The sequence below is a fragment of the Salvelinus namaycush genome, chromosome 5 (assembly GCF_016432855.1).
Source record: "Salvelinus namaycush isolate Seneca chromosome 5, SaNama_1.0, whole genome shotgun sequence".
NCBI classification, from domain to species: domain Eukaryota; kingdom Metazoa; phylum Chordata; class Actinopteri; order Salmoniformes; family Salmonidae; genus Salvelinus; species Salvelinus namaycush.
In genome coordinates this window covers 19843043-19915131 of record NC_052311.1, presented here as the reverse complement: position 1 = coordinate 19915131, position 72089 = coordinate 19843043, and the positions used below count along the sequence as shown (strand labels likewise).

Here is a 72089-nt window from a genome sequence, read left to right as displayed (position 1 = left end):
AGCAGTTGCCATACCAGGCGGTGATGCATCCGGTCATGATGCTCTCGATGGTGCATCTGTAGAACTTTTTGAGGATCTGGGGACCCATGCCAAATCTTTCCAGTCTCCTGAGGGGGAAAAGGTGTTGTCATGCCCTCTTCATGACTGTCTTGGTGAGTTTGGACCATGATAGTTCTTTAGTGATGTGGACACCAAGGAATTTGAAACTCTCAACCCGCTCCACTATAGCCCCATTGATGTTAATATGGCTGCATCCCGCTACCGGGATTGATATGACAACAGCCAGTAAAAGTGCAGGGCGCCAAATTCAAACAACAGAAATCTCATAATTAAAATTCCTCAAACAGACATTTGTCTTACAGTGGGGCAAAAAAGTATTTAGTCAGCCACCAATTGTGCAAGTTCTCCCACTTAAAAAGATGAGAGAGGCCTGTAATTTTCATCATAGGTACACTTCAACTATGACAGACAAAATGAGAAAAACAAATCCAGAAAATCACATTGTAGGATTTTTAATGAATTTATTTGCAAATTATGGTGGAAAATAAGTATTTGGTCACCTACAAACAAGCAAGATTTCTGACTCTCACACACCTGTAACTTCTTCTTTAAGAGGCTCCTCTGTCCTCCACTCGTTACCTGTATTGATGGCACCTGTTTGAACTTGTTATCAGTATAAAAGACACTGTCCACAACCTCAAACAGTCACACTCCAAACTCCACTATGGCCAAGACCAAAGAGCTGTCAAAGGACACCAGAAACAAAATTGTAGACCTGCACCAGGCTGGGAAGACTGAATCTGCAATAGGTAAGCAGCTTGGTTTGAAGAAATCAACTGTGGGAGCAATTATTAGGAAATGGAAGACATACAAGACCACTGATAATCTCCCTCGATCTGGGGCTCCACGCAAGATCTCACCCCGTGGGGTCAAAATGATCACAAGAACGGTGAGCAAAAATCCCAGAACCACACGGGGGGACCTAGTGAATGACCTGCAGAGAGCTGGGACCAAAGTAACAAAGCCTACCATCAGCAAGGGCATTGAAGATGAAACGTGGCTGGGTCTTTCAGCATGACAATGATCCCAAACACACCGCCCGGGCAACGAAGGAGTGGCTTCGTAAGAAGCATTTCAAGGTCCTGGAGTGGCCTAGCCAGTCTCCAGATCTCAACCCCATAGAAAATCTTTGGAGGGAGTTGAAAGTCCGTGTTGCCCAGCAACAGCCCCAAAACATCACTGCTCTAGAGGAGATCTGCATGGAGGAATGGGCCAAAATACCAGCAACAGTGTGTGAAAACCTTGTGAAGACTTACAGAAAACGTTTGACCTCTGTCATTGCCAACAAAGGGTATATAACAAAGTATTGAGATAAACTTTTGTTATTGACCAAATACTTATTTTCCACCATAATTTGCAAATAAATTCATAAAAAATCCTACAATGTGAATTTCTGGATTTTTTTTTCTCATTTTGTCTGTCATAGTTGAAGTGTACCTATGATGAAAATTACAGGCCTCTCTCATCTTTTTAAGTGGGAGAACTTGCACAATTGGTGGCTGACTAAATACTTTTTTGCCCCACTGTACAAATTCCATTCAAATTAAGCTTCTTGGGGAATTTAGTCCACCGCCACCTTGTCAATTGATAATGGAGCTGTGAGGACTAATGGCAGACGCTGATGCCTCAGTGACTGAAAGTTTCCTTGAGCAATATACTGAATACCGCGGATGTTACTTGTAATCCATGGCTTCTGGTTGGGATATGTACGTATGGTAACTGTGGGGACAACGTCTTCGATGCACTTATTGATGTAACCGATGACTGAGGTGGTATTCTCCTCAATGCCATTGAATGAGTCCCGGAACATATTCCAATCTGTGCTAACAAAACAGTCCTGTAGCGCCATCTGACCACTTCCGTATTGAGCGAGTCACTGGTACTTCCTGCTTTAGTTTTTCCTTGTAAGCAGAAATCAGGAGGATATAATTATGGTCAGATTTGCAATATGGAGGGCGAGGGAGAGCTTTCTATTTATCTCTGTGTGTGGAGAAAAGATTGTATAGAGTTTTTTTCCTCTGGTTGCATGTGACATGCTGGTAGAAATGAGGTGGAACGGATTTAAGTTTGCCTGCATTAAAGTCCCCGGCCACTAGCAGCACCGCTTCTGGATGAGCATTTTCTTGTTTGCTTATTGTTTGCTTACTCTGCTACTTTGTGTAGAGTACGGGCTGAGTAGTGCGTATCAATGCAATAGAATCCTACTCTGATGCATTCTGCCTACAACAACATCTGTTGCATAGTTTGTTTTGTTTCGGTATTTTGCATTGAAAGTGGCTAATATTGTGTGTCACAATTGCCACAGTAATGGGAAACATTGATAGTGTTAACAGCGAAAACTCTAGCACAGTGGTCACCAACCTTTTCTGAGTCAAGATCATTTTGAGTCAAAATGCAAGATCTACCGCTCATGACTTAAAAAAAAAACGTAAGCCTTTGCAATTAAAAACAGTACTGTAGCAATGAGGTTTGCGCAGTAAGCTATATGCCCAATACATTACCACCGCATATTGGCTTTGCTTGAATTGCCTTACCAATGCATTGTTGTTCGGGCCATTTTTTAAAATTATATTCCAAAATTTGAGGTCGGCTATATGATCACACCGGTAAAATATCTATTATCTACTTGTGAAGCACAGCTGAGTGAGCATACATTTAAATAATTAGCTTTTTATTTTTATTTTACTGGGCTGATTGTGTCTACATCTAATGATCAGTTTTAGTTAAATAAAGGTTAAATATTTATTTTTTTGTCTCAGCGGAGGGAGAGAGCAGCAGACTGAGAGTCCGTCGTTCAACATCCCTCTGCTCTCCCTTTCCTCCACTGTCACTGACTAAAAAGGGACAGCGTCTTCCAGCTGATAGCGAAACTCAAGTCGCACCACATTATTTCTGCCTCATGCTCAAGTTCATGTTGTTACTCCTAGGAACAGAGAAAGTGAAATATTCCTCGATATTAAAAAACGCAAGCCTATAGATACACTTTCTAACTCATTCATTACTGTTGCAGTGCTTGTTGTAGCGCTGAGTGGAAATAGGAAGAACACACATTTTATGGCTTATAAAAGTGTTGACAGTGCTGAATAACTTAAACATGAATTCATTCATAAAAACAGCATTTCTTTGCTGTATTATTTGACCGTCTCTCTCTAGTCATGGTTTTAAACGTTTTGAAATCTCACAGTATCAGCTTTGCTGTAGCTTTCTTTTATGCCTGCTACCTAACTGCAGACACGGTTATCTGAGCCATCCGATTGGCCAGCGGTAGACCTACAGTGCACTATATTTGCTCTCTGGGCCCCCCGGGAAGGCAGAGTTTGTGCCTTCAGACACATGCAATGGTTCAAAATGGCAGCAGTTTGCCTACCCGGTGTGCTGGGCAGCTGAATCAGGTGCACCTGCACTAGAGAAATAAAAAAAAATAGGAACACAAGGCTTCGACCAGTCGATCGCGACCTACCGGTTGGTGACCACTGCTCTAGGAAGTTGAGGGAAGTTCAATCGTGCTTCTCTCTGTCGACTGATATTTCTGTGCTGCAGTCCCAGGCGGAGCTGTGCCCAGTTCATAGGGAGCATTGCCAAGTACCGGCTGTAAAAATTGCAAAAAGGGCATTGGGTTAAAATGTGCCATGAATAACGTGACCAAACATGGGTCTAAAATATGTCTTCTTTTTTTCCTGAGTTTTCTTATATCTCTTAGATATAGGACAGACACTTTAAAACCTTTTTTTGACTGTCTGTTTTGCCATTTATGTTTCTAAGTTTCTATGGGCTATAGCAGTAAAGGCAAAATTCAATGTTATATAAAATATTTATTTTATACCTACAGGGGTCCTAAAATAAAAAAACAAATGGCTAAATTATAAATTTTATGAACATATTAAAACAATTCTATATGTTAACTTAGTACATGTTGCAATCTAAGGGCTTATAAACTGATTTTGCAAACATGCAAACATATTCCCTGATAAAGTAGCCTACAGTAACAAACCATGTGTGTCCATGATGCATAATGCATTGTGCCTGTATTGAACTACAGTATCTACTGTAAATTGGATAATTAATCTTCAATATAATCACATCATAAATTAAATCAGCTAGATTTTGCATCAATAGAGCAATAATGCATGGCACATTTGAGTCAAGCAATGTTAATGCAATAGGCCACAATGTAATGTATAAAATATAATTTCGATCAGCTAGTCCTCTTTTTCTCTCTTTGTTTTTTCCTACCCATTGCTGTTAAACGTATCCCTTGTGATATCATGCCATTAAGGGTTAATATAATTTTGATATTGGCACTGAAGGCTACACATAACTTTCCCATTTCAACAATGTGAATACTGTACCATAAACACTCCCCCTGGACTCATTCCTTAATCTCACCATCATTGCCCAGAACTTTTCATCATGGGGAAGTTAGAACAATGCCTAATGCCTGTTTGGGGAAATGTTTAAGAACTCAAAATATGTCATTTCAAAGCTGTAGACACCACTGTTACCATTTCCCCCTTCTGTTCCCAATTTCCACTCTCCAGCACAATGCTGTACCTCATCATATGCGTTTCATGTGGTTACTCTCATCTCATTGTCAGTGGAATCCTCATATGTGTGTCCCTGTGTAAGTATACCAGCAGACAAAGCAATCAAAGGGAGTTGCAGACACATTGAACCTATTCACCATGACACATGATGCAATGGCAGAGCAACTTAGCCCTGTCTCACATTGGTGAGACATTGCAGCCTCAGAGGGAGGGAAAGCCTAAAGATATCGCCACCTGAAAAGTATGAGAGGTTTTAATGTTTTTAATCAAAGTTAACGGCAGATAAGAGATTGCATGGCTGTGATACACGGGTTGGTGTGTTGCCTCCATGTAGTGTGGCATATAGAGGTCCTCTTGTGCCTTCTGTAAGGGCCAAGTCCCTTTGTGTAAAGGAGAGTATCACATTCCACCCCTGCAAAAGCCTGCAGCAGATGTCAGCACTTCACATTGTGGAATCTCTCTCTCTCTTTCTCTCTATCTCCCTCTCTCTTGTGCACACACACACACACACACACACACACACACACACACACACACACACACACACACACACACACACACACACACACACACACACACACACACACACACACACACACACACACACACACACACACACACACACACACACACACACACACACACAGTCTCTGCCCCTGAGCAAGGCAGTTAACCCACTGTTCTCCGGGCGCCGAAGACGTGGATGTCGATTAAGGCAACCCCCCGCACCTCTCTGATTCAGAGGGGTTGGGTTAAATGCGGAAGATACATTTCAGTTGAATACATTCTGTTGGACAACTGACTAGGTATCCCCCTTTCCCTTTGTAAAGCTAACCTTGTGGGGACACACAATTCAGTGCCATTCTAAATCCTATTTTCTCTAACCCCTAATCGTACTCCTACCCTAACCCTAACCCTAACCTTAACCAAGAAACCATACCTTAACCCTAAACCTAACCCTAGCTCCTAACCCTAAACATAATTCAAACCCTAACACTAATTCTAACCTTAACCCTTAACCCTCTATAAATACCATTTGACCTTGTGGGGAGCAACAAAATGTTCCCGGTTGGTCAAATTTGTGTTTGTTTACTATTCTTTTGGGGACTTCTGATCTCCACAAGAATAGTTGAACACATCACACACACATACACTTAAGCATGCACACACATACACCCTCTCTCTCTCCCTCTCTCTCACACACAGGCACATACTCTTTCACCCCTGGAGGTTTTGTCTGTGAAAGCTTGGTATTTTGTCTCCCTGTCCACATGTGATTGCTGCTTCCATGGTGGTCTCCTGAAACACAGAGACTGATACGAAACATGCAATAAACAGAGGAAATTAGAAACAAGACGGACCTTTGGGTCACTGCAAGCATACAAAGACATGCAAGCCAGAAGGCTCTGCAGTAGGCTGGATGTAAATGTATACAAGAGAAAATTCACAGCCTCTAGCAGAGCTAAATCCCATTACGGTCCAGTTGCCTTTTTGGGACACACTGTCAAATAAATGCCCCATACGTTATGTATTCGTCACGGTGAATGTGAGATATTATTTTGTTAGAGGTGAATTACAGTGAAAACCGTATGAATGGACATTGCTATAGAGTATTCAAATCATAGTACATCATTATCGTACCTTGAGGAGAGGTTTAGGGTGTTTTGCTGACTTCATTTGTACGTTACTTATTTTTTTTACCAGCCTTGGCTATTGAGTGCTCCGCTGAGCTGTTACCATTTGAAGCTACAAAGAAATAATCGAGCACCTTTAAAGTCAGATGTTGATCTCCACAGAAAACCAAAACTGTGACTCTCCTTGAATCTTACAGTATGTCACAGTCACAAATGTCCTTCAGCAGTATTATTTTGTTACAGTGGAGTTTTGCTTTGAGGCTAGAGCCCCCTGGTGGTAGCCCCTGAAGCTGCAGGTCAAATCTTGACTAATGGCTGACAATGTGTCTGGTGTTGGAGACCATTACTCATGGGCAATCTCCAATCGCACAGAAGAGTTTTGTATGTCATATAGTTACAGTGTCTAGTCAAATATATGGAAAGTGGTATTCAATTTCATAACTGTTAGTAATGTGTTATCCCTGTATTCTGATCCAACAGGTAAACACTGCCAATACGCTGGGCAGGTACGGCACGGTAAACTCTACGTATGTCGACTCAATAGGAAATTGCATTTAAAAAACGAAATGCCTATAACCCTCGAACGGATTGAATCCCAGCCTGTGTGTGATGGAGAGAGGGAGTGTGAGACCTTGTGTGAGACAAGGAAGAGATAACGAGAGAAAAAAGCATGTGATCAATATGGAAAGGGAGAACTCAGCAACGAAGAAAACACCAATTCCGTGCATGTCTGTGTTCTTAGAAAAACCTGATTACCAATGGCCTTGACTGATACGTCTAGCTAGCAGGCCTCTCCCTTAGCCATCAACAATCAGCTTTTGATTACCATATACCTCTTTCTCTAAATAAGACCCATTTGTCAATGAGAAGACTACCAAAAATATTTGATCGGTTGAGATCTAGATAGTGTCTGGTAGGCCATCACCACTAATCCATTTCCCTCTAAACGTCTTCAATCTTTGCATCTTCAACATATACTGTAGGAATATGAATCCCTTCTCCTGGTGCTTCTGCCACCTCAATCACCAATCAACTGTTCATCCACTTCATCAGCACTATTTGCCACATGGTTAGTGCTTGTCCCTGTCAATGCTCATATTTCTCACCATTATTACTCCCAATAACTAGACAGGTACACACACGTTTCACGCACATGCATGTGCACACACACACACACACACACACACACACACACACATGTTGAATGGCGCCAGAGGAGGTGGCTGCTGTTTTACCGGCTCCTAACCAATTGTGCTATTATGTGTTTTTTCATGTTATTTGTAACTTATTTTGTACATAATGTTTCTGCCACTGTCTCTTATGACCGAAAAGAGCTTCTAGATATCAGGACAGCGATTACTCACCTCGTACTGGACGAATACTTTTTTTTTAACGAGTCAGATACAAAGGATTTACTTCAGACACCGGACAAGGCTAAATCCCTGTCATTCACATGAAGAAGAAACTGAGACATCGGGGACGTAGGTCGGGGTGCCTTGTAAGGATCCGATGGCGAGTGGGTAATCCGCCTCTACCATCAGTCTTATTAGGCAACGTGAAATCATTTGATAATATACTGGATAGGCTCCAATCAAGACTATCCTACCAACGGGACATTAAAAACTCTAATATCTTATGTTTCACTGAGTCGTGGTTGAATGACGATATGGATAACATACAGCTGGCTGGGTTTTCCATGCATCGGCAAAATAGAATAGCTGCCTCTGGTAAGACAAGGGATGGCAGTCTGTGTCTATTTGTAAATAACAGCTGGTGCACAAAATCTAATATTAAGGAAGTCTCAAAGTTTTGCTCGCCTGTGGTAGAGTATCTCATGGTAAGCTGTAGGCCACACCATTTACCATCTATATTTTTCGTAGCTGTCTATCTACCACCAGAAACCGATGCTGGCACTTAGACCACACTCAACGAGCTGTATAAGACCATAGGCAAACAAGGAAATACTCATCCAAAGGCGGCGCTCCTAGTGGCCGGGGACTTTAATGCAGGGAAACTTACATCTGCTTACCTAATTTCTACCAGAATGTTACATGTGCAACCAGAGACAAAAAACCTCTAGACCACCTTTATTCCACACACAGAGACATGTACAAAGCTCTCCCTCGCCCTCCATTTGGCAAATCTGATCATAACTCTATCCTCCTGATTCCTGCTTACAAGCAAAACAAAAACTAAAGCAGGAAGTACCAGTAACTCGCTCAATAAGGAAGTGGTCAGATGACGCAGATGCTAAACTACAAGACTGTTTTGCTAGCACACAGACTGGAATATGTTCCGGGATTCTTCCGATGGCATTGAGGAGTACACCACATCAGTCACTGGCTTCATCAATAAGTGCATCGATGACGTCGTCCCCACATTGACCGTACGTACATACCCCAACCAGAAGCCATGGATTACAGGCAACATCCACACTGAGTTAAAGGGTAGAGCTGCCGCTTTCAAGGAGCGGGACTCTAACCAGGACACTTATAAGAAATCCCGCTATGCCCTCCGATGAACCATCAAACAGGCAAAGCTTCAAAACAGGACTAAGATTGAATCTTATTACACCGGCTCCAACGCTCGTCGGATGTGGCAGGGCTTGCAAACTATTACAGACTACAAATGGAAGCACAGCTGCGAGCTCCAATCGACACAAGGCTAGACGGTGAGCTAAATGACTTCTACGCTCGCTTCGAGGTAAGCAACACTGAAATATGCATAAGAGCACCAGCTGTTCCAGATGACTGTGTTATCACGCTCTCCGTAGCCAATGTAAGTAAGACCTTTAAACAGGTCAACATTCACAAGACCGCAGGGCCAGACGAATTACCGGGACGTATACTCCGAGCATGCTCTGAGCAACTGGCAACCTGGCAACTGACATTTTCAACCTTTCCCTCACGGAGTCTGTAATACCAACATGTTTCAAGCAGACCACCATAGTCCCTGTGCCCAAGAACACCAAGATAACCTGCCTAAATGACTACCACCCCGCAGCACTCACGTCTGTAACCATCAAGTGCTTTGAAAGGCTGATCATGGCTCACATCAACACCATTATCTCAGAAACCCTAGACCCACCCAATTTGCATACCGCCCCAACAGATCTACAGATGACGCAATCTCTATTGCACTCCACACTTCCCTTTCCCACCTGGACAAAAGGAACACCTACGTGAGAATGCTATGCATTGACTACAGCTCAGTGTTCAACACCATAGTGCCCACAAAGTTCATCACTAAGCTAAGGACCCTGGGACTAAACACCTACTTCTGCAACTGGATCCTGGACTTCCTGATGGGCCGCCACCAGGTGGTAAGGGTAGGTAACAACACGTCTGCCACACTGATCCTCAACACGGAAGCCCCTCCGGGGTGCGTGTTCAGTCCCCTCCTTTACTCCTTGTTAACACATGATTGAATGGCCAAGCACGACTCCAACACCATCATTAAGTTTACCGACAACACAACAGTGCTAGGCCTGATCACTGACAACGATGAGACAGCCTATAGGGAGGTTGTCAGGGACCTGGCCATGTTGTGCCAAGATAACAACCTCTCTTTCAATGTTATCAAGACAAAGGAGATGATCGTGGACTACAGGAAAAGGAGGACTGAGCACGCCCCTATTCTCATTGACGGGGCTGTAGTGGAGCAGGTAGACAGCTTCAAGTTCCTTGGTGTCCACATCACCAACGAACTATCATGGTCCATTCACACCAAGACAGTTGTGAAGGGGGCACTACAACGCCTATTCCCCCTCAAAAGACTGAAAAGATTTGGCATGGGTCCTCAGATCCTCAAAAAGTTCTACAGCTGCACCATCGAGAGCATCCTGACTGGTTGCATCACCGCCTGGTATGGCAATTGCTCAGCCTCAGACCGCAAGGCACTACAGTGGGTAGTGCGTGCTGCCCAGTACATCACTGGGGCCAAGGTTCTGCCATCCAGGACCTCTATACCATGTGGTGTCAGAGGAAGGCCCTAAAACTTGCCAAAGACTTCAGCCACCCTAGTCATAGACTGTTCTCTCTGCTACCGCACGGCAAGCGGTACCGGATCGCCAAGTCTAGTTCCAAAAGGCTTCTTAACAGTTTCTACCTCTAAGACATAAGACTCCTGACCCACCCCCCCAACACCCTGCCCAGGGACTGCGTTTGAAAATAGCCGGCTGGCTAAAACTGGCACTTTTACTGAAACGTTGATTAATGTGCACTGTCCCTGTAAAAATAAAATGAACTCAATAAACTCAAACCCCTGCTACTCTCTGTTTATTATCTATGCATAGTCACTTTACCGCTACCTACATGTACATATTATCCTCAATTACCTCGACTAACCGGTGCCTCGCACATTGACTCTGCACTGGTACTCCCTGTATAAAGCCTCGCTACTGTTATTTTATTGTTGCTCTTTAATTATTTGTTATTTTTCTATTTCGTATATTTATTTTTTACTTCAGTTTATTTTAGTAAATACTTTCTTAACACCTATTTTTCTTAAATCTGCATTGGTAGTTAAGGGCTTGTAGGTACGCATTTCACTGTAAGGTCTACACCTGTTGTATTCAGCGCATGTGACAAATCAAATTTTATTTTATTTGATACACTCACACACCACATTTCTAATTGAATCACTAATTGAAGACTGAATCCTTAGGGCTAAACAAAGGCCTCCCAAATAATCAAAGTGATATACCACTACCTCTACCACTACCTCTACCACTATCTCAGTTGTTTTTTTAAACCTATTTTTCACCCCAATTTTGTGGTATCCAATTGTAGTTACAGATTGTCTCATCGCTGCAACTCCCGTACCGACTCGGGAGAGGCGAAGGTTGAGAGCCGTGCGTCCTCCAAAACACAACCCAACCAAGCCGCACTGCTTCTTGTCACAATGCCCACTTAACCCGGAAGCCAGCCACACCAATGTGTCGGAGGAAACAGCATACACCTGGCGACCATGTCAGCGTGCACTGCGCCTGGCCCGCCACAGAAGTCGCTAGTGCGCGATGGGACAAGGATATCCCTGCCGGCCAAACCCTCCCCTAACCCAGACGACGCTGGGCCAATTGTGTGGGTCTCCCGGTCGTGGCCGGCTGCGACAGAGCCTGGACTCTAGCCCAGAATCTCTAGTGGCACAGCTAGCACTACGTTGCAGTGCCATAGACCACTGCACCACTCTGGAGGCCCTACTACCACTATCTCTACCACTACCTCTACCACTACCACTACCACTATCTCTACCACTACCTCTACATCTAGCACTACCTCTACCACTACCTCTACCACTACCTCTACCTCTATCTCTACCTCTACCTCTGCCGCTAACTCTACCTCTACCTCTACCTCTGCTGCTACCTCTATCTCTATCTCTACCACTGCCACTACCTGTGCCACTACCACTATCTCTACCTCTACCACTACCACTATCTCTATCTCTACCTCGGCCGCTACCTCTGCCACTACCACTACCTCTATATCTACCACTACCTCTACCTCTGCCACTACCTCTATCTCTACCACTGCCTCTACTGCTACCACTACCTCTACCGCTACCACTACATCTGCCACTACCACTCTACTAGGGATGCACCGATATGACATTTTTGGCCGATACTGATATCCGCTATTTTCCTTGTGACAAAAAACTATACAGATAACCGATATACATTTTTTTTGCTGCCTTTTAAGCATTCTAGTACAGTTAAATAGTTAACACACACACACACACACACACACTGACCAAAAAGTTATTTTGTTGGCATTTACGTATGTCCTCATTACCCGTAAAACATTATCAAAACCTATTTCTTTCACTTACTTGCTGTGCTGTTTCGTTGTTCATTTGTTCAGTCCCAACCAGGATTTCATCATACATGTCAAGCAGTGAAGTTTCAGCTCTGTCTGTCCGTGGCCTCTCTTCCTCGGTGTACACTGTCACTGTGTCCGTTTCCATCTTGTCCAGCTGTGTCTGTAACATTTAATGTAAACCCTTTTTATTTTGTCTGCATCGAAGTAGCAGTCCTTGCACCTAGCATCGAGCATGGTGGCGACACAATAAAGCGGCCCAGAGAGAATGCCACCGAAACACTTGTTCACAGATTCTTGAAGAGTACTTTTGCAAGTTTTAACCCCACGGTATGTGTTGGAAGTTTTGTTGAGCAGGCGTTTCAATGCCATGACAGAGGGTATCATGTCTGCGTCAGACGCAGTTGAGCTTATTTCTCAAGTCAGTTGTTCGAATGGAGCTAGGAGTGTTTATGTTTCCAAGTTTCAAACAGGTTCTCAAATGCCATTGAAATGGCAGCAGCGGTGTGAGAACCAGCACATTCTGGAGCATGCAATACGGCTTTCCTCAGTACGAAATCCTTGTCGACCCACTGTGCTGTCAGACTCAGCATGCTCATGGGGCTGACATCGATGGTCCAAATGTCAGTCGTGAAACTAATAGCAGTGACGTCCATAGCAAGTAGCTCATAGATGTGCGTTTCAACAATACTGTGTAACTCCGGTAGGGCAACATCTGAAAAATAGCGCCTACTTGGTAGTGTGTACCGGTGCAAGACCAGTCGGCGAAAGCCAACATCATCCACGACAGAGAACGGTTGATTGTCAAGGGCAATGAATTTCATTATCTTGGCGTTAATGGATTTCGCCTTTGAGTTGTCTCACTGAAATTTTGTTACTCATTTCAAATGACTGCTCGACTTGAACTTGTTAAGTTGTTGGAAGTGCGCGCTTAGTATATTTATGCTTTTGTTCTGTGTAGCGCTGTATTTTTTGTGGCGTCATTATGTCATCTACCTACGTTATATAGGTATGCAGGTCAGCTTTGACATCGGTTTTGCAACATTGGCATTTTTTGCTAATATCGTCCAATTCCGATATGCTTACCGATATACAGTATCATGCATCCCTAACCTCTACCACTACCTCTACCAGTACCTCTACCACTACCTCTACCAGTACCTCTACCACTACCACTATCTCTACCACTACCTCCACCACTACCTCTACTTCTACCTCTACCACTACTTATACCTCTAGCACTACCTCTACCACTACCACTAACTCTACCAGTACCTCTACCTCTACCAACACCTCTACCACTACCTCTACCACTACTTCTACCCCTACCTCTACCCCTACCACTACCTCTGCCACTACCTCTACCACTACCTCTACCACTACCACTACCTCGACCACTAACACTACCTCCATCTCTACCTTTACACCTACCACTACCTCTACCTCTACCTCTACCTCTACCTCTACCTCTACCACTACCTCTACCACTACCTCTACCACTACCTCTTCCCCACATTGGTCCCCATAGTGTCGGTCCGAGGCAGATTGGACCAGTTCCCCACATTGGTCCCTATAGTGTCGGTCGGATTGACAGGCCATGACAAAAATATGTCAATATGGGATTAGCAAATATAATGTGGTATTATATCTGGCATGCAGGCCACATTTTGTTATCAGTAAGGACTTTGTGTTGACACGTTCTTTGTTTTAATGAAAATAAAGCCCTTGACAGAGGTAGAGGTACTGGTCCAATCTGCCTCAGACCGATAATATAGGGACAAATGTGTGGAACTTGTCCAATCTGCCCTAGACCAATACTATTCAAATCAAATTGTATTTTTCAAATGCGCCGAATACAATAGGTGTAGACCTTACCATGAAATGCTTACTTACAAGCCCTTAACCATCAATGCAGTTTTTTAAAGTAATAAAATATTTGCTAAAATAATGAAATACAAATTAAATAAACTAAAGTTTAAAAAAGTAACACAATAAAATAACAATAATGAGGCTATATACATGGGATACCGGTACCGAGTCCATGTGCGGGGGTACAGGTTAGTCGAGGTAATTGAGGTAATATGTACTGTCCATGTAGGTAGGGATATAGTGACTATGCATAGATAATTAACAGAGAGTAGCAGCAGTGTAAAAAAGAGGGTCAATGCAAATAGTCCGGGTAGCCATTGGATTAATTGTTTAGCAGTTTTATGGCTTGGGGTTAGAAGCTATTAAGGAGCATTTTGGACCTAGACATGGCGCTCCGGTACCGCTTGGCATGTGGTATCAGGTAGAACAGTCTATGACTAGGGTGGCTGGAGTCTTTGACAATTTTTATGGCCTTCCTCTGACATCGCCTGGTATAGAGATCCTGGATGGCAGGAAGCTCGGCCCCAGTGATATACTGGGCCGTACGCACTACCCTCTGTAGCACCTTGCGGTCAGTTGTCGAGCAGTTGCCATACCAAGCGGTGATGCAACCAGTCAGGATGCTCTCGATGGTGCAGCTGTAAAACTTTTTGAGGATATGAGGACCCATGCCAAATCTTTTCAGTCTTTTGAGGGGGAATAGGCGTTGTAGTGCCCCCTTCACAACTGTCTTGGTGTGAATGGACCATGATAGTTTTGAAGCTCTTGACCCGCTCCACTATTAGGGACCAACGTGGGGAACCTGCCCAATCTGGGAACCTGCCCAATCTTCCCCAGACTGATACGAAAGGTACCAATGTGGGGAACCTGTCTAATCTGCCCCAGACTCATTGAATAATAGAAAAGGAACTGAAGCTCTGGGTTATATGTGAAATGGGATTTGGAATAGATTACATAAGGCCCATTTAAAAAGGTGATGCTAACTGTTCCTCAGTAATACCTCTTGGCTAGACGTACAAAGTTGAGGGTCATAAACCACATAGTTTGATTCTCTTTGATATCAGACTGTGTGAGAGAGAAAGGATTGTCTCCACCTCAGAGATCAGCTTTGATTCACTGTTGGCCTGGCTACAATGTGGAGGTACACTGCACACCATATATGGTAGAGAACCTCAACTCCCAATGTCCTGATGCATGCATTCCTGCACACACACGCACGCACGCACGCACGCACGCACGCACACACACACACACACACACACGCACGCACACACACAGCGAAACACACACACACTCACATACACACTGACACTGTGTTTGTTGGCAAACAAGCATGTATTCGCTCATCCAAACTCCCTCTCCCTCACAGACTCAACATGTAAAGTGTGGTCCGATGTTTCATGAGCTGAAATAAAAGATCACAGAAATGTTCCACATGCACAAATTTGTTTACATCACTGTTAGTGAGCATTTCTCATTTGCCAAGATAATCCATCCACCTGACTGGTATGGCATATCAAGAAGATGATTAAACAGCATGAGTCAGCATGACAAGTGCACCTTGTCCTGGGGACAATAAAAGGCCACACGAAAATGTGCAGTTTCGTCACACAACACAATGCCACAGCTGTCTCAAGTTTTGAGGGAGCGTGCAATTCGCATGCTGACTACAGGAATGTCCACCAGAGCTGTTTGCAGATAATTTTATGTTAATGTATCTACCATAACGTTGCTTTAGAGAATTTGGCAGTACGTCCAACCGGCCTCAGAACCGCAGACCACCTGTAACCATGCCAGACCAAGACCTCCACATCTGGCTTCTTCACCTGAGGGATCGTCTGAGACCAGTTACCCGGACAGTTTAAACTGTGGGTTTGCTCGACCGAAGAATTTATGCACAAACTGTCAGAAACCATCTCAGGGAAGCTCCTCTACATGCTCGTCGTCCTCACCAGGGTCTTGACCTGACTGCAGTTTGGCGTCGTAACCGATTTCAGTGGGCAACTGCTCACCTTCGATGGCCGTTGGCACGCTGGAGAAGTGTGATCTTCACAGATTAATTCCGGAATCAACTGTACCGGGCAGTATTGCATTGTGTGGGCGAGCGGTTTGCTGATGTCAACATTGTGAGCAGAGTGTCACATGGTGGCGGTGGGGTTATGGTATGGGCAGATATAAGCTACGAACAACGAGCAGAATTGAATTTTATCGATAGCAATTTGAATGCACAGAGATACTGTGACGAGATCCTGAGGCCCATTGTCGTGCCATTCATCTGCCGCCATCACCTCATGTTTCAGCATGTAATAAACGGCCCCATGTCACATGTACACAATTCCTGGAAGATGAAAATGTTCCCTTTCTTCCATGGCCTGCAGACTCCTCAGACATGTCACCCATTGAGCAGGTTTGGGATGCTCTGGATTGATAGGAACAACAGCATGTTCCAGTTCCAGCCAATATCCAACAACTTCACACTGCCATTGAAGAGGAGTGGGACAACATTCCACAGGCCACAATCAACAGCCTGATCAACTATATGTGAAGGAGATGTGTTGTGCTGCATGAGGCAAAAGGGGGGTCACACCAGATACTGACTGGTTTTATGATCCATGCCCCTACCTTTTTTAAGGTATCTAACCAAAAGATGCATATCTGTATTCCCAGTCATGTGAAATCCATAGATTAGGGAATTTATTTCAATTGACTGATTTCCTTATACAACCTGTAACTCAGTAAAATCTTTGAAATTGATGCATGCTGGGTTTATATTTTTGTTCAGTGGATCCTTATTTAGTGTAGAGACATGGATATAGAAATGACAGAGATTAAGAGAGATTAAATAGATAATACTTGCCAGGTATGTTGAGCTATAGATGTGATGTTGTGTTATAGATGTTATGTTGTGTTATAGATGTTGTGTTGTGTTCTAGATGTTATGTTGTGTTATAGATGTGATGTTGTGTTATAGATGTTGTGTTGTGATCTAGATGTTATGTTGTGTTCTAGATGTGATGTTGTGTTATAGATGTTATGTTGTGTTATAGATGGTGTGTTGTGTTATAGATGTTATGTTGTGTTATAGATGTGATGTTGTGTTATAGATGTGATGTTGTGTTATAGATGCTGTGTTGTGTTCTATATGTTATGTTGTGTTATAGATGCTGCGTTGTGTTCTAGATGTTATGTTGTGTTATAGATGGTGTGTTGTGTTATAGATGTTATGTTGTGTTATAGATGCTGCGTTGTGTTCTAGATGTTATGTTGTGTTATAGATGGTGTGTTGTGTTATAGATGTTATGTTGTGTTATAGATGTGATGTTGTGTTATAGATGCTGTGTTGTGTTCTAGATGTTATGTTGTGTTATAGATGTTGTGTGGTGTTATAGATGTTGTGTTGTAGATGTTGTGTTTGAGATGTTATGTTGTGTTATAGATGCTGTGTTGTGTTCTAGATGTTATGTTGTGTTATAGATGCTGTGTTGTGTTCTAGATGTTATATTGAGTTATGAATGTAGTTGTTATGTCATGGATGTTATGTTGTGTTAAGGATGTTATGTTGTGTTATAGATGTTACGTTGTGTTATAGATGTTATGTATGTTATGTTGAATTATAGATGTCATGTTGTGTTATAGATGTTATGTTGTGTTATGGATGTTACGTTGTGTTATAGCTGTTATGTTGTGTTATAGATGTTGTGTGGTGTTATAGATGTTATGTTGTGTTATAGATGTTGTGTTGTAGATGTTGTGTTTGAGATGTTATGTTGTGTTCTAGATGCTGTGTTGTGTTCTAGATGTTATGTTGTGTTATAGATGTTGTGTGGTGTTATAGATGTTGTGTTGTAGATGTTGTGTTTGAGATGTTATGTTGTGTTATAGATGCTGTGTTGTGTTCTAGATGTTATGTTGTGTTATAGATGCTGTGTTGTGTTCTAGATGTTATATTGAGTTATGAATGTAGTTGTTATGTCATGGATGTTATGTTGTGTTAAGGATGTTATGTTGTGTTATAGATGTTACGTTGTGTTATAGATGTTATGTATGTTATGTTGAATTATAGATGTCATGTTGTGTTATAGATGTTATGTTGTGTTATGGATGTTACGTTGTGTTATAGCTGTTATGTTGTGTTATGTATGTTATGTTGAATTATAGATGTCATGTTGTGGTATAGATGTTATGTTGTGTTATGGATGTTACGTTGTGTTATAGCTGTTATGTTGTGTTATGTATGTTATGTTGAATTATAGATGTCATGTTGTGTTATAGATGTCATGTTGTGTTATAGCTGTTATGTTGTGTTATAGATGTTACGTTGTGTTATAGATGTTATGTTCTGTTATAGATGTTATGTTGTGTTATGGATGTTACGTTGTGTTATAGATGTTACGTTGTGTTATAGATGTTATGTTGTGTTATGTATGTTATGTTGAATTATAGATGTCATGTTGTGTTATAGATGTTATGTTGTGTTATGGATGTTACGTTGTGTTATGGATGTTATAGTGCAATTAAAGCACTAATGGAGAAGATTGTGTTTGGTGAACATAATTCCTATTGACCTGATGATACCAATAGTCATTCCATTTGGCTTCTCGTTGACAGAAAATGACACAATAAATGTTACAGACTAACCTACTTTATTCAGTCATTGTTGGATTTTGTTGATCACCCCAACAAGAGCATAGCCTTTCTGACCTTGATAGGCATTCAGTCATCAATCAATCAACGTTTTAACACCTCAACACAATATTAAAATATATAATTGACCTACATTCACTAACATGTATGTATCTACAATCCAACAAAACATAATTAATTAGATGCTGTCATTTGTTTTGCTAAATAGCCTATGGCGTCATGTGCAATCTTCACAAGCGCTCGACCGACTCTTCAGTTGGCGCTAAACGTTGCTCATGAATATGACATAATAAATAATAGGAAGTTTGTACGCTTCACATGAATATATATTATTGCCCAAACGTAATGGGCTTCCATGTATCGTTGGGGGCAGAAAGCGGCTGCCCGTGGTGCTGAGGCAATGCTGTATTAATGTGTGCATCCCGCTTCTGCGCATGTTGCATGACAGGTGCACACGCAATCCTCCATCTTGGGCATCCCGAACTGAGGCAAAAGGGCATCAACCATATACATTCAATAGAAATACAAATCTGACCGCGCGTAGAGAAAAACAGGCATATACCCGAAATGTAAATTAGAGATAAAAATCAACAACTGCTACTTCGAATGAATGACGGACGAGGGAGACCAGAATGAAGAATATCGACTGCGTATGGTCAAGGAAGACTAACGACCTTTTACACTGTCAGCTTTTGCGGGTCTAGTAACGAATAAACTATTAAAGAAAACAAAATGGTAAGTGAAATGCTTGTATTTTTAAACAAAACGTCGTTGTAGCCTATGTTCACTTCAATGTAGGCAATGTGAAATGCATGACCCCGAAGTATGTAGTTAATGACATTTCCCCCTATTCCCCTATCACCTCATATCGTGGTGGTCGCTTCGCTATGTATAATATTCTCCATCTTTTGCAAGCGGTGCTCAATCTTTGGCCAAGTGGCAGCGTCTTCTCTTGTTGCGATTAGACCTGATGCGAGGTGCAGGCAGCCACAGGTAGTGATTGTTGAAATTGGTAGGCTATTAGAAGGAATTGTATCGCTTGTTTGCTTGACTTAAATAGGGAGGTGCACGGTAAACGTCTCGATAAGACACAAAGATGAAAATGAGGGAAAGTTGAATAATGTCATGCAAAGCAGTTAAAAAAAAAAAAATCGGTATCTATTCTATACTATCAATATCATACTTTATTTTTCAGCAGACTATCAAATGTGGAATGGAAAAATGTTTTGCAGTGCCTGGGTAGCCAAATTAAATGGGCATTTCTGTGCTGTTCAATAATAGCAGTGTTTTTGCTACATTGTGCATACTGTATGTAATCCTCCACAGGCAATAAGAGCCGTTTAATATGCCTCCAAGGTCACAAATCCAATAGTGCAATTAAAGCACTAATGGAGAAGATTGTGTTTGGTGAACATAATTCCTATTGACCTGATGATACCAATAGTCATTCTATGTGGGAGCTTGTGTCACTGACTTTACATTTGAATTTAACTCTACATACAGTGCATTTGGAAAGTCTTCAGACCCCTTGACTTTTTCCACAGTTTGTTACATTAGAGCCTTATTCTAAAATAGATTCAATTATTTTTCTCCCTCATCAATCTCCACACAATACCCCATAATGACCAAGTGAAAACAGGTTTTTAGAACTGTTTGCAAATGTATTAAAAATAAAAAACACAAATACCTTATTTACATAAGTATTCAGACCCTTTGCTATGAGACTCGAAATTGAGCTCAGGTGCATCCTGTTTCCATTGATCATCCTTGAGATGTTTCTACAACTTGATTTTAGTCCACCTGTGGTAAATTACATTTATTGGAAATTATTTGGAAAGGCACACACCTGTCTATATAATGTCCCACAGTTGACAGTGCATGTCAGAGCAAAAACCAAGCCATGAGGTGGAAGGAATTGTCCGTAGCCACAGATCTGGGGCAGGGTACCAAAACATTTCTGCAGTATTGAAGGTCCCCAAGAACACAATGGCCTCCATCATTCTTAAATGGAAGAAGTTTGGAACCACTAAGACTCTTCCTAGAGCTGGCCGCCCAGCCAAACTGGAGTTCTTCTGTGGAGATGGGAGAACCTTCCAGAAGGACAACCCTCTCTGCAGCACTCCACCAATCAGGCATTTATTGTAGAGTGAGAAACAAGATTCTCTGGTCTGATGAAATCAGGTTTGAACTCTTTGGCCTGAATGTCAAGCGTCACGTCTGGAGGAAACCTGACACCATCCCTAAGGTGAAGCATGGTGGTGGCAGCATTATGTTGTGGGGATGTTTTTCAGCGACAGGGACTGGGGGACTTGTCAGGATCAAGGGAAAGATGAACGAAGCAAAGTACAGAGAGATCCTTGATGAAAACCTTCTCCAGAGCACTCAGGACCTCAGACTGGGGAGAAGGTTCAGCTTCCAACAGGACAACGACCCTAAGCACACAGCCAAGACAACGCAGGATTGGCTTCGGGACAAGTCTCTTCAGGACAAGTCTCCTTGAGTGGCCCAGCCAGAGCCCGGACTTGAACCCGATCGAACATCTCTGGAGAGATCTGAAAATAGCTGTACAGCGACGTTCCCCATCCAACCTGACAGAGGTTGAGAGGACCTGCAGAGAAGAATGGGAGAAACTCCACAAATACAGGTGTGCCAAGCTTGTACCCAAGAACACTTGAGGCTGTATTCACTGCCAAAAGTGCTTCAACAAAGTACTGAGTAAAGGGTCTGAATACCTATGTAAATGTGATATTTTAGTTTTTTTTACAAGGCTGTAACGTGCCAAAATGTGGAAAAAGTCAAGGGGTCTGAATACTTTCCGAATGCACTGTATAAACAACACAAGGTTCTTACGCTAAGAATGGATCAGTAAGAATGGAGTGACATAGTGGTGAACTCTCTTAAAACTGGGCTTTTTTAGGTTATTTGCAATGTTTTCTCAATCAACTTTTCTACCTGTTCTTGACCGAAGTGCAACTGACTCTACTCTAAAATCCCTTGATTCTGTTTATCATAGTACCCTTCGTTTTATTAGATCTGGCAGTTAATATTCTTCACTGCATCCTTTACCAAAAAGTTGACTGGACCTCTTTAAAGGCAAGTAGATCACTTAATTTCTCTCTTTTTGTTTATAAATCCCTACTCCACAAGCTTCCAACATGCTTAACATCTTTGTTGAAATTAAGAATTTCAGGTTATAATTCAAGGTCACAGGGTTGGATAACAATGATGACTTCCATGGTAACCACAGAGTTCAGGAGATCTGCTTTTTCAAAGCAGGTACCTCGTGTGGAATTGTCACGATAGCTAGGAGGGGTGGGTGTGGAGTCAGGCGCAGAGAGCAAAGTTTCCAAATGAGACGTATTTATTCCAAGCTGGGTCAAGCCAAAACAACAGGCACAAGGACCACAAAAACGGGACAGCAGACAATCCGTATAGGAACAAAACACAAATGTCCACTGACAGAAAGGAAAAAAGCCCGCACAAAAGCAGACGGGCCCTGAAGGCTTAAATAGCCCCGAATTAACTACAAATAAGGTACAGGTGAAAACAATCAAGACAAAACCAACAGAAAGGGGAAAAGGAATCGGTGGCAGCTAGTAGACCGGTGACGACGACCGCCGAGCGCCGCCCGAACAGGGAGAGGAGCCACCTTCGGTGGAAGTCGTGACAGGAATAGTCTCCAGTTGGCACTTCGTTTCGATCATTGGGTGTCCCTGGGTCAATTTAAGATATTGGTTAAGGATTTTTATAGTGATTAATGTGTTTCTTTTAATTGATTATAATGGCAATGTGTATATTGTATGTGTATTTTGTATATAATTATTTGTGTGCTGGTCTCAATGTGTCTCCCTGGTTGCATTTTTTACATTTCATTTGAAATAAAAGTTAAATAAAATAGATATTATTTACATTATATTAGGAGAGCAGCAATGATTGCCTCCTCCGTCCTCACTCAGTGAAAAGGGAAAATTCTCGAACAAACTATATTTAGGAAACAGGGACCACGCCAATGCAAAGTGACTAAAAGCTTATGAAATATGCAGGGTATACCAGCAATAGCACAACTTAGCCATAGCACAACTTTGCACAGCTCTGTGAACTTGACTGTAAATCACTTTAGAGAGAGAGAGAGAAAGAAAAAGAAAAAAAGAAAGAAATAAAGAAAAACGAATTAAGGTTATATTTCACTGGAAGATAATGATTAGGAGTAATTCTAGGTGAATGGAATTCTGGGTCGTACACAAAGAAGTACATGACGGGATAGGTGTCATGTCAAATAAACCACCAACACTTCAGCTGTGTGGAATCAATAATCATGTGTGAAATACAGATGTAGGATCTTAATTTTAGCCAGTTTGCTACAGTGGGAAAATAACACCAAATGTGAATTATTATGTGGATTGTAATTAATGGACATTTTTCATTGGGTTAATACATCTTTCATTAGGGCTAATCAAATTTTAAATTTCAAAGTGGAAATAACAAACTTTAGAAGCCTTTTTAAAACTAAAATACACCACAAGTTTGCATTTCCTGCTGTGCAACAAAAGGGTGATCAAATTAAGATCATACATCTGTATGAGCTAGGAGAGGTTTTAGTGCTGAGGTACAGAGGGAACCAAAGTGGGACACAGTTCTGCTACTGCTGATGATGATCAATGTGGGAGTAGCAGACAGGGAATTCCTTGTGCAGCGGCAGAGTGTCTAGACAATGAAATGCAAGAGCTCCATTCTGGCAAATGAACTAGTCTAGGAAGACTGGGTTGTAATGTCTTAATGGAATAAAGGTATACATTGAGTTGGTGGCATCAATCAATCAATGCAATTGTAGAGTACTTTAGACACTTAACAAGTGCTTTGAATTTAGTAAAATTGCTGTATTATTTTCAATTTATGAAACTCTCCAAAACAACCATTTCAGCAAGAGGAAGACATTATACTTTAAGAATGCTGTGATTAGGTTGTTTAACAGACACTCTTACATGAAATGACACAATAACTCTTACACACTGAGTGTACAAAACATTAAGAACACCATCCTAATATTGAGTTGCATCCCCCCACCCTCTTTGCCCTCAGAACAGCCTCAATTCGTTCAGGGCATGGACTGTCGAAAGTGTTCCACAGGGATGCTGGGCCGATGCTTCCCACAGTTGTGTCAAGTTGGCTAGATGTCTTTTGTGTAGGGAACCAGTCTTGACACACTCAAAACGGTGCGCCTGGAACCTACTACCATACCCAGTTCAAAGGCACTTCAATATTCTGTCTTGCCCATTCATCCTCTGAATGGCACACATGCACAATCTATGTCTCATTTGTCTCAAGGCTTGAAAATCCTTCTTTAACCTGTCTCCTCCCCTTCATCTACACTGATTGAAGTGAATTTAACAAATGACATCACCTGGTCAGTCTATGTCGTGGAAAGAGCAGGTGTTGTTTGTACCCCTAGTGTATTAATACATTTTCAGTGTACAGTATGTGTATGTACTTCTCCAACCAACTGAGCCACAAGATTTAAAGTACACAGAACGTTCAAAGTTATGAATCGAATCAGATTATATTGGTGATAGAATCTCATCCGAGTCATATCCATGGAGTACCAATCTGTTGACAGAACAATAGATGTGATAGATCTACAGTCTTAATTTACAGGAAGGGATTTAAACTAGAGCATGCAAATGTGTGCCTACTGTATTCATATGGGTTAGCAGAATGGGCTTTAGTCTTATATAACTTACAAATGGGGTAGCCTTGCTCCATATGTGCAAATCAACTTCAAGTTTTATTGGATGGCTAAAAGACAACATTTGGAAAGAGCGTGTGAATGTCGACACATTAAGCATGAGTGAGTTGGAAGACATGAAGAGATCTATTTTTAAATTTTCTTTCTCTTTTCAGGCCCAGGGGTTGACCAGTATGGGTGTCAAGAAGCTGGCCATCCTTCTCCTCGTCTTCTTGGTCTGGATAGAGGGAGGATGCACTAAAGAAAAAGGGACAAAGAAAGGGAAGAAGGGGAAGCAAGTCTACTGTCCTTCGTAAGTGCAGAATTTCACCCCACCTCATGAGATTCCCTGCGGCATTGCCTAAATTGCTCAAACTCAAAAATACGATCAGTTACTCTGACCATTTTCAAATACTTAGTGTTTGAAAATGCAATCCAAGAAGAGACAGATGTTTGATACATTAGAAATCAGGACAGCTGGCCAGAAGTATCGTCTCTCCCAAAAAATTATTTGTCATCCCTATCCCTGTTTTAGCTTCAAATCCTAATTTGTCATGCAATGTTTGATGTCTTACTGTACTAAATCATAAAAGGGATCAAACATAACGATTATTGAAATTGAAGGGAAACCTTTAATTTCATTACAATATTCACAGTGAATGCCTAAACTGGAGAGAAAACAATGTTTTGTTGGTGGGGAACTTATGGTGGAGCAGAGGGGATACACCTTGATCAAGGGAACTGCAAACGTGCACACACAAATTCCAGCCGAGCACTTTCACTCATCCTCAGTGCCTGATGAGGTTTACATAATCATATGTAATGTGCTTTTCAAGTTGAATTCCTTGGCAGAGTTCAGTTGCCACCCACGTGGAGTGGATTTTCCCTCTTTCCTCTGCCAAGTCCTGCTCCCTCCATCCATCTCTCCTCAGGTCAATGTTATTTCAGCAAATCAGTTTCAGAAAGCAGAAGATGTTCCTTGAAAGTTGAACATTCTTCTAAGGTCACAACTGATGTGAATCTTTCACAAATACACTAAGAACCTTTGCTTGTTGACAGAAATGCAACAGATTTTCACACTACGTTCCAAGAATGTCATGCTAGCGTTGCAGGAAGCATTATGCAAATGTGATATTCAGCAACATTGTGGATGTTGCCATTTACAGTAGCTGCTGACATTAAAGCAAAATATACAGCCATAAACTACTCATTCCTTGAATTATTGAGGAATTTCCTTTATTTTTCACTCTGCTATGAGAACCAAGAACACTTCCCATAATCTTGTGAACATTTAACTCTAATTTTGCAGACATTCCAGGAATGCTCTGAGACCCCAAGCATCGTTTGCTGGGGAGGTCCTATTACCGAAGCTACTTGAAACACCAACGGGTAGTTCTCAGTTTATGGAAACACAAAGATATACTTCCGTCTGCACAGTTAATCCAGGAGAATTTGACCTGCTACGTAATGTGGTTTAGAGTTTCCTCCTTTTTTCTTTCTTCTTTGCAGACAGCTGACACCTGAGGATCTCGCACGGGTCCCTGAGAATTCAACCAGTAACATCTTGAACAGATTACTGATCACATATGATCCTCGAATCAGGCCCAACTTCAAAGGTTAGCCTGCTTTCTCTCTCTCTCTTTCTCTCTCTTTCTCTCAATTCAATTCAAGGGGCTTTATTGGCATGGAAACATATGTTTACATTGTCAAAGCAAGTGAAATGAATAAACAAAAGTGAAATAAACAATAAAAAGTGAACAGTAAATATTACACTCACACAAGTTCCAAAAGAATAAAGACATTTCAAATGTCATATTATGTCTATATACAGTGTTGCAACGATGTGCAAATAGTTCAAGTACAAAAGGGAAAATAAATAAACATAAATATGGGTTGTATTTACAATGGTGTTTGTTCTTGGTTCTTCACTGGTTGCCCTTTTCTTCTGGCAACAGGTCACAAATCTTGCTGCTGTGATTGCACACTGTGGTATTTCACCCAATAGATATGAGATTTTATCAAAATTGGATGTGTTTTCGAATTCTTTGTATGTCTGTGTAATCTGAGGGAAATATGTGTCTCTAATATGGTCATACATTTGCCAGGAGGTCTCTCTCTCTCTCGCTCTCTTTTTCTCTCCATCTCTCTCTCTCTCTTCCTCTCTCTTTCTTTCCCTCACTCTCTTTCTTTCTCTCTCTCTCTCTCTCCCTTTATCTCTTTCTTTCACTCTGTCTCCATCTCTCTCTCTCTCTCTCTCTCTTTCTTTTTTTACTCTATCATCCAAGTTTCCATGTTGAGGAAGCTATGTTAAAGGCAGTTATTGGAGAAGACCTTTACAGTAATTCACAATTTGATTGAACTCAATCTATACACCTTATCAAAATAACCAGCGCTCCCAGGCTTTTAAGATGTTTTGTGCCCCAATAGAAACCCCAGCTAATGATGTAATGGGTCCAGGGTGGTCTTCTTTAGACCATCGCAGACCCATCCTCATTCCCTGGCCTCGGCTCTGTATGCATCTCCCAGACTTCGACTGTTTGATGTGGTTCGTGCCATGTGAATTCCCTCTATGACTGCCTGGTTATTCCTCCCACTGGGCCCACATCTGGTGTTCATATCAAGGCCAGACGAAAGCTAGATCTTGACATCCATTAAAGTCAGCGCTCTAATCTCAGAAATTACATTTGAAGCTGTTTCTCGGGCATCCCTTCGCCATTTTGTGTGACGGGAGATATTTTTTACTGTGTTTTCTGAATTTCAACTTCGTTGGCTATAGTCACAGCTATAGGCTGATATTCTGAAATGCATTTTGAATTGTAACGTTTACATCAAGTAGATTTTCCTCATGAAGCTTATGAATATGAGATGCTAGCTAAGATTGTATTGAAACGTAGGTTAAGCCTGTTCAGTTCAGTAAGATTGTGAATGAGAGGTCCTCATGCTGCCTGTTTTCAGCTGCTACTGTTCTAACCTTGTTTTGTTTTTTTAGGCATTCCTGTGGAGGACAAAGTGAACATATTTATAAACAGCTTTGGGTCAATCCAGGAGACCACTATGGTAAGACTTCCTCACTGTGTGATAGAAGTTCCCTGTTTACCCTCCCCAATTCCTGAACTTAACCATTAGGGTAAACAACTGACCTTAGGTCATCATCTAGGTGTATCTTTAACCTACTAAAACTCTCCATGGTTCAATTACATCTGATCAACATATCATTTTATCAATCACTATTATAATAGTACATTATTAATAAGCATAGGGGATTGGGGAAGTTGTATTGTACGCAGACTACAGTGCGTCAGATGATTTAACGGTGAATCATTATTAGGACAAAGGCTTTCATGCCTCATTTATCTGATGGCTTCATTGCTGAAAGAACTGTGTTTCCGAATGCTAATGAATGTAGATTAAACTCAGGACGAGATGATTTGACCCTGACTCACTTTGAGAGACATTAAAGAGAACGCTGTTTAAACTTCCTAATAACCTACCTAATGTTGTCTTTTCATTCCACATATGGGAGGAGTAGAATAGTTAACAATCTGTTCAGTTAGCGACTCAGGCCCTATGTAGGCTAATGGATTTGCGAGTGAGCGTTACTGTAGATGGATTTGGAATGCAAATAGACCTGCTGCACTGTAGATACTGTGGATACAGGAATGGCAAGTATGTCGGTGGGTGGATGGAGACAGACATACAGCCAGTGTCTGTTAACCCATGGGTGTTGTTATCCAGCTATGTATCACTTGGGGCCTCGGAGCTTTATGTCAGCTCTGTTTTGCTGAGGCAGGTGTGTATGTCTTCTCCAGAGTCAACTCCTGTTCCAATGTCTTTGCACTTCATGGGGAGTGACACCCATAACAAAGCTTAGATCCTGTATCCTGGAATGTCTTGGGTTTCCACCTAAAATATTTCCCTTGGCCAGAGATCAGTGGCGTGTGTCTGCGGTCTACCGGTGCACTTAATACCAACAGTGGGGAATTTCACACCGGGGACGATTAAGGTGATGCTATGTGTCACATGAAAACGATAACAGTCAAAACCCAAGAGTTAGCGGTGAGACAGACAGACAGGCGCTCATCTTTTCCATATTTCCACTTAGTTATATCCCAGCATGAACAAGAGATAGTTTAAGAAGGAGTGAAAGACAGAGAAAGAGAGAGAGAGAGAGAGGGATGAAGAGAGACAGCTGGTTACCTCTAGTTCTCCATTTATCACTCGACGGGGCATCTGATCTTTTGAAATACTGTTCTGTCATTTACACCTCAGCTAAATGCTCCAATCCGCTGCACGCCCACCTTAGTTAACACATCCATTTTCACTTTATGAGGCACAGTCGCCTGGAGAGAATGACTAATATGATGTTGCAGCGGGCAATAAATCGCCACCATGTTTCATAAGGCCTCTCCGTCTTGAACTTTCCTCTTTCATTACACTTGGTGGATGTGTTAAATCTTTGCCAAATTCACAGCGGCAGATGGGTGGTTGATACCCGGCCGCAGAGAATACATTTAATCTTTTGAGATTTACAAAAATCAAGGTGTGAAATTTGGAACGCAACAGAGGTTGGTTGAGTTTCTGTCAGGGTGCAGTCAAAGATAGGCCTGTTAAACGTTATGGTCAGTTGTTAAGGCCACGATACAGTGGTGCAGTGGAACAACTATTGGACATTTTGTTTTTGACTATATATTATGAATGAAGATGGTCATTGTCATTAAACTGATCACAATTTTAACAAGGCAACACCAAGTGCACACACGCACACACACATACACACACACGCACAGTTGGTGTGTTTGGGGATTATTTGACAGGTCATTCGTCTTCACGAAATTAACTAATAGCCCCCCCTACACCTGCTCTCCAACAGAATTTTGAAGTACACCAAAACTCAATGGCACATAAAACGTCACTGAGTGACATGTTCTCTTAAACAACATGGTCTAAGTTCTTACTGAAGCTCTTAATGAGGCTTTTGCATAATTCCGTGTAACCCCTTGAACCTTTGCAACATCCTTCAATAGTTCCTTTAATGTCAACATTTCTTTGATTGATTTTAATCAAAATAGAATCAGCATTTCTCTGCATATCTGTAGAACCTAAGCCTTGTTTACACTGCCGGTCTAAATGCACAAATCAGTTTTGTTTTTCAAATCCATTTTGGGATACTGAATGTTCAAACAGCAAGTTAGAAGTGACCAAATCAGATTTGTGTGTGTTCAGACTGCAGTTCTTTGCTGTCATGGCTACACTAGTTGTCATAGTAATGACGGGTTTATGTGCAGTGTTGTAGGCTGATTGGTGATGGTGTTCTGCTTCCTCTCATGCAGAAGTTATGTAGCAAGCTAAGGTGACTGACAACAATGCCTGCCATAGAAGTCTCCCAGTTGCTTTGAATTTTGAAAATCATACTGTAAGAACAAAGGATAAGATGATCCAACTTTCAAAACAAGTCATTTTTGGCTAACCACAAGAGTCAACTAGCTAGTTAGGTAGCTGTTTACTTTCTAGCACATTAACTCATTTGCTTGTGTTCTTGTCAAACTACCACATGTTCTTGTCAAACTGTTAACAGAGTAGCTAGCAAGCAACAAGATATGCCAAATAACAGTCTAAAACCCACTTGAGGGCAAATAAATCTGATTTGACTGTTCAGACACAAGTCATATGGCCAGGAATCAGATTTCTATCTAATTTCAAACTACCTAAGAAGGCTTCAGACACTTTTGATCAAACTGGTTTGTTTATAATTAGTGGGTAGAGTTCGTGGGAAGAAGTCAGCCATTTTGTTAGCCATTTGGATTCCCTGTTAACAGTGCCAGTTGACTAATGATTGATAGTAACCACACAGTTTTATTACATGTAACTCCATGAAGTCAGGTTTGCTTGTCAACCATTTATCAGAGCACATGTCTGCCTACTTTGTGCCTACAATTAGTGATATTTGAGCCTTGACATTAGCATACACCTTAGCATTAGCTCATCCATGGTTAGCATAGATGTGGGACTGTGTTTCTCTATTGTCTTTTTGCCTACATTTAGCTTACATTTTGTAAAACTAGAGCCTTCACAAATGGATTAATCTCCATTAGTGACAATAACTGCAGGACTAGGGTTTTGTTGTGCTTTTGTATTCCCGACTGTGAACATAACAGGATTACAGAGTGAACATCTTTCTGAGGCAGCGATGGAATGATCCCAGACTCAGGCTACCTCGGGACTTTAAGTCTGACTCACTCACCGTTGATCCCAAGATGTTCAAATGCCTGTGGAAGCCTGATTTGTTCTTCGCTAACGAGAAGAGCGCCAACTTCCACGACGTCACCCAGGAGAACATTCTCCTCTTCATCTTCCGCAACGGTGACGTCCTCATCAGCATGAGGTGAGTGTTGGCGTACTGTTATACATTTTTACTGATTTATTTTCCTATACAGATGATGCCATTAAGATTTGAAAAATATATTTTAGCAGATAAACTTTCAGATAAACATGTGTATTGCTAATCATCCTATGGCGTATGGTCAATTATTCTTCTTTGTCTAATGAGTGTGTGGATTATCACGGTATAGCTATCTGAACATACATGTGTCTTTAAAATTGTAGAGTGGTTGCTCTCCTTTAAGCCAGCTTTGGAGACAGCCATTTCCTCACAGTTACAGTAAACTGAGTCCTAACAACCTAATTAGGTTCAAATGAGGTATAATCAAGTCCATACCTTCATTGTTCATTCAGAGTGCTTTAACATTGTTATCTGATGGCTCACAGAAATTGCTGCACTATTTTGAAGCTAAAGCATTTGTATTCTCTTAGATTTACTGGCACTGCCATGCACTAACAAATTAAACATAGCTTTTTTTATGATTTTGGAAATCAGACCACAGCAACTAGAATACAATATACCTCAGAAAACTATTTGTGACAAATGCTGATGATTAAAAAAAATATATATATATATTTGATTGATTGAAAATATGGTTATTTTATGTTAATGTTCACTCTGGTAAACTTTGTTGAAAATACATTGACTATACAGCTATGTAGATGAACAAGATAAATATATATATATATTAGTACTATATTAATACACAACATCCACCAGGAATCATGTCATGACATCATTTGTGTTTGTGTATCCGGTGCACATAAAAATCTCTCTGTAATACTTTAATGCTGCTTTAGGGACTTAGAGTAATCAGAGATTTGGAGATGTGATACATCTGTTGAGCCTTTTTACTGATCTGGAATGCCAATATTCTATGTTATTAGTGAGAGTAATGTCCACAGGATGACAACGCTAAAAACCTATGGCAGCCTGTATTTTCCCACAATGCCCCACTCCACCACCCAGCCCAAAGATTAGCACATTAATAAGACTCCCCCCCCCCCCCCCCCCCACTAATACTGTCCAATGTTAATCTCCCCAGTCAGTTCTCCCTCTACTTACTGCATCTGGAGCCTCGACATTAGTCTTGTCCTTATAAGCTGTGTGACAAGGTGGCACTAGCTGCTGTAAGAACTATAGTATAGAGAAAGGAGAATGTTTAGTCCTCTTACACTCCCAAGTACTGAAGCTCGGCTGCTCGCCTGCTCAGCTGCTCGGCTGCTTGGCTGCTCAGCTGCTTACTCCTGATCCCATGTTGGATACCCTATGTGTATTTTTATGTCACTCAGGGCTAAAAGCTATGAGTCACTCCCCAAGCTTACAGTGTTGTTGTGGTGATGTACTCTATGTACTGTGTATACATGATGGGGAAAGCTGTCAAAATACTAAAATAGCACTCCTCTAAAATCTCAACCAAAACCCAAAGCTTTCATGTGCAAATGGACTGCTGGGAAATACATATGCAACTCTGCACAATACAGGTGTTGCTCACATTAAGAATGTATTCCCGGAGCTGAGGAAGCATCTTTTTCAATCATTCAGTAGTCGCCATTGTCTCTTAAATGATATAGCTTTGCGGTATTGATGAACAGATTTGGGAGGAAACGTTTTTAGATGAAAGTCTGAATCCCCAGCAGCTCTGTAATTCTCGTTCTACATCCATCTAGCTCACAGCTCATACTTAAATTCAAGGACACAGACATTTCTAATATATTTTTCAGTCAATTTGACCAGTTTAGCCTACTTTTCACTAGAAGGAAGCATTTTATTGCAGTAGGTCACAATGAATTCAACCTCAATCAGATAGATCTCAATTGATGGGTTTTAAAAACATTCATAATTTCTAATTATGTCCACATGCATAGGGTGGTATTGGCTGAAGAGCAACGTGACATGAAACAAATCATCAATAGCATTAATGATGAAATCATTAAAGGGTTCTGCATTTTGCCAGGTTGTCTGTCACTCTATCCTGTCCTTTGGACCTGACCCTGTTCCCCATGGATACGCAACGCTGTAAGATGCAGCTGGAGAGCTGTGAGTAACTGATAATGGCTCAGTTTCACATTACCATATATGGTATCTGTTAGAGAGAGAGCTATAGTTATTCCTGAATTCATGTAAATTATGTTTTTCAGTTACAGACCAATTGGGTTCATTTATATCCAGGTTGTTTTATTCTGCATTGTTGGAACTGTCTGTTACGTGTTGTGATGTCTTTCCTGTTGTCTCTTTCCTGTCTCGTTTTATTTATTTATTTAGCGCTGCCCTTGCCCTTCACCACTTCCCAGGCCGTCATCGTAAATAAGAATTTATTCTTAACTGACTTGCCTAAACAAATAAAATACATGTAATCACGCTAGCAAATGTATAGGACATGTAAATCAGTCTTTATTTCATGTTTGTTAGGGAAGGATTACAAGTAATTAAAGATGACTACTGGACAATCGTATTATTAGCAGAGTGTGATTACTATTAATATAAAAATGTACTTCAAACAACATTCTATATATAGTGTAATCATGTCAGGATGGAGATTTATATAGACTATTAACTGTTGTTGACGACGACGGTGTGTGTTTGTGTGTTTGTGCGTGCGTGCCTGTGGATGCTTTCACGTGTGTGTATGTGTTTGTGTGTGTTTGTGTGTGTGTGTACCCGTCTCTCTGTGTCTACAGTTGGCTATACGACGGATGACCTGCAGTTTATGTGGCAGTCAGGGGACCCTGTCCAGATGGAGGAGATCGCCCTGCCCCAGTTTGATATCAAACAGGAGGACATAGAGTATGGAAACTGCACCAAATTCTATGCAGGGACAGGTAAGCTCCCCATAGACATGAAATACAAGTATTCTGTTTTCATTTGAGTGAAAACTACGGCTAGGAATTGCCAGGGATTTCACAATATGATATTATCACAATACTGATACGATCTGTATTGTTGTTCAATACTGTGATTTTATTGCTATTCCATTGCTCACCATATGTGTGCTGCAGAGGGACAAGAGAGAGCCATGACTCATGGATATGAAATAGGATGGCAGGTAGTCTAGTGGTTAGAGTATTGGGCCTAAAGGTTGCTGGTTCAAATATCTGAGCTGACACAATGAAAAATCTGTTGATGTGCCCTTGAGCAAGTCACTTAACCCTAATTTGCTCCAGGAGTTCCATAGTACTATGGCTGACCCTGTAAAACAACACATTTCACTGCACCTACAGTTGAAGTCGGAAATTTACATACACCTTAGCCAAATACATTCAAACTCAATTTTTCACAATTCCTGACATTTAATCAGTAAAAATTCCCTATCTTAGGTCAGTTAGGATCACCACAATACTTTAAGAATGTGAAATGTCAGAATAATAGTAGAGAGAATGATTTATTTCAGCTTATATTTCTTTCATCTCATTCCCAGTGGGTCAGAAGTGTACATACACTCAATTAGTATTTGGTAGCATTGCCTTAAAATTGTTTAACTTGGGTCAAACATTTAGGGTAGCCTTCCACAAGCTTCCCACAATAAGTTGGGTGAATTTTGGCCCATTCCTCCTGACAGAGCTGGTGTAACTGAGTCAGGTTTTTAGGCCTCCTTGCTCGCACACGCTTTTTCAGTTCTGCCCACAAATTTTCTATGGGATTGAGGTCAGGGCTTTGTGATGGCCACTCCAATACCTTGACTTTGTTGTCCTTAAGCCATTTTGCCACAACTTTGGAAGTATGCTTGGGGTCATTGTCCATTTGGAAGACCCATTTGCGACCAAGCTTTAACTTCCTGACTGATGTCTTGAGATGTTGCTTCAATATATCCACATAATTTTCCTACCTCTTGATGCCATCTATTTTATGAAGTGCACCAGTCCCCCCTGCAGCAAAGCACCCCCACAGCGTGATGCTGCCACCCCGTGCTTTACGGTTGGGATGGTGTTCTTCGGGCTTGCAAGCCTCCCCCTTTTTTCCTCCTAACATAACGATGGTCATTATGGCCAAACAGTTATATTTTTGTTTCATCAGACCAGAGGACATTTCTCCAAAAAGTACGATCTTTGTCTCCATGTGCAGTTGCAAACCATAGTTGTGCTTTTTTATGGCGGTTTTGGAGCAGTGGCTTCTTCCTTGCTGTGCGGCCTTTCAGGTTATGTCGATATAGGAGTCGTTTTACTGTGGATATAGATACTTTTGTACCTGTTTCCTCCAGCATCTTCACAAGGTCCTTTGCTGTTGTTCTGGGATTGATTTGCACTTTTCGCACCAAAGTACGTTCATCTCTAGGAGACAGAACGCGTCTCCTTCCTGAGCGGTATGACGGCTGCGTGGTCCCATGGTGTTTATACTTGCGTACTATTGTTTGTACAGTTGAACGTGGTACCTTCAGGCGTTTGGAAATTGCTTCCAAGGATGAACCAGACTTGTGGAGGTCTAAAAAAAATGTCTGAGGTCTTGGCTGATTTCTTTTGATTTTCCCATGATGTCAAGCAAAGAGGCACTGAGTTTGAAGGTAGGCCTTGAAATACATCCACAGGTACACCTCCAATTGATTCAAATTATGTCAATTAGCCTATCAGAAGCTTCTAAAGCCATGACATCATTTTCTGGAATTTTCCAAGCTGTTTAAAGGCACAGTCAACTTAGTGTATGTAAACTTCTGACCCACTGGAATTGTGATACAGTGAATTATAAGTGAAATAATCTGTCTGTAAACAATTGTTGGAAAAATGACTTGTGTCATGCACAAAGTAGATGTCCTAACTCACTTGCCAAAACTATAGTTTGTTAACAAGAAATTTGTGGAGTGGTTGAAAAACGAGTTTTAATGACTTCAACCTTAATGACTTCAAGTGTATGTAAACTTCCGACTTCAACTGTATCTGGTGTATATGACAATAAAAACATGTATTTATTTTTTGTACTTTAAACAAATTGGCTCCCTATTTAAAATGAAGATGGAGAACAAGCTATGAAGGAAAAATACTCGAGTTTTGGTGCAGTTACAGCCAACTAGCGTGAAATAATATTGCGATATTGTCAAAAAAAATATCCCGATATGTAACTGTATCACTAGTGAAAACTGTGCTAACTACAGGTATAAGGCATTATTACTTGTCATAAGCATGTACACATGGGTTTGCAAATCAATTGTCAATACAGTCATTCTACTGCTGTGTGCAATATGCTGGGTGTATTGCACTATAGGCCTATACGGCTAGACATAAAAACGACCTACTATGTTTTACTCATTATTTTTTAAAGAATATGCAATGAAACCATATTGGACTGCTCTATTTTACTCATGCCAGACTCTCTCTTGCATTTGGCATCAGTTGCATGGCAATAATTATTGATAAGAAAATAAGAAATTAGCACAGTGAGAAATCCTTTGAACCAATGAACTTCCAGTCTCCTGATTAAGCTTCGCCATTAACTGGAGCGTCAGAGACTTTAATAATCTTGGCTTAACAATGTAAAGCTCTGGCTTTTCCATTTCATCCATTCATTAATTATTCCCTGTAAATTGAAATGCTTACGTGGCTCGATACCAACGCTAAGATATCATTTTCTCATAAACTTCAAAGACTCCAAAGGCCTCAAAATAAACCAGTGTTCTATTTTACTTTTCAATGTTGTATTTGCATGTGTTACATACAACGGTTTTTCATCTCTATCTCTGTAAGTTCTTCATTAATGAGAACTGTAGCACATGTAGTTGTATGTAGCTAATCTATCTAACTAGCTTTGGCCAAAGCTTAAAATGGTGTCTCTTACGCTACTCCTGCACTTGCACATTGAAGAAACACACAGTAGTCTACATTGGTTGCCCTCATGCTCAATATAGCCTGGAGATATTAAAACTTTGATAGGTCATGCTTCGCTAAAGCACCTTAAAAACCCAGGCCTTTTCCTCACCTGTCAGTGTGAGTAGCTAAATGTTAACTCTAAAAACAAAGCAACGAGTGTCACTGGAGGTTAGCATAGCACCGTTAGCACTCAGTTTGAACACGACCCCTGCACACTCACACAGGGGAGCAACACAGCTGGAAGCGAGGCAACCTTTAATGGGGTTGTTGTGACAACCAAGCGAGACACAAAGATCACCGGGGAGAGCCCATTCTATGACACAGCTCCCCCCACCCCTACGGCATGGCACACACACACAGAGACAGAGGTGTGTAAACATTGCCTCATTATTTAACTAGGCAAGTCAGTTAAGAACAAATTCGTTAGAGCCCAACGCTCTAACCACTAGGTTACCTGCCACCCTTATGCTTATGTCCACCCCAAACCCCTACATGGTCTCAAAGCCTGGTTTAACAATCGTTTCACACCTTGATTACATTGAGGCAATCACATACAGTGTGTCTCTTTTTTTATTCGTGGGAATACTTGGGAAGATATTTCCTAAATAAATGAATTTTTAGCTGAGTTCCTGGTGATTTTACAGTCTTTTTTGACCAACCCCCCCCCCCCACCAAAAAAAACCAGTTGAAAGTTAGAATAATAAAATACACAGCAGGGTCGAATTAACGACCGGGGTGGGGCCCATTGATCAACAGTTATCATTTTCAAGAATGCAAACATTTGCCTCCACCCTATTGCAAAATTAGTAGAACTGCATGAAAGTAAAAATTTTGCAGCAAACTTGCTTTAATACACTCTTAAGGATCGGACCCTTTTTTTAAATTTTCGCCTAAAATGACATACCCAAATCTAACTGCCTGTAGCTCAGGACCTGAAGCAAGGATATGCATATTCTTGGTACCATTTGAAAGAAAACACTTTGAAGTTTGTGGAAATGTGAAATTAATTTAGGAGAATATAACACATTCGATCTGGTAAAAGTACCATCATCTTTGAAATGCAAGAGAAAGGCCATAATGTATTATTCCAGCCCAGGGGCAATTCAGATTTTGGCCACTAGATGGCGGCAGTGTATGTGCAAAGTTTTAGACTGATCCAATGAACATTGCATATCTGTTCAAAATGTTGTCTCAAGACTGCCCAAAGTTGCCTAATTGGTTTATTAATACATTTTTCAAGTTCCTAATTGTGTACTCTCCTCAAACAATATAATGGTATTATTTCACTGTAATAGCTACTGTAAATTGGACAGTGCAGTTAGATTAACAAGAATTTAAGCTTTCTGCCCATATCAGATATGTCTATGTCCTGGGATTTTTTTGTTATTGTTACTTACAGCCTCATGCTAATCACATTAGTCTACGTTAGTTCAACCGTCCCGCGGGGGGACACCGATCCCGTAGAGGTTAAAACAGCAACATTCTCTGTATGCCCCATTGCAAAATGTGCAGAATTGCAGAGAAATACTATAAAACATAAATTGTTTCTCATTGAAGTCATGAGGGGCTCCGTTAAAATAATTTGCTCCCAGGAACATCGCTACAAGGTCCACCAAAAGGAATGGCAGGGGCCTCCCTACAGGGTCCACCAAGAGCAGCGTTTCCCACACTAAGGGACGCCTGATTTTTTTTTACCCAATTGAAAAAGTAAGCATTGGCCATTTATTGCATCACTTTTTTTTACATGGTGGGGTCATGAAAAATGTTTGATATCAAAATGGGGTCAGGGGCCAAAAACAACAAGTTTGGGAACACCTGACCTAGAGGATTGGCAGGGGCATCGCTACAGGGTCTACTTAAGGGAATGGTAGGTGCAGGTGCTAGGAAACAGGGTGTGAAAACACAAGAGAGACATGTTTAAAGATCCAATGCAGCATTTTTTTATCTCAATATAAAATAATTTCGGAGGAACAATTAAGTACCTTACTGTGATTATTTTCAATTAAAATGTTAAAAAATAAACAAAAATAGCTTCTTAGCAAAGAGCAATTTCTCAAACAAGATTTTTTTTTATTGATGTCACCAGGCAGGGCAAAACTCCATCCCACCAAAACAGGCTGAAATTTCAGGCAGTATTTTCAAACAGATCTTTTAAAACACATTAAAATCAAGTTTTTGACTGCACTGGGCCTTTAATATAGTTACTCCAAAGCAGATAACGAGGGAAACAAACAGTGAAACAGCAGTCTGTCTGGGATGTGAGATATCATGGTTATTCATAAAGGCAATTAAACAGTAGATCATTATCAGAGAGAGAGAGAGAGAGGAAGCTGACAAAATTGAATACGCCATGGGCTGCCCCTCCCCTCTTCTGTTCTGCTTCTGAAAGAATAATCCAAGAGGAAAATAGCCCCCGGTGTTAGACGAGTTTATGAACATGCACATTTATCCAGGAATATAGGGTATCTTGATGATGATGCACTCTCTTTCTGCTTGTCCTGAGTCAAACTCTTGGAAAATACTTGTTGTATCATTCTTTCATTCTTTCGTTCATTCTTTCACTCACAGACCGATAGTCATCACAACAGTTATTTAGTGTTCATATTATTGTCTACCCAAATTCATTTTATATTACTTTGTTATGAATATTTGACCCTACCGGTAGCTTGAAAAACTTTGTACACATTAGTTTGTGAATATACATATTATACTCATCCTAAACCAAGGAGTGCCAACCCTCACCTTACTGGTTGTGCGGGCTTTTGTTCCAGCCTTGCTCTATAACACTATCTTTACTCCTCTAGGCTACTACACGTGTGTGGAGGTGATATTCACCCTGAGGAGGCAGGTGGGCTTCTACATGATGGGTGTCTATGCCCCCACACTTCTCATTGTGGTCCTCTCCTGGCTCTCCTTCTGGATCAACCCTGATGCCAGCGCTGCCAGGGTCCCTCTGGGTATGCACTTTAATCCCTACTCTAACCTCTAACCACTGACCCCTAACCCCTATCCTAACCACTGACTGACCCATAACCCCTATCCTAACCACTAACCCCTATCCTAACCACTGACTAACCCATAACCTGTATCCTAACCACTGACCCCTAACCCCTATCCTAACCACTGATTGACCCATAACCCGTATCCTAACCACTGACCCATAACCCGTATCCTAACCACTGACCCCTAACCCCTATCCTAACCACTGACCCCTAACCTCTGTCCTAACCACTGATCCCTAACCCCTATCCTAACCACTGACTGACCCATAATCCCTATCCTAACCACTGACCCATAACCCCTATCCTAACCACTTACCCGTAGCTCCTATCCTAACTACTGACCCCTAACCCCTATCCTAATTACCCGTAGCTCCTATCCTAACTACTGATCCCTAACCCCTATCCTAACCACTTACCTTTAACTTCTATCCTACCCACTGACCCCTAACCCTTATCCTAACCCCATGTCACTGTGTCTGACTGTAGGTAGTCTTCCATGTCACTGTGTCTGACTGTAGGTAGTCTTCCATGTCACTGTGTCTGACTGTAGGTAGTCTCCCATGTCACTGTGTCTGACTGTAGCTAGTCTCCCATGTCACTGTGTCTGACTGTAGCTAGTCTCCCATGTCACGGTGTCTGACTGTGGGTAGTCTCTCATGTCACTGAGTCTGACTGTAGCTAGTTTCCCATGTCACTGTGTCTGACTGTGGGTAGTCTCCCATGTCACTGTGTCTGACTGTAGGTAGTCTCCCATGTCACTGTGTCTGACTGTGGGTAGTCTCCCATGTCACTGTGTCTGACTGTAGCTAGTCTCCCATGTCACTGTGTCTGACTGTAGGTAGTCTCCCATGTCACTGTGTCTGACTGTAGCTAGTCTCCCATGTCACTGTGTCTGACTGTAGCTAGTCTCCCATGTCACTGTGTCTGACTGTAGTTAGTCTCCCATGTCACTGTGTCTGACTGTGGGTAGTCTCTCATGTCACTGTGTCTGACTGTATCTAGTCTCCCATGTCACTGTGTCTGACTGTAGCTAGTCTCCCATGTCACTGTGGTGTTGTCTGAATTTAGCCTAAAAAATTAAAACTGAATAATCCTACGTTTCGTTATTCTTTTGCTTTAGTAATTGAAATAATAGTGAAATGTAGCGTGATTCAATTCAGATTTTGAGGCTGGTCTGACTTATGGAGGCATCAAATGCAGCCTAATATAGCCATCCATTTGACATCACTGCATGATGACATGAGAGTGGTTTAGTGTTTTTCATATACTCTAGTGTCCCATTTTACTGTTTCACTGTCTGCCTGAGGGAGTGCAATGTGAATAGCAATGGAACCATCTATTGTCATTCCACTGTCTCCCCTACATGATACATAATATATCATGAAACAATTTATGTTGTATGAGTAACTCGCCTAGTCCATCGTCAACAAGCCTGCATGAGTGGGAAATGGCAACTTCTCCCCGTGTGATGTCACTTCATCCATTCTGATGGGTAAGGAGAGAGCTGTGTGGATAAGAGGACCATACATTGTTACTCCCCCACTCCCACCACTGCCGTCACTACCTCCTCTTCCTCTGTTTCCCCTCCAGCTGTTAGTCACTTTCCTCCCATCCCTCCATCTCCTCTGGAGGGCCACCTCATGACACCTCAGTAAATGGGATCAGCACAGGTCAGTCATCTCCTGTGTGTGTCCATTCATTCACCTCTGTGTGTGGGTGAGTGCGTGTGTGTGTGCATGTGTGTTGGCGTACATGTGATTAGATGTGTGGAGTATTTCCGTATACACTTCCTACTATGTGTGTCGTGTTGGACTAATTTTGTTCCCACAATACAGCGTCCCATCCAGGGCCAAGCGTCAGCAAACAAAGCATTATGCTGTTTCAACAGAGCCAACACCTTCCCTGTGTTATGTAAAATAGGCCAGCTTGCATGCTGGGATGAAAAGGATTTCAGAGCTCGGTGAACTCCGATGGGGTTAGGTAATCATCCGAAATAAGGACCCCACGCTTTTATTTCGAGATATTTCTGCAGTCACTTATATAACGGCCTAGATTAATTGTCCAATCAGAGAGGAAAACAATAGAAAATAGCTCTTTATTATTGGTGGCGCTGTGAACCCACTTCATCACTAGAATGAGGAAGGTAGAAAGGTAAAGGAAGGTTCATGGGTTTATAATTGGGATCTTAGTACTGTATATCCTGGGATATGGGTTTGAATGTGAGTGTTTTAGTACCACTGCCTAGTCCAGGTGATTCATATATCCATTATTCTGTACTGTACATCAGGGGTATTCAATTCCAACTGTCGAGGGCTGCTGTGTCTTCTCCCTGCTATTTACCACTCACCTGGTTTAGATCAAAGACTAGACCTCTGATTTAAAGGCAAGGATGAAAACTAGCAAATACTGCGACCCTCAAGGTCTGAAGTTGAATCTCCTTGTCTGCTGTGCATTCTATGTTGAGCATTAGAGAGTCGAGTCCAAATGCTAATTTGAACTCCTTTGACACATCTAGAAGTATCCCCAACACTAAGCTCTGCTCTCCTTCCTTGGATGTTTAGTTGACAAGGTCACCTCTTCCCTCCCTGTTAACCTCCCAGGGATCCTCTCGGTGCTCTCCCTGTCTTCTGAGTGCACGTCCCTGGCGTCAGAGCTGCCCAAGGTTTCCTACGTGAAGGCCATCGACATCTGGCTGATCGCCTGCCTACTGTTTGGCTTCGCCTCGCTGGTGGAGTACGCCGTGGTGCAGGTGATGCTCAACAGCCCCAAGCGCATCGAGGCCGAGAAGGCCAAGATGGCATCCAAGGTGAAGGCAGAGGGTAAGGAGAAGGCGGCAGGCAAGAACAACACGGTCAACGGTACCAGCGAGACGCCCTGTCATGTCAGCACACTGCAGGTGGGTGAAGGAAAGGTGGGGAGGGGATGGGATGGGTGTTTGTGGGGAATGGGGTGGGGGGGTGTTGCTTGTGTACGTGAGTTCGCTTTCTGTAATTAGAAATAGGATGTAGTTGTCTCCAGACACTGGTCTAAGTCAGGATGTAGTTGTCTCCAGACACTGATCTAAGTCAGGATGTAGTTGTCTCCAGACACTGATTTAAGTCAGGATGTAGTTGTCTCCAGACACTGATCTAAGTCAGGATGTAGTTGTCTCCAGACACTGATCTAAGTCAGGATGAAGTTGTCTCCAGACACTGATTTAAGTCAGGATGTAGTTGTCTCCAGACACTGATCTAAGTCAGGATGTAGTTGTCTCCAGACACTGATTTAAGTCAGGATGTAGTTGTCTCCAGACACTGATTTAAGTCAGGATGTAGTTGTCTCCAGACACTGATTTAAGTCAGGATGTAGTTGTCTCCAGACACTGATCTAAGTCAGGATGTAGTTGTCTCCAGACACTGATCTAAGTCTGGATGAAGTTGTCTCCAGACACTGATTTAAGTCAGGATGTAGTTGTCTCCAGACACTGATTTAAGTCAGGATGTAGTTGTCTCCAGACACTGATTTAAGTCAGGATGTAGTTGTCTCCAGACACTGGTCTAAGTCAGGATGTAGTTGTCTCCAGACACTGATCTAAGTCAGGATGTAGTTGTCTCCAGACACTGATTTAAGTCAGGATGTAGTTGTCTCCAGACACTGATCTAAGTCAGGATGTAGTTGTCTCCAGACACTGATCTAAGTCAGGATGTAGTTGTCTCCAGACACTGATCTAAGTCAGGATGTAGTTGTCTCCAGACACTGATTTAAGTCAGGATGTAGTTGTTTCCTGACACTGATCTAAGTCAGGATGTAGTTGTCTCCAGACACTGATCTAAGTCAGGATGTAGTTGTTTCCTGACACTGATCTAAGTCAGGATGAAGTTGTCTCCAGACACTGATTTAAGTCAGGATGTAGTTGTTTCCTGACACTGATCTAAGTCAGGATGTAGCTGTCTCCAGACACTGATTTAAGTCACGATGTGGTTGTCTCCAGACACTGATTTAAGTCAGGATGAAGTTGTCTCCAGACACCGATTTAAGTCAGGATGTGGTTGTCTCCAGACACTGATTTAAGTCAGGATGTAGTTGTTTCCTGACACTGATCTAAGTCAGGATGAAGTTGTCACTAATGGATACAGACGCTTGCGTGTGTGCACGTTTGCGTACATGTGTGTGTACTCGTGTGTGCGCGTGTGCTATCCTCACACTTAGTTGAATGACGAATGGTTAACCTTGTCCCTAGGCATGATTAGAGTGAAGTTAGCAATCTAAATGCTAAATAGATTGGACGATCCACTCATTCATAAATGCTAACATCTTCTGCACTCTTGCCTGGCACGGATAAAGATTGACACTCAGGTACAGATTTCGCTCCTGAAATGTCGTGTTAATCATACACTTCATTGAAATTACTTGACATTGTAATGTATGTTAGTCAAGACTTCGAGAATATTACACTCGTCCGCAGAGATGAAATATGTTTTCTTATCAAATGTAAATTAAATGAACAACGATTTAATGAGATTAATGGTTAGAGTGAAAAACGAGCAACTATATGATTAGTTTCTCAATTGCCCTGTAGCCCTTGAGGGAAGTCGATGAGAAAGATCGATGTTGAAATTTGGGGTTTTAGAAGCTACTTCCCACAGATGATTTTGTATTTAGCAATCTATTGTAACAGCATGTCAATTCACCAAAGAAAACACACGAGAAGACGTCCAGATTACATCTCCAAAACAGCAACATTAGGGATATTTTGCCACTGTCTATGGGTGCCATCAAAAGACAATGCATAAGATAATTGTGTATCTGTTGCATTGTCATCTCATTCAGAAAGAGACTGCCAGACACCACACCAATGCAAAACACCACTGCATGGTCAAAATGGCACCCTTTGTATATGCCAATATATATGGACACCAATAATGATCAAACCAGCATCACTCAAAGTGTCTCTCTCCAGTAAGATCCTATACAGAGGAATGCAGCTGATCTATCGCTCTGACGTTTAGGGAATGGAGGTTCCATAGGGAACGCACAACACAGCCAATGTCTACAGAAGGTAGGCATGTTAGCACCATCCTACCCTCCAACCACACTAGAACCATAGAACGTATCTGACTGAAACCACACCAAACGGTCCTGAATGGGTTGGCAAAGCACAGTCATAAAGTAACTAATGTCAGAATGTCACACGAATGAAGGCATTACTTGATTGGAATGAAGGCATTTCTCTCTGGCTCTGGCCACTACTGCTCAGCGTTGGCAGTTGGCAGTAAGGGAGGAGGATGACATGGGATGTGATTAGAGCTCTAGCTGACTCCTAGTTCATGGGCTGCCGAGATGTATGATGCCATTAGCTGAGAGAAAGTCAGAGAGGTGGAGAGTGACTGGATGGGAATGTTTGGAGTAGTGGGACTAATGCAATGTTTTCAATTGCTCCCATCACTACCTCACCACCAATGCCATTGTTCACTTGAGCAAGGCACTTAATCCCTAACCTGCTCAAGAGGCACTGCTTTTTTCCTGACCCTGGGCTCTCCCCAGCCTTCTGTGAATGTGTGTGTGTGGTGTGATTGTGGGGTGGGTACTCTGTTAGCAAAAATACCGCTTTCCCATAAACAAAGTTATGTTTACCACCTTTCCCTTTTCCAGGGGGCAGAGACCCGGTGCAAAAAGGTGTGCACCTCCAAATCGGACCTGCGCACCAACGACTTCAGCATTGTTGGCTCACTGCCGCGGGACTTTGAGCTCTCGAACTTTGACTGCTACGGGAAGCCCATTACCTTGCCCCACGGCCTGAGCAAAAGCCAGGCCAAGGCAAAGAAACCGCCGCCGCCCAAGCCCATCATCCCCTCAGCTGCCAAGCGGGTCGACCTCTATGCCCGAGCCCTCTTCCCCTTCTCCTTCCTCTTCTTCAACGTCATCTATTGGTCCGTGTACTTGTGATCAGGGATGGAATTGAAGGGGTTTGGGCCAGCTTGGCTAGTAGACCACACCTTTGCTTGTGATCATCTCGTATTTTGATCCATTCTTCCTTAATTTTTCAAGTTATTTATTTGTTGATCTGTTTATATTAATCTATATATTATTAACTATCATTATTGGCACTAGAACAATTATATCATCCATGAATTCATAATTATTGGCACTAGGAAGAGCGAACATCCATCATAGGTGTAATTCGTGAGATGAATGATATAAATGATTTGACAATTTGAAAATCAATAAAGAATAAATAATATAATTAAGAATTTATGGAAAAAGAATACTGTTGTAGTACTTAGTTCAAGGAAATCATAAGAGACAGTACAAATTATTGTAAATTGGTCTCCATGTTTGAGCTAGCAGGGTTTTAACGCAGACAGTCGCAGAATTTCAAAACGCATTCTGATATGTTAAAGAAATTGCATTGTGAAACCCAAACGTATTATGTCGAAGTCTCTCAAACGCTCCAGAGTACCGCACCAGGGTACCGCATTTCAAATGTGAAAACAACCCTAAAAATAGATTAAAGAAAGAATTAATAAAAAATATGAGTGTACATAGCCAGGTGCTTTTTGTCGCTAAGAGCAGGAACTTGCTCGCAAGATTGATAAGATGGCATCGGCACAAAGTTTACAATTGCATGTTAAAAATTGCTTATATGAATATAAATGCAGTATATTATATCTATGAAAGTTTATTAAAGCTACTATATGTCACTTTTTGGGTGACCTGACCAAGTTCACGTAGAAAAGTGAGTTACGGATCTGTAATTTTCATTGAAAGCAAGTCTAAGAAGTGGAAGATCGGTTCTATGTGCGCTATTTCTATGCTTCCCGTTCTTAATTTCGTTTTTGCGTCTATCACTTTCGGTTTTGTACACCAGCTTCAAACAGCTGAAAATGCTATATTTTGGGAGTTTGAAAAGGTTTTTCACAGCGGTTTGGATGGTACAATGATTCTCTACACGATGCATTGCTTGTTTTGTCACGTAAACTAAAATTAGGCTAACTCTAATATTAAATACTAAATATTACCTTTAATACTATGGTATTATTTTCTTTCTCCAAGACTACAGTTGATATATGAAAAAGCGTGTCGTTGTTCAGTTGGTTATATGACATTGCCACTAATTGTACCTTTTGACAATCTCTCACATATCACTACATGTTCAGCACCATATTTCATGTGTAAATGGGTTAACAAACTGACCATGTATATGTGATTTGCAAGTTTACAATTTACAAACTAAATAAATGTTTATATGACTCACTCAACGATGTATTTGTGATATTATTTGTTGTAGTCTAAATCTGTCTGTCTCTACACACATTTATCACAGATTTACCACAATGACTAAAGAATGTGAGATTAAACAAATGTTGTATACCCATTGCTCATTAAAATAAACTCAAGGATTTTGCCAGAGATCATAAAAATTACCCCTTCCCCTAAATTATTCACATGGTATCAAAAGGTTAACTTTTCCTCGTAAAAACAGTCACATTTGTGATAGATCATTCACAGTAAGATGAATAAATCAAATAAAATGTTATTTGTCACATGCTTCATAGACAACAAGTGTAGACTAGCAGTGAAATGCTTACTTACGGGTCCTTTTCCAACAATGCAGTTAAGATAAGATTTTGTTCTATGTAAAAAATAGACATAGTGACACAAGGAATAAATACACAGGGGTACGAGGTAATAACATGGATATATACCGTGTGGAAGTGTGTGTGTGTGGCTTCAGTGTGCATGTGTGTGCATGTTATGTGTGTGGGTGTATGTGTCTGTGTGTGCAATTGATTTGCTATTTAGCAGTCTTATTTAGAAGTCTCAGCCTCGTGAGGGGGACGAGGCGTTGTCGTTCCCTCTTTACGACTGTGTTGGTGTGTGTGGACCATGATAGATCCTTAGTGATGTGGACACAGGAACATGAAGCGCTCAACCCGCTCCACTACAGCCCAGTCAATGTGAATGGGGGCGAGCTCGGCCCTTCGTTTCCTAATTGCGGATTATCAGTGGGAAACTGATTGAAAAAGGACAGGTTTTTTATGTCTTTTTCTGACTACCACATGACCAGCTGGTCATAATTCTGACCACTATATTATGTGCTATATTATGTACTGGTCATAGACCTCATCCTAACCTGGTAATAACTTGACTACAGTTTATTACCTGCTGTAGAAAGTATTGCAGAGGATAGAGTTGGATATTGAAAACATTGTTCATTACATTTATATTTGTTTCCATAGTCCCCAATTAAAGTTGAAATCTGCAACATATTCTTACATTTAAAATAGATCAAGCAATGGAAAAAACATATCTACATCACCATTTTATTCACATCTGCATATAGTAATTGGTTTCATAATTCACCCACAGACATTACATGCATTGAAATACTGGGACACAGAGTATATAAAGGCTGATTGTTTTTTTAAATTAATATTAATATGTGTGGATCTTCATCAAGGATCTCTGAGCACAGAAGGCGATCTGGAGCATAGTGGCCCTCTTGAAGAGTGGTGTGATGGGTCAGATCTAGAGCGTAGTGGCCCTCTTGAAGAGTGGTGTGATGGGTCAGATCTGGAGCTTAGTGGCACTCTTGAAGAGTGGTGTGATGGGTCAGATCTGGAGCATAGTGGCCCTCTTGAAGAGTGGTGTGATGGGTCAGATCTGGAGCATAGTGGCCCTCTTGAAGAGTGGTGTGATGGGTCTGATCTGGAGCATAGTGGCCCTCTTGAAGAGTGGTGTGATGGGTCAGATCTGGAGCATAATGGCCCTCTTGAAGAGTGGTGTGATGGGTCAGATCTGGAGCATAGTGGCCCTCTTGAAGAGTGGTGTGATGGGTCAGATCTAGAGCGTAGTGGCCCTCTTGAAAAGTGGTGTGATTGGTCAGATCTGGAGCGTAGTGGCCCTCTTGAAGAGTGGTGTGATGGGTCAGATCTGGAGCGTAGTGGCCCTCTTGAAGAGTGGTGTGATGGGTCAGATCTGGAGCATAATGGCCCTCTTGAAGAGTGGTGTGATGGGTCAGATCTGGAGCATAGTGGACCTCTTGAAGAGTGGTGTGATGGGTCAGATCTAGAGCGTAGTGGCCCTCTTGAAGAGTGGTGTGATGGGTCAGATCTGGAGCATAGTGTCCCTCTTGAAAAGTGGTGTGATGGGTCAGATCTAGAGCGTAGTGTCCCTCTTGAAGAGTGGTGTGATGGGTCAGATCTGGATTTTAGTGGCCCTCTTGAAGAGTGGTGTGATGGGTCAGATCTGGAGCATAATGGCCCTCTTGAAGAGTGGTGTGATGGGTCAGATCTGGAGCATAGTGGCCCTCTTGAAGAGTGGTGTGATGGTTCAGATCTAGAGCGTAGTGGCCCTCTTGAAGAGTGGTGTGATGGGTCAGATCTAGAGCATACTGGCCCTCTTGAAGAGTGGTGTGATGGGTCAGATCTAGAGCGTAGTGGCCCTCTTGAAGAGTGGTGTGATGGGTCAGATCTGGAGCATAGTGTCCCTCTTGAAAAGTGGTGTGATGGGTCAGATCTAGAGCGTAGTGTCCCTCTTGAAGAGTGGTGTGATGGGTCAGATCTGGAGCATAGTGGCCCTCTTGAAGAGTGGTGTGATGGTTCAGATCTAGAGCGTAGTGGCCCTCTTGAAGACTGGTGTGATGGGTCAGATCTAGAGCATAGTGGCCCTCTTGAAGAGTGGTGTGATGGGTCAGATCTGGAGCGTAGTGGCCCTCTTGAAGAGTGGTGTGATGGGTCAGATCTAGAGCATAGTGTCCCTCTTGAAGAGTGGTGTGATGGGTCAGATCTGGAGCATAATGGCCCTCTTGAAGAGTGGTGTGATGGGTCAGATCTGGAGCTTAGTGGCCCTCTTGAAGAGTGGTGTGATGGGTCAGATCTGGAGCTTAGTGGCCCTCTTGAAGAGTGGTGTGATGGGTCAGATCTGGAGCATAATGGCCCTCTTGAAGAGTGGTGTGATGGGTCAGATCTGGAGCGTAGTGGCCCTCTTGAAGAGTGGTGTGATGGGTCAGATCTGGAGCATAATGGCCCTCTTGAAGAGTGGTGTGATGGGTCAGATCTGGAGCATAGTGGACCTCTTGAAGAGTGGTGTGATGGGTCAGATCTAGAGCGTAGTGGCCCTCTTGAAGAGTGGTGTGATGGGTCAGATCTGGAGCATAGTGTCCCTCTTGAAAAGTGGTGTGATGGGTCAGATCTAGAGCGTAGTGTCCCTCTTGAAGAGTGGTGTGATGGGTCAGATCTGGATTTTAGTGGCCCTCTTGAAGAGTGGTGTGATGGGTCAGATCTGGAGCATAATGGCCCTCTTGAAGAGTGGTGTGATGGGTCAGATCTGGAGCATAGTGGCCCTCTTGAAGAGTGGTGTGATGGTTCAGATCTAGAGCGTAGTGGCCCTCTTGAAGAGTGGTGTGATGGGTCAGATCTAGAGCATACTGGCCCTCTTGAAGAGTGGTGTGATGGGTCAGATCTAGAGCGTAGTGGCCCTCTTGAAGAGTGGTGTGATGGGTCAGATCTGGAGCATAGTGTCCCTCTTGAAAAGTGGTGTGATGGGTCAGATCTAGAGCGTAGTGTCCCTCTTGAAGAGTGGTGTGATGGGTCAGATCTGGAGCATAGTGGCCCTCTTGAAGAGTGGTGTGATGGTTCAGATCTAGAGCGTAGTGGCCCTCTTGAAGACTGGTGTGATGGGTCAGATCTAGAGCATAGTGGCCCTCTTGAAGAGTGGTGTGATGGGTCAGATCTGGAGCGTAGTGGCCCTCTTGAAGAGTGGTGTGATGGGTCAGATCTAGAGCATAGTGTCCCTCTTGAAGAGTGGTGTGATGGGTCAGATCTGGAGCATAATGGCCCTCTTGAAGAGTGGTGTGATGGGTCAGATCTGGAGCTTAGTGGCCCTCTTGAAGAGTGGTGTGATGGGTCAGATCTGGAGCTTAGTGGCCCTCTTGAAGAGTGGTGTGATGGGTCAGATCTGGAGCATAATGGCCCTCTTGAAGAGTGGTGTGATGGGTCAGATCTGGAGCATAGTGGCCCTCTTGAAGAGTGGTGTGATGGGTCAGATCTGGAGCTTAGTGGCACTCTTGAAGAGTGGTGTGATGGGTCAGATCTGGAGCATAGTGGCCCTCTTGAAGAGTGGTGTGATGGGTCAGATCTGGAGCATAGTGGCCCTCTTGAAGAGTGGTGTGATGGGTCAGATCTGGAGCATAATGGCCCTCTTGAAGAGTGGTGTGATGGGTCAGATCTAGAGCATAGTGGCCCTCTTGAAGAGTGGTGTGATGGGTCAGATCTAGAGCTTAGTGGCCTTCTTGAAGAGTGGTGTGATGGGTCAGATCTGGAGCGTAGTGTCCCTCTTGAAGAGTGGTGTGATGGGTTAGATCTGGAGCATAGTGGCCCTCTTGAAGAGTGGTGTGATGGGTCAGATCTGGAGCATAATGGCCCTCTTGAAGAGTGGTGTGATGGGTCAGATCTGGAGCTTAGTGGCCCTCTTGAAGAGTGGTGTGATGGGTCAGATCTGGAGCTTAGTGGCCCTCTTGAAGAGTGGTGGGATGGGTCAGATCTGGAGCATAATGGCCCTCTTAAAGAGCGGTGTAATGGGTCTGATCTGGAGCATAGTGGCCCTCTTGAAGAGTGGTGTGATGGGTCAGATCTGGAGCATAATGGCCCTCTTGAAGAGTGGTGTGATGGGTCAGATCTGGAGCATAGTGGCCCTCTTGAAGAGTGGTGTGATGGGTCAGATCTAGAGCGTAGTGGCCCTCTTGAAAAGTGGTGTGATTGGTCAGATCTGGAGCGTAGTGGCCCTCTTGAAGAGTGGTGTGATGGGTCAGATCTGGAGCGTAGTGGCCCTCTTGAAGAGTGGTGTGATGGGTCAGATCTGGAGCATAATGGCCCTCTTGAAGAGTGGTGTGATGGGTCAGATCTGGAGCATAGTGGCCCTCTTGAAGAGTGGTGTGATGGGTCAGATCTAGAGCGTAGTGGCCCTCTTGAAAAGTGGTGTGATTGGTCAGATCTGGAGCGTAGTGGCCCTCTTGAAGAGTGGTGTGATGGGTCAGATCTGGAGCGTAGTGGCCCTCTTGAAGAGTGGTGTGATGGGTCAGATCTGGAGCATAATGGCCCTCTTGAAGAGTGGTGTGATGGGTCAGATCTGGAGCATAGTGGCCCTCTTGAAGAGTGGTGTGATGGGTCAGATCTAGAGCGTAGTGGCCCTCTTGAAGAGTGGTGTGATGGGTCAGATCTGGAGCATAGTGTCCCTCTTGAAAAGTGGTGTGATGGGTCAGATCTAGAGCGTAGTGTCCCTCTTGAAGAGTGGTGTGATGGGTCAGATCTGGATTTTAGTGGCCCTCTTGAAGAGTGGTGTGATGGGTCAGATCTGGAGCATAATGGCCCTCTTGAAGAGTGGTGTGATGGGTCAGATCTGGAGCATAGTGGCCCTCTTGAAGAGTGGTGTGATGGTTCAGATCTAGAGCGTAGTGGCCCTCTTGAAGAGTGGTGTGATGGGTCAGATCTAGAGCATACTGGCCCTCTTGAAGAGTGGTGTGATGGGTCAGATCTAGAGCGTAGTGGCCCTCTTGAAGAGTGGTGTGATGGGTCAGATCTGGAGCATAGTGTCCCTCTTGAAAAGTGGTGTGATGGGTCAGATCTAGAGCGTAGTGTCCCTCTTGAAGAGTGGTGTGATGGGTCAGATCTGGAGCATAGTGGCCCTCTTGAAGAATGGTGTGATGGGTCAGATCTTGAGCATAATGGCCCTCTTGAAGAGTAGTGTGATGGGTCAGATCTGGCTTTTAGTGTCCCTCTTGAAGAGTGGTGTGATGGGTCAGATCTGGAGCATAATGGCCCTCTTGAAGAGTGGTGTGATGGGTCAGATCTGGAGCATAGTGGCCCTCTTGAAGAGTGGTGTGATGGTTCAGATCTAGAGCGTAGTGGCCCTCTTGAAGACTGGTGTGATGGGTCAGATCTAGAGCATAGTGGCCCTCTTGAAGAGTGGTGTGATGGGTCAGATCTGGAGCGTAGTGGCCCTCTTGAAGAGTGGTGTGATGGGTCAGATCTAGAGCATAGTGTCCCTCTTGAAGAGTGGTGTGATGGGTCAGATCTGGAGCATAATGACCCTCTTGAAGAGTGGTGTGATGGGTCAGATCTGGAGCTTAGTGGCCCTCTTGAAGAGTGGTGTGATGGGTCAGATCTGGAGCTTAGTGGCCCTCTTGAAGAGTGGTGTGATGGGTCAGATCTGGAGCATAATGGCCCTCTTGAAGAGTGGTGTGATGGGTCAGATCTGGAGCATAGTGGCCCTCTTGAAGAGTGGTGTGATGGTTCAGATCTAGAGCGTAGTGGCCCTCTTGAAGAGTGGTGTGATGGGTCAGATCTAGAGCATAGTGGCCCTCTTGAAGAGTGATGTGATGGGTCAGATCTGGAGCGTAGTGGCCCTCTTGAAGAGTGGTGTGATGGGTCAGATCTAGAGCATAGTGTCCCTCTTGAAAAGTGGTGTGATGGTTCAGATCTAGAGCGTAGTGGCCCTCTTGAAGAGTGGTGTGATGGGTCAGATCTGGAGCATAGTGTCCCTCTTGAAAAGTTGTGTGATGGGTCAGATCTAGAGCGTAGTGTCCCTCTTGAAGAGTGGTGTGATGGGTCAGATCTGGAGCATATTGGCCCTCTTGAAGAGTGGTGTGATGGGTCAGATCTGGCTTTTAGTGTCCCTCTTGAAGAGTGGTGTGATGGGTCAGATCTGGAGCATAGTGGCCCTCTTGAAGAGTGGTGTGATGGGTCAGATCTGGAGCATAATGTCCCTCTTGAAGAGTGGTGTGATGGGTCAGATCTGGATTTTAGTGGCCCTCTTGAAGAGTGGTGTGATGGGTCAGATCTGGAGCTTAGTGGCCCTCTTGAAGAGTGGTGTGATGGGTCAGATCTGGAGCATAGTGGCCCTCTTGAAGAGTGGTGTGATGGATCAGATCTGGAGCGTAGTGGCCCTCTTGAAGAGTGGTGTGATGGATCAGATCTAGAGCGTAGTGTCCCTCTTGAAAAGTGATGTGAGAGGGCAGATCTGCAGTGAAGAGAATCAACGCATTACAACTTTATACATTTGAGATTTTAAAATAACATTTTACAGGACATTCCTGAAGAAAGTTTGTGGACTCAGCTGGCTAAAAGTATTTCCATGGTACTAGTTGAAACAGTTTGTGACAGTTATAGCTCAGAGATGTCTTCAAAAATGAGAAACTTGCTCGTATACTGTACAGTGCATACGGAAAGTATTCAGAACCCTTGACTTTTTCCACATTTTGTTACATTACAGCCTTATTCTGAAATGGATTAAATAGTTTCCGTCCCTCATCAATCTACATACAATACCCCATAATGACAAAGCAAAAACAGGTTTTTAGATTTTTTTTGCAAATGTAGTAAAAATTTAAAAAAAACATTATTTACATAAGCATTCAGACCCTTTGCTATGAGACTCGAGATGTTTCTACAATGTGATTAGAGTCCACCTGTGGTAAATTCAATTGCATGTCTCTTGGGGAATCAAGTCTCAGTGAGACCTGATGCAGAGAAAAAAAACATGATTGATCCCAGCACAGCTAGTACAAACCTAGTTCTTACAAAGCTGGTTAGTAGAAATCAATACACGTTGAACAGTATCAAACAGAACAAATAAATAATTGCACACAAAACTTACCTTCAGTAACTATGAATTGAATGAGGGGTGGTTCTGCTCTCTCCCTGGGGTGTGGCTGAATAAGTCATTCGTAACTGAGTGGCTGGCCAAGCACTGCTGTAGAGGCCATGCATCAGGTCATTGATATATGTTTCAGGAACTGTAAAGACGAATCATGATTAATCATTACCTAAGGTCTTCACAGTTAGCCTAGCCAGTACATTGACTATGCTGTCCCTCAGCAATCTGGCCGTCAGGCAGACAGATGGAGAGAAACAGAAAAACATAGGCTATTTACATTTCTTGGCCGGCAGACTGGATAACTCCCCTTTGTTCCCTCCTCCCATCCAAGCTAGAAGATTCAGAAATTGAAAAAGGCAGTTGAGAGTTGTAATGTTCATCTCTCTCTCTCTCTCGCTCTCTCTCTCTCTCTCTCTCTCTCTCTCTCTACCTCTCTATCTCTCTCTCTCAGCTAGCATGACACAATGTTGACATGATTACAATCTTTTCTATAAATTATTCGTAATCTCTCTCCCCCTCTCTTTCTCACACAGAACACACACCTACACACAGCTAGCATGACAAGGTTCTCTCTTCGTCTCTCCCTCTCTCTCTCACACACACAGTCACATGCACACACACACGCACACACTAATTTTTCTGTCAACTAAACAGATATCAAAATGTCCTAACGTTAGCTACAACCAATGGTTACCACAGGTAAAAATGAAAACATACCATGTCCATGGAGGATTAGCCAAAGAACTAACGTTAGCTACTTAAAATTAGCTATCGTTTGTGTAGATTGGTGTAAATTAATTGATAAAACGTCTTAATCTGGTTGTGATCTGGTTATAAGATGTCCCGACCAGATTTCAACCAGTAAAAGATGTCTTTATCACGATGTATGCCCACTGGGTTCCTCCTTTCCCATTGGCTGACCTGTATTTTCCCAACATGCAACCTGCACATTAAGCATGGCACACAGCTATTTCCTCCATGAGAGGCTTGACCATCTCCTAATCTCCCAATTGGCCATCAATAATTATGCATTGGAAATGCGTTTGGATATTGACCTCTGAGTTTTGTTGCGAGACTCCTCAATATGAGATTTGTCTCCGACTTAATAAACCAAGATAGATGCTGACCTCATGTCATGACAAATGGCCCATATAAATGAAGCAGAAGGAGATCTGGTCAGGTTTGTTGAGGATGGAAAGTACAGAAGAAAATGCAATTTCAGTGGTTATATTACATGTAGGGTTAGACCATAGATTAATTTAAATAACATGTTATGAATATATCCTTATTTATCAAGCAAATAAGTACCATCTTGACTTCTTTGCTGTTGCTGTCATGGTAACAGACATTACAGAGGGAAGATTTCAGCGGTTACTCAGGGCAACCAATCTCGCCGACGAATGTTTCTGGAATGAATACACATGCCAGACGGTGAGACAAAGACATAACAATAACAACACGTGAGTTTATCGAGAATGACAAATTAGTGGTTAAAAGGTATACTAATATCACTCAGGAAATTCACTGTTTTTAGGGCCAAAATGTGTTGGTTAAATTGATTTTCCCCAAAATCTATCAGTTTGCCTTTAATATTAACTGGTTCCTATGGAATTTCCTCTCATGGATGTCCCCTTTAACCTTATTTTGAAAGCCTGGGAGAATCAGATTGAGCTCTGCAGTGCCCACTAGAGGATGTTTCTATTTCTGCCTTTAATTTAAATGGCTGGAGGAGATAAGGTTCCTTTGGAACAGAAAATAAACAAGTGAAGCTGGGGAAATATGAAGTCAAATACCACCGCATCACATGTAAAATAGGCATGAGTATGTGGCATCTTGGTTCTCAAATAAAGATTTTGATCACCTTGTGTGTCTGGTATCTTTGCCTTATTCCTTTAAAACATGGTGCTATAAGCTTGCTACCAGCTTCCTGTCTTGTTAAACATGTCACATTACAAAATCAATATGCAATCTAGGTTTTTATTTTGGGTCAGTCAGATGCCTTGTTCCCATAGAGACGGCATTATGAGGCAAACACTTGTCTTGATTTGTCCTATTCTAAAAGCAATGCTATGATAGTCAATGGCATCTGAGATGAAGAAAGTGAGTATCTATGCTGCTCATGACTCATCCTCTCTCATCACTGACATAACGGGGATAATTCTGTATCTGCACCACCCCCACCCTCCTCCAGCCCCCCTGCTGCTAACATAGCTCTGTAACCTATAACACACAGACTGGCTTCTAATCTAACCTGACCTTTCACAGGGGGACAACCTCCCCCATTGGACACACAGGTAACCAACAGACCTGAGTCAACCTCCCCAACCCCCCTTCCACATGGGGGACACAGATAACCAACAGACCTGAGTGACAGTTAGAGCTGATTAGTTCAAATAGGAGTTCCACTACATGTGGTCAATGATCACCCCGCTTAACCCTACAGATTCCAGGTTATGGAACGTAGGGTGATTTTTCCTAGAGATTTTGGGGCATTAGATCATCTTCAATTCTGAAATGTGGGTTACATTTTTTTCTGTTGCTTGTCCTCTGAAATGGTAATAGAGATATTTAACCACAGAGATTAATCTAATCTCCTAATTGATGCTGGAGGGAATAGCGGATGTTTTACGGGCTCCTGACCAATTGTGCTATTTTGTATTTTTCGCTGATCTTAACGTTTTTTTTATATAATGTTTCCACCATTGTTTCCTATGACCAAAAATATCTTCTGAACATCTGAACAGCGATCACTAACCTTGATTTGGACGAGGACTTCTACTTCAATGAGTTGGGGGGTGAAGGACATATTGACTTTCGCGGACCAGGCCCAAATCCCCGACACTCGAAGGAGGAGGAGACCGCGCTATAGAGGCAGGCATTTGGGATACCTTACGAGTATATATCGGAGAGTGCATAAATTGTCTCTACCCGCCGTTCTAGTGGCGAATGTTCAATCACTGGAGAATAAAGTGGATGTGCTCCGTTCGAGACTATCCTATCCTGTGTTTCTCTAGCTGGTTTTCTATTCATTGGCAAGACAGAATGGCAGTGTTGGGGAAGCTCAGGAGAGGGGGTGTGTGTCTCTTTGTTAATAACAGCTGGTGCGCAGTCTCTAATATTAAGGAAGTCTCGAGGTTCTGCTCGCCTGAGTTAGAATACCTCATGATAAGGTGTAGACCATACTATTTACCAAGAGTTTTCAGCTATATTTTTCATAGCTATCTATTTACCACCACAAACCGATGCTAGCACTAACGACGCACTCAACGAGCTGTATAGGGCCATAAGCAAACAAGAACATGCTCATCCAGAGGCGGTGCTCCTAGTGGCCGGTGATTATAATGCAGGGAAGCTGAAATCTGTTTTACTTAATTTCACCTGTACAACCAGATGGGAAAAAAACTCTAGATCCCCGTTACTCCACACACAGATGCATACAACGCTTTCCCTCACCCTCCATTTGGCAAATCTGACCATAACGCTATCCTCCTGATTCCTGCTTACAAGAAAAACTTAAAGAGGAAGTATCAGTGCAATGCTGAAGTGGTCCGATGAAGCGGATTCTAAGCTACAGGACTGTTTCACTAGCACAGACTGGAATATGTTCCTGGATTTATCCGATGGCATTGAGGAATTTACCATATCAGTCACCAGCTTCATTAATAAGTGCATCGGACGACGTCGTCCCCACAGTGACCGTACGTACATGTACATATCCCAACCACAAGCCATGGATTACAAGCAACATCCTCACTGAGCTATAAGCTAGAGGTGCCGCTTTCAAGGAGCGGGACACTAATCCGGACGCTTATAAAAAATCCCGCTACGCCCTCAGAAGAACCATCAAACAGGCAAAGAGTCAAAAACAGGACAAAGATCGAATCCTACTACATGCATGAGAGCACCAGCTGTTCCTTACGAGTGTGTGATCACGTTCTCCATAGCCGGTATGAGTAAGACATTTAAACAGGTTAACATTGACCGCAGGAACAGACTGATTACCAGGATGCGTACTCAGAGCATGCGCTGTTCAGCTGGCAAGTGTCTTCACTGACATTTTCAACCAATCCCTGACCCGGTCTGTAATACAAGCTTGTTTCAAGCAGACAACCATAGTCCCCGTGCCCAAGAACGCTAAGGTAACCTGTCTAAATCGCCCCGTACCACTCATATCGGTAGCAATGAAATACTTAAAAAAGCTTTAAAAGGCTTTACAAAGCTCACATCAACACTATCATACCACACACTCCAATTTGCATATTGTCCCAACAGATCCACAGAGAACGCAATCTCAATCGCACTCCACACCAAGCTCATCAATAAGCTAAGGACCCAGGGACTCACCTCCCTCTTCACCTGGATTCTGGACTTCTTGACGGGCCGCCCCCATTTGGGGAGAGTAGGCAACAACACATCCGCCACGCTGACCCTCAACACGGGGGCCCCTCAGGGGTGGACTCCCCTTCTGTACTCCCTGTTCACCCATGAATGCATGGCCTCGCACAACTCCAGAACCATCATTAACTTTGCAGATGACATGATGGAGGAAGGCCTGATCACCGACGACAATGAGACAGCTTACAGGGAGGACGTCAGAGTCCTGGCAGTGTGGTCTCAGGACAACAACCTCTCCCTCAAAGTCAGCAAGACAGAGGAGCTGATCGTGGACTACAAAAAACGGAGGGCCGAGCACGCCCCAATCCACTTTGACGGGGCTGTAGGTTAGGGCTCTGTGCAGGCCAGTCAAGTTCTTCCACACCAATTTCAACAAATAATTTCTGTATGGACCTCGCTTTGTGCACAGGGGCATTGTCATGCTGAAACAGGACAGGGCCTTCTCCAAACTATTGCCACAAAGTTGGAAGCATAGAATCGTCTAGAATGTCATTGTATACTGTAGCATTAAGATTTCCCTTCACTGGAACTAAGGAACCATGAAAAACAGCCCCAGACCATTATTCCTCCTCCACCAAACGTTACAGTTGGGACTATGCATTGGGGCAGGTAGCATTCTCCTGGCATCCACCAAAGCCAGATTGGTCCGTCGGACTGCCAGATGGTTAAGCGTGATTCATCACTCCAGAGAACACGTTTCCACTGCTCCAGAGTCCAATGGAGGCGAGCTTTACACCACTCCAGCCGACAGTTGGCATTGCGCATGGTGATCTTAGGCTTGTGTGCGGCTGCTCGGCCATGGAAAACCATTTCATGAAGCTCCCGACGAACAGTTCTTGTGGTGACGTTGCTACCAGAGGCAGTTTGGAACTCGGTAGTTAGTGTTGTAACCGAGGACAGATGATTTTTACGCGCTACGTGCTTCATCACTCGGCGATCCCGTTCTGTGAGCTTGTGTGGCCTACCACTTTGGGCCGTTGTTGTTCCTAGACATTTCCACTTCACAAAAACAGCATTTACATTTGACAGGGGCTGCTCTAACAGGGCAGAAATTTGACTAACTAACTTGTTGGAAAGGTGGCATCCTATGACGGTACCACTTTGAAAGTCACTGAGCTCTTCAGTAAGGCCATTCTACTGACAATGTATGTCTATGGAGATTGCATGGCTGTGTACTCAATTTTATACACCTACCAGGAAAGGGTGTGGCTGAAATAGCCGAATCCACTGATTTCAACGGGTGTCCACATGAATTACAGTTCATATAAGGAAATCAGTCTATTGAAATAAATTAAATTGGCAATAATCTATGGATTTCGCATGATTGGGAATACAGATATGCATCTGTTGGTCACAGATACCTTCAAAAAAAGGTAGGGTTGTGGATCAGAAAGCCAGTCACTATCTGGTGTGACCACCATTTGCCTAATGCAGTGTGACACATGTCTTTCGCATAGAGATGATCAGGCTGCTGATTTTGGCCTGTGGAATTTTGTCCCATTCCTTTTCAATGTGTGAAGTTGCTGGATATACTGGCAGGAACTGGAACACACTGTTGTATACGTCGATCCAAAGCATCCCAAACATTCTCAATGGGTGAAATGTCTGGTGAGTATGATGGCCATGGAAGAACTGGTACATTTTCAGCTTTCAGGAATTGTGTACAGATCCAGGCGACATGGGGCTGCGTATTATCATGCTGAAACATGAGGTGATGGCGTCGGATGAATGGCACGACAAAAACCTGGAATTTTGTCACGGTATCTCTGTGCATTCAAATTGCTATTGATAAAATGCAATTGTGTTCGTTGTCCGTACCTTATGCCTGCCCATACCATAACCCCACCGCCACCATGGGGCACTCTGTTTACAACGTTGACATCAGCAAACCGCTCGCCCACACGACGCCATTCACGTGGTCTGCGGTTGTGAAGCCAGTTGGACGTACTGACAAATTTTCTAAAACAACATTGGTAGAGAAATTAACATTCAATTCTCTGGCAACAACTCTGGTGAACATTCCTGCAGTCAGCATGCCAATTGCATGGTCCCTCAAAACTTGAGACATCTGTGGCATTGTGTTGTGTGACAAAATTGCATATTTTAGAGTGGCCTTTTATTGTCCCCAGCATAAGGTGGATCTATGTAATGATCATGCTGTTTAAAACCAAGCCCTTTCTAAGCAGGGGTAGGGTGGGGTTCTACTAAGCTATATGGAATTGTTTAAAGAAAGTCGTACCGAAGACCATTTGGCTATTTGATAAAAGAAAATATACCAAAAATATTTGATGATTTTTTTGGGGGGGTTTTACTGCAATTAGCCCATACAAACGCATTGAATAAAAGATTCACTACATGTAATTACAGATAGTCCCCCCCCAAAAAAAATCGGGAAACCTTTTCTTTCTTTTTTTACATTTATTTATCCCCTTTTTTTAGGCACTAAACTATCTCCATTTATACTTCCATACATTTTTGTTAACTGGTACCGGGACCTTCAGACGAGTACAGAGTGCAGAGGGTCATATTAGTGTATAGCCCAAACTGTTCGGACGCTGCAGACGGTGGTGGGGGGTAACGCGAAATGGAGAACACCATCGTGTTCATGAAAGTTTCATCGTTCCGTAGAGGGGTAATATTTTGTAGGTCAAACCATTCGGTTGCTAAAGACGATTTTGTGAGAAGACCGATTTTCGGGATGTCTCATGGTCTAACAAACACAGTTCTAGCTCTGTTTCCTTTCACCGCGGATGCGGAAGTGCGACATTGGCGGATGCGGTGGATTGAGACATATCCAATGCGTATCCTAATTAGATTTCCGCAGGCCTGCAGACATCGACTCTAAGGGGTTTTAATCAGCTTCTTGATATGCCACACCTGTCAGGTGGATGGATTATCTTGGCAAAGGGGAAATACTCACTAACAGGGATGTATTCATATTTGTGCAAAGCATTTGAGAGAAATACTGTCAGCTTTTTGTGCATATGGAACATTTCTAGGATATTTCATTTCAGCTCATGAAACATGTTATATTTTTGTTCAGTGTAGTTAACCAATAGCTACTCTGACTATCTGCATTGACCCTTTTTGCACAAATTATTTTGACTCATCACATACGCTGTTGTTACTATTTATTATCTATCCTGTTGCCTAGTCACTTTATACCTACCTATATGTACATATCTACCTCAGTTACCTCGTACCCCTGCACATCGACTCGGTATTGGTACCCGATGTATATAGCCAAGATATTGTTACTCATTGTGCCTTTATTCCTTGTTATTATCTTTCTATAATTTATTCAATTTTTCTCTCTACATTGTTGGGAAAGGCCCGTTAGTAAACATTTCACTGTTAGTCTACACTTGTTGTTTACGAAGCATGTGATGAATGAAATTTGATTTGATTTAAAGAGTAATGCATCTCTATGTGTTTAACAGCCTCAAAATTGCTGTTGTATTTGATAACAAAGTTAACTCACATATTACTGTACCTTAGTCTGAATTTGAGTAAGGTGTGGGTTTCAGTTAATGAAATGCAAATAAAATTAAGGTCTCTCGAGATTATATTCATTGTAATTGATTCATTTCTTTTTTATATGTACCTGCCAAATAACTTAGGGAATCCATTTTTGAGTCTTTTAAAAATGTCCACGCTCTTGATGGCTGTGGCCTTGGTGACTGTAGTACGGCATGGCATGAGGAGGTATGGGACTTGAGGAAGTGTGCTGACTGGGACTTTCCGTAAAGCAATGGGGTCGTGGGTGGCTCAACGCAGGGCTTGGGCTGAGCAGACTGAACCAATTGCCAAACTTTCCATGACTCCTGGCTCGGTTGCCAGGAGTGAACAAGTTAGTTCTGCTCAGACCTGAGAGAGAAGAAAGGAAGGGATGGATGAAGTTAGAAGGAAGGAGAGTGTGTGTGTGAGAGAGAGAGAAAGGGAGAGAGGAAGTGTGAGAGAGAGAGGGAGAGAGGAAGTGTGAGAGCGTGAAAGAGAGGAAGATAGCTCACAAAAAATCATGACAAATTTGTGGAGTCTCACAGAAAGAGAGAAATGGAAGAGAAGACCCATCTAGAAAGCTGGAAGGGCTATTAAACATGTAATTAATAAACAGTGTTAACCGTCTCCAACCTCAGACATGTACACTCCCTGAATTAGTCTCAGGGCTCTTCTCTTAGTTAAGGCCCTTACAATCGTTTCCACACTATTTTACTGTGAAAAATTATAGGACAATTATAATATCTTATGCATATGTAAATATTCTGAGTGTGTTATAGTTTAGCTATCTCTAATCTGTATGCTTGAGGGCAATTAATATTCCAAGCACAGCGCATAGCATTAGAAACCATACAGTATTGCATAATATCTATTGTGTGATGCTTTACAGTAGATCCACAGAGACCATTAGGTATCAGTGTAATATGAGGTCACACAATAGACTGTCTATGACCTATTCTAATGTAGTATAGACTTTCACACACATATTTTATGTAAACTACTGAGTCAGAGTGAGTTGCCAATCTCAGCACTCTTCCTGACCTGGGTGCTGATCCATGGTAGGTTGGCTCGTGGGAATTTTCACTGTTTGTAATATATGCTTGGCCTAGAACATTTTTCGGCTCATGTGCCTTTCTGTGCATTCATGCCGCCACCTTGCTGTATTCAGTATATTGCTCAAGGAAACTTTCAGTCACTGAGGCATCAGCGTCTGCCATTAGTCCTCACAGCTCCATTATCAATTGACAAGGTGGCGGTGGACTAAATTCCCCAAGAAGCTTAATTTGAATGGAATTTGTATATCCTCTAAAGTCGTTCAGGAATTGGTTTGTCAGTGACTCAGCCCTGAATATGCAAATATGTCAGTTCGTTCTATGAAATTATTACTCAGGGTTACAAATGTCCCTGAATTCCAGGTTGATACTCAAAATCCAGTTCCTCACAAAAGGGTATAATTTCACAAACTTGCTGAGTCTTAGGTCGGCAGTGTACCCCAATTCTTCTCGGATCGCTTTTGCCTATTCCTTTCTCAGTCAGTAAAAGCTTATCTTGCTTTCTGCTTCAAGCAGTTTCTGCCTAAGTAGACATCACCGCACAGTCCCCTCTACTCTCTATGCTCTTGTGCAAGTTCTTGTGCTCATCCATATAATAGCATCATGAAGCCGCGAGCCCGAGGGAGTAGGAACACTTTGATATGAAATGAACCGCTACAGAAGCTCAATTCACCCCAGCTACTGTACAGCCACTGTACCATTGTGTAGCATTGCAACAGATAGCGTAGGTTTTTATTGCATAATCCCCCATTACCAATTGTCTCAGTATAACTCATTTGCAAAGATAGTTATCACTTCTGCATTGTGTCTAGTTCCCCTGTCAGCACAAGTTGAATGAACTGTCAGTCAACGATCACTCTAGCCCAGGGGATGTCAAACCCATTTTCCCCCGGTGGACGCATTCGATTTTCAACTAGGTCCGGAGGGCCGCACAGAAAATGGGTTATATTTCCGTGCTGTCAAAATGTGCAAAAAATGTCCTGAATTCTCCCTGACTGTCTAGCTTTCATTTCTGTGATTATTAGGGAGCTGGACACAGTCAAGAACCTGTATTAATGAAGGTCCATTATAATTTATACACAGTTTTGATTTGGTTGTAGTCATTTGAAAGTATATTGAGTTTGTTTTCCCATATTTTTGGGGTTATTCTTTAAATTTACGGGCCAGATTGGATCCTGTAGCCCATATGTTTGACACGTCTGTTCTAGCCCCTCTTGTTTTAGGTAAATTCAGCATGTGTAAGCCAATTTTATATGTTTATTTAACCTTTATTTACCTAGGCAAGTCAGTTAAGAACAAATTCTTATTTATAATGACGGCCTACCCCGGTCAAATCCAGACAACACTGGGCCAATTATGCGCCGTCCATTGGGACACCCAATCACGGCCAGTTGCGATAGAGACCGGAATTGAACCAGGGTCTGTAGTGACGCCTTTAGCACTGAGATGCAGTGCCTTAGACCATGAACCTTGTTATAATGTTAATTAATTCCTAAAGCTATTCTACCCCTCACTTTTGAGTGTAATCTTATTGAACTACCTCTGGATACAATACGGTATATTCTACCAAGTCAGTCAGTGGTAAGCTCCTAAACAAACCAACATATCAAAGAAGATGGGAGAAGCCCAAGAGGTCAATGCCGAGACAGATTCCTTATAGATCCGTGTGTCTGGCATCGAATGGGACCGACAATATACAGAGAGCCCAACTTTCTCTCCCAGACTCCCATTCACCAATTATACACTGCCAGTAGTTGCTCTTCTGCACAGATACATATAGATATCTGGTTGACAACCAGACAATTAGAGCAGAAAGCTATGAATATTTACGAGAGAGAGAGTGGCATCCAACATCCCAGGTTCAGTGACTGATACAATAATAACCCAGCGCCCTGGGTTGACTGAGGTAGCATGAGTTAGTGGGGTGTTCATGATGCTTTGCACCCCCTGATGTATAGCTATCAGTCACTTATGTGTACTGTAGCTATTTCCGACTGTGCAGTACTATTGCTGCACTGGGTTTGTACTGCTTGTTTTAGCTATGGTCCTAATACCATGCTGCTCTGGGTTGATACTGCTGGTTTGAGCTATGGTCCTAATACCATGCTGCTTTGGGTTGATACTGCTGGTTTGAGCTATGGTCCTAATACCATGCTGCTCTGGGCTGATACTGCTGGTTTGAGCTATGGTCCTAATACCATGCTGCTCTGGGTTGATACTGCTGGTTTGAGCTATGGTCCTAAAACCATGCTGCTCTGGGTTGATACTGCTGGTTTGAGCTATGGTCCTAATACAGTGCTGTTCTGGGCTGATACTGCTGGTTTGAGCTATGGTCCTAATACCATGCTGCTCTGGGCTGATACTGCTGGTTTGAGCTATGGTCCTAATACCGTGCTGCTCTGGGCTGATACTGCTGGTTTGAGCTATGGTCCTAATACCATGCTGCTCTGGGTTGATACTGCTGGTTTGAGCTATGGTCCTAATACCGTGCTGCTCTGGGCTGATACTGCTGGTTTGAGCTATGGTCCTAATACCATGCTGCTCTGGGCTGATACTGCTGGTTTGAGCTATGGTCCTAATACCATGCTGCTCTGGGCTGATACTGCTGGTTTGAGCTATGGTCCTAATACCATGCTGCTCTGGGCTGATACTGCTGGTTTGAGCTATGGTCCTGCTCTGGGTTGATACTGCTGGTTATAGTCCTAACACCATGGTGTTCTGGGTTGATACTGCTGTTTTGAGCTATGGTCCAAATACCATACTGCTTTGGGTTGATACTGCTGGTTTGAGCTATGGTCCTAATACCAAGCTGCTCTGGGCTGATACTGCTGGTTTGAGCTATGGTCCTGCTCTGGGCTGATACTGCTGGTTTGAGCTATGGTCCTGCTCTGGGTTGATACTGCTGGTTATAGTCCTAACACCATGGTGTTCTGGGTTGATACTGCTGTTTTGAGCTATGGTCCAAATACCATACTGCTTTGGGTTGATACTGCTGGTTTGAGCTATGGTCCCAATACCATGCTGCTCTGGGCTGATACTGCTGGTTTGAGCTATGGTCCTAATACCGTGCTGCTCTGGGCTGATACTGCTGGTTTGAGCTATGGTCCTAATACCATGCTGCTCTGGGCTAATACTGCTGGTTTGAGCTATGGTCCTAATACCGTGCTGCTCTGGGCTGATACTGCTGGTTTGAGCTATGGTCCTAATACCATGCTGCTCTGGGTTGATACTGCTGGTTTGAGCTATGGTCCAAATACCATACTGCTTTGGGTTGATACTGCTGGTTTGAGCTATGGTCCTAATACCATGCTGCTCTGGGCTGATACTCCTGGTTTGAGCTATGGTCCTGCTCTGGGTTGATACTGCTGGTTATAGTCCTAACACCATGGTGTTCTGGGTTGATACTGCTATTTTGAGCTATGGTCCAAATACCATACTGCTTTGGGTTGATACTGCTGGTTTGAGCTATGGTCCTAATACCATGCTGCTCTGGGCTGATACTGCTGGTTTGAGCTATGGTCCTAATACCATGCTGCTCTGGGTTGATACTGCTGGTTTGAGCTATGGTCCTAATACCATGCTGCTCTGGGTTGATACTGCTGGTTTGAGCTATGGGCCTAACACCATGCTGCTTCTGTAGCAAAATCCCCTAAAAAAAGGAAGAACACTTTACTGTCATATACAGTTGAAGTTGGAAGTTTACGTACACCTTAGCCAAATACATTTAAACTCAGTTTTTCACAATTCCTGACATTTAATCCGAGTAAAAATTCCCTGTCTTAGGTCAGTTAGGATCACCACTTTATTTTAAGAATGTGAAATGCCAGAATAATAGTAGAGAGAATGATTTATTTCAGCTTGAATTTATTTCATCACATTCCCAGTGGGTCAGAAGTTTACATACACTCAATTACTATTTGGTAGCATTGCCTTTAAATTGTATATCTTGGGTCAAACGTTTCAGGTAGCCTTCCACAAGCTTCCCACAATAAGTTGGGTGAATTTTGGCCCATTCCTCCTGACAGAGCTGGTGTAACTGAGTCAGGTTTTTAGGCCTCCTTGCTCGCACACGCTTTTTCAGTTCTGCCCACAAATTTTCTATGGGATTGAGGTCAGGGCTTTGTGATGGCCACTCCAATACCTTGACTTTGTTGTCCTTAAGCCATTTTGCCACAACTTTGGAAGTATGCTTGGGGTCATTGTCCATTTGGAAGACCCATTTGCGACCAAGCTTTAACTTCCTGACTGATGTCTTGAGATGTTGCTTCAATATATCCACATAATTTTCCTACCTCTTGATGCCATCTATTTTATGAAGTGCACCAGTCCCCCCTGCAGCAAAGCACCCCCACAGCGTGATGCTGCCACCCCGTGCTTTACGGTTGGGATGGTGTTCTTCGGGCTTGCAAGCCTCCCCCTTTTTTCCTCCTAACATAACGATGGTCATTATGGCCAAACAGTTATATTTTTGTTTCATCAGACCAGAGGACATTTCTCCAAAAAGTACGATCTTTGTCTCCATGTGCAGTTGCAAACCATAGTTGTGCTTTTTTATGGCGGTTTTGGAGCAGTGGCTTCTTCCTTGCTGAGCGGCCTTTCAGGTTATGTCAATATAGAACTCGTTTTACTGTGTATATAGATACTTTTGTACCTTTTTCCTCCAGCATCTTTACAAGATCCTTTGCTGTTGTTCTGGGATTGATTTGCACTTTTCGCACCAAAGTACGTTCATCTCTAGGAGACAGAACGCGTCTCCTTCCTGAGCGGTATGAGGGCTGCGTGGTCCCATGGTGTTCATACTTGTGTACTATTGTTTGTACAGATGAACGTGGTACCTTCAGGCGTTTGGAAATTGCTCCCAAGGATGAACCAGACTTGTGGAGGTCTACAATTTGTTTCTGAGGTTTTGGCTGATTTCTTTTGATTTTCCCATGATGTCAAGCAAAGAGGCACTGAGTTTTAAGGTAGGCCTTGAAATACATCCACAGGTACACCTCCAATTGACTCAAGTGATGTGAATTAGCCTATCAGAAGCTTCTAAAGCCATGACATCATTTTCTGGAATTTTCCAAGCTTTTTAAAGGCACAGTCAACTTAGTGTATGGTAACTTCTGACCCAATGGAATTGTGATACAATGAGTTATAAGTGAACTAATCTGTCTGTAAACAATTTTTGGAAAAATGACTTGTGTCATGCACAAAGTAGATGTCCTAACCGACTTGCCAAAACTATAGTTTGTTTACAAGAAATTTGTGGAGTGTTTGAAAAAGGAGTTTTATTGACTCCAACCTCAGTGTATGTAAACTTCTGACTTCAACTGTATGGCCACCCAAAGCAGGTAAAACATTTGTCAAAAGGCCAATGACTTACTTGATATTAACTTGACAGTTACACATGGCAGCAACATATGCGTGGGTGGTAATAGGGTCTTTGCATCAAGATTAAATATTGTGGTTTGGCTTGAATCACAACACAGTGTACAGAGCAAAACCTCATCTGACATTTCTGGTTTATAGTTTTTAGTAAAGACTGACTGGAATATAAACTTATTCACGTCTCTAATTAGATCATGTTTTATTGAAAAAAACCTCTCATTAAACGTAATAAAACAGCATCTCTACTGCTACCTACATTGTATGTGTGAACCAAAATGATATCTTATTCAGTTATGTGGAAGGGATTCAAAGCCCCAGCTGTCGGTGATTAAATAGATTTAATGTAGTCAAAAAGGAACACTACTTAACCCTATAAACACAGATGTGCACGCGTACTGTCTACGTCATAGACACCCATAGATATGTCAACCCCCAGCAAGGACAAGCAGTTATCGTTTCACCACCGTCCATTGGGCTGAAAACTATGAGAGAAAATAATTTCAACACTGTCCATGGCGCTGAAAGCTATGAGAGAATATAGTTTCACTGCTGTCAATGGTGCTGAAATCTTTGAGAGAATATAATTTCACTGCTGTCCATGGTGCTGAGAAATATGAGCAAATATATTTATTTTTTTATTTTAAAAAATGTGCTTATTTAACTAGGCAAGTCAATTAAGAACAAATTCTTATTTACAATAATGGCCTACCCCGGCCAAACCCGGACGACGCTGGGGCAATTGTGCACCGCCCTATGGGACTCCCAATCACGGCCGGATGTGATACAGCCTGTGATACAGCCTGTGATACAGCCTCATTTCACCACTGTCCATGGTGCTGAAAGCTATGTGGAAAACATGGAATAGTGGAAGACATGGAATAGTGGAACACATGGAATAGAGGTTGACATGGAATAGTGGAAAACATGGAATAGTGGAAAACAAGGAATAGTGGAAAACATGAAATAGTGGAAAACATGGAATAGTGGAAAACAAGGAATAGTGGAAAACATGAAATAGTGGAAGACATTAAATAGTGGAAAACAAGCCATAGATCAAAGGTAAAGAGTGCATTCATTTGATGGTTAACCCCAGAGAGATGGGAGTGGAGGGATACACACACACACACACACACACTAATTATTATTAAGTAACTGGTTCTCACAGCCTTTTTAAGTTTACTCAAAGTGTTACCTAAACTTAACATTTTTAGTTAGCCCAAACATAGCTCCAAATTTAGAAAACATTTACAAAAATTCTGTCAATATAAAATGATGTGTTTGCTCAACTTGTCTTATTGTCACGCCCTGACCTTAGTTCCTTTGTTATGTCTCTATTTTTGGTTTGGTCAGGGCGTGAGTTGGGGTGGGCATTCTATGTTTTTGTTCTATGTTTTATATTTCTATGTGTTTGGCCGAGTGTGGTTCTCAATCAGAGGCAGCTGTCTATCGTTGTCTCTGATTGAGAACCATACTTAGGTAGCCTCATCCCACCTGTGTTTTGTGGGTTGTTGTTTCCTGTTGTGTGTCTGCACCAGCCAGAACTGTTTCGGTCGTTATTCTTTGTTATTTTTGTTATTTCAGTGTTCATTTCATAAATATGGACACGTACCATGCTGCACCTTGGTCCTCTCCTTCCAACAGCCGTTACACTTATGTTCATTCAACTATAAAGTATTATGGTGGTGTCTTAACTCAAAAAGGCTGTGGAACTGGTTACACACACAGTGCTTTTAACATACAATGTTTTCAATGTACATATTTTACACACATGATTACATTGTGCATGTTCTATTATGCAGTCATTATTATGATGTCCTCACCATCAACTTTAGACAACCTTACAGAAAAACCCTACAATTGCTGAAATATTTCTGTCAAATCAATGAGGAGAGAATAGTCAGATTAACTGATAAATGACAGACATTGTGGCGTAGCAGGAAAATCAGAATGCTGTGAACCAAAAGGTTGTGAGTTTAAATCCCAGGTGAGAACATGTTGAATAATAATTACTGTATAAATTAATTAACATGCACAATGTAATCATGTATGTCAACCTGTGTCAAATATGTCAATTGAAAACATCGTAAGCACTGTGCGTGTGCGTAACCAGTTGCACCGACTTTTTTAGTTAATAATTTATAGTTGAATGAACATATAAGACAAGTTGAGCAAACGCATCATTTTATGTTGACTGAATTTTAGCTAAGTTTGGGCACAACTAAACATTTTAAGTTCAGGTAACAATTTAACCGAAAAGTTGAGTAAACTAAAAAATAATAATTAGACGATCACAAATACATGCACGCACATACGCACACCCACACACGCACACGCATATACACACGTATGTACACAAACACCCACACTTGACAAGATTGACTTGACGAGCCACAAATGAACTGCCTCTAAATGTCTGCCTGTACAAACTGACAATGGGGATGATGAGAAAGCAGTAGGCCTATGTTACAGTGAGTCTGACATGACAAAAGTATATGCTGTTACAGGTATACAGTACCTCATGATAATTAGGACTAAATAAATGGAGATGGACACAGGATATTCAACCACTCTTGAAAAAAATATATGAACGCATCTGGATGAAGGACCACATTGGTTTACTAGAGATTTTATTCCAACAGTGGTTAGAGCCAGTTTATTTTTCATTCCTTATATTTTGGGTAGACCGTGAGCGACAGTATTGTTTTTCTTTTGGATAAGCTAGATAATCTTGTTAAGTTCATCAAGTGCAATTTAAATGTCTCAGAGATATAGACAACAATGCATCAATGTTTCAAGCCTAAGAAGCAGGCGTTGGTCAATAGCTGGCACAGCTACATGCTTTTGAGCATGGCACCCACTACCCATGGATGAACTAAGGTGGCACTCTCAAACCGGCATTGGCATTTGTTTGCTTATCCACATGCTGTACTGTTATAGTGACTGTGAGTCTGATTATCAGAAGGGCACACATAGGTTTATTCAAGATGTAATTCATGTCAGTATTTGCTAAGTTGTTAGTGCAGAGTGATACAGCGAAGGGCTAACCCCTCAATAATGACTTGTTTAACACGAAGACACCTGGAGATGATGAGATTGCCCTTATGGTCTGCCATGAATCTTAGCAGGTTTAAAAAGTCATCGCCACATATTTAGTCTCTTATTATATGCTCAACAAACTAACATGTACAAACACTAATGAGCCCTTGACGTCGCGAGGAAGTGGAGTGCGCGCTCGGCTCCTCTCGTGTCTTTACGCATCTCATTAACATTCGTCGCTTGTTCGTGATGCTGAAACGATCTCCAGAGCACGGAGCAGAGACTAGAAGTGTTCCTGTTTGTTAAAGGAGGTGTCGACGACTCGTAGGAGGACAGCGCGAGAAAGAGGAGCTGAAGAGACAGTTAATATACAATTCCTTCACTGTTGGACCTGGAAAAAGGGAGCAAGAGCCCTAATTTTCCATACAAAATCCACCTGCAGAAGAAAATAGTCACCAGTGAATTTTCCCTGACAGCAAGTCTTCAACATGTGTCGGATCTAACATAGACCATTATTGAGTAAACAAGGAATATCTCCGTTCTTGGGTGGACGTGGGCACATTTTTTTGTGGAAATGCCTAAGCTTAAGAATTCATCGGTTTTCTTTCTACCAGTTTTATGGGGTTTGGCGCT

The 72089-nt window shown here is 42.5% G+C and overlaps 1 protein-coding gene across 1 annotated transcript; it reads left to right on the top strand.

Moving 5' to 3' along the window:
* Positions 1-14309: 14309 nt before the first annotated feature.
* Positions 14310-45390, top strand: glrbb (glycine receptor, beta b). Its single transcript, XM_038992511.1, has 11 exons — positions 14310-14337; positions 14709-14773; positions 24466-24602; positions 25799-25905; positions 27279-27346; positions 30445-30671; positions 32626-32708; positions 33350-33490; positions 39268-39420; positions 42066-42361; positions 45097-45390. The coding sequence occupies exons 1-11, from the start codon at positions 14310-14312 to the stop codon at positions 45388-45390; spliced, it is 1599 nt and encodes a 532-aa protein (XP_038848439.1).
* The last annotated feature ends 26699 nt before the right edge of the window (positions 45391-72089 follow it).

Bases quoted from the DNA above. Each gene is read 5' to 3' on its own strand.
- glrbb (XM_038992511.1), top strand. From the start codon at position 14,310: ATGGCGCTCCGGTACCGCTTGGCATGTG. The intron at 14,338-14,708 runs GTATCAGGTAGA...CTCCACTATTAG, and splicing joins CCGGTACCGCTTGGCATGTG to GGACCAACGTGGGGAACCTG. The intron at 14,774-24,465 runs GTACCAATGTGG...TTCTCTTTTCAG, and splicing joins TCCCCAGACTGATACGAAAG to GCCCAGGGGTTGACCAGTAT.